The 61,345-nt window shown below is 39.5% G+C and overlaps 2 protein-coding genes across 2 annotated transcripts; one reads left to right on the forward strand and one right to left on the reverse strand.

The window, feature by feature from the left end:
- Positions 1-18,823: 18,823 nt before the first annotated feature.
- Positions 18,824-57,398, reverse strand: iftap (intraflagellar transport associated protein). The gene is given in 6 exon segments (XM_078414805.1): positions 18,824-21,258; positions 22,942-23,075; positions 29,113-29,148; positions 29,151-29,175; positions 36,723-36,859; positions 57,339-57,398. Coding segments are annotated over 5 exon segments (564 nt in total). The 5' UTR covers positions 36,855-36,859; positions 57,339-57,398; the 3' UTR covers positions 18,824-21,021.
- Positions 54,251-60,581, forward strand: rag2 (recombination activating gene 2). The gene is made up of 2 exons (XM_078414804.1): positions 54,251-54,389; positions 58,984-60,581. Exon 2 carries the CDS (start codon positions 59,022-59,024, stop codon positions 60,579-60,581), a length of 1,560 nt encoding a protein of 519 aa, XP_078270930.1. The 5' UTR covers positions 54,251-54,389; positions 58,984-59,021.
- The last annotated feature ends 764 nt before the right edge of the window (positions 60,582-61,345 follow it).

Here is a 61,345-nt window from a genome sequence, read left to right on the forward strand (position 1 = left end):
TAATAATTTCAATCAATTAACAACCTTTGTAGATCAAAATATTCATATCTTGACATCACTGCACGTGTAAGTTTTACAACTGCCCCCACAACGGTCTTGGAACCGGTGCGAGAAAGAAATTCATCCATCGCATTCTTTCCTTTGGCTTGGAACATGAGCTGTAGATTTCTTGTTAGGCCCTGAAGTAGCAACCATTGCAAAGGCTTTCATAGCCAGTTAAGCCACACACACAAGCTCTCCAAAGCAGTTTTTGGGCTCTATCAACCTCTGGACTCATCTGGGAGCTGGATCTAACTGAGATTCCAAGCATTCATGCTGGGAGTGTGTACTCATATTTTCCACCAAATGGACCTGAGTCAGGATCAGTACACATTAATCCAAATGGGGATTGTAGGGCAGGGGGGGAAACAGTAAAAGTATGGTAAGTTACATTTTTAACGATTCATGTTTTGTATAAAGGTTTCAGTTATTTAATAGTGATTTAAAATAATTTTATTTCTTCATTTTTAGCTGATAAATTTTGATTTCAAGAGATTCATCCCAATAATTATTTTCTCTGTATTAGATTTAACTTTGGTTAAAGAAAGGATGGTATATCAGTGAAGAGATTACACCATTGGAGGTTGCACAAAAGTAATATTTGCAACATGAGTTCAACATGACATTGCTCAATGACCAGTTGAGCTTTTTTATGTAAATGCCTGTCTATATCCATTGAGTAAGATTTACACACTGAGTGGAGCTCTGTAATGACACACGTATATCAGTTTAAGTCAATTCATTCATGATATGATTAATATGGCATGGATACCCATGATAAATTTCCAATATATATCTGTATGACGTATTAAAATGCACTATTGTTTGATTCAGTTGGATTTTCATCAGTATGAATGAGAGTCAAAGATTAGATTGTCAAGCATTTTGCACACCATTATTAGTCTCGCTACTATAATGAAGTAACAACTAATTGTAACATTGATTATTGTAAAACAGTTTCATTTAACAACACCCAAATGCCGATTGTTTGATCTCTCGTACAGTATTGAACAAATGCAAATCTCATTAAGGACAAATGAAAGATTTTGATTAATGATTTCCCTGAAGCCTAATTACAATCTGCAGCTTGTCAATGGGTTGGAAGTGGGAATGTTCAATTGTACTCTTTTCAATCCCATTTGGAAACACAGGATGTGAAATTGTCCATGTGTTTATGGGGCTGGAGCTTGACAGCATTCAGATAAGGGTCTCCAGCTCGTTCTCAGGCTGCCTCACAGGATGAAGCATAGCTTACTTTATTCTGGTTTCACATTTCTAAAGTTGCCAATGAACCCAATGTGGGAAGTGAAGACTCTTCCACGGATCAGGCAGGAAGTTACTGATGGGGCGGGAAGGGTAGCTTCTGGGATGGTGCATTCCTTCCATCACTTATGCAGGGTTTCTGTGTGCTCCAGATGACCTTGAGATTCTCAATGTAATCCTGAATGCTTCTTCTCCACTTTGAGGGGTCAATGCCCAGAGATTACCAGGAGTCAGTGAAGATGTTGCATTTCTTCCAAAAGGCTTTGAGTATGTCCTTGAATCTTTTCCTTTTTCCTGCTAATAATCTCTTCTTGTTACAGAACTCAGCTAATAAGTGACAAGTAACTATCACAACACACAAATGCTATTGCTAGCCAAAGAGTCTAACCATTAACCCTTTCCATTGAATTAGATTAACATCAGTGACTTCCCTAACCTACTGGGCCAGTCTTGTTAAACTATGACTACAAGAGCAGGCAAGAAGCTACTATACTTTACGAAAATAACTGCAGATGCTGGTACAAATCGATTTATTCACAAAATGCTGGAGTAACTCAGCAGGTCAGGCAGCATCTCGAGAGAGAAGGAATGGGTGACGTTTCGGTTCGACCCGAAACGTCACCCATTCCTTCTCTCCCGAGATGCTGCCTGACCTGCTGAGTTACTCCAGCATTTTGTGAATAAAGCTACTATAATTTAATCTGTGGTGAGCATCTCAGGAAGTTACTGATACTCCCACAGCCTAGACGTCCTGCTAGCTTTACTGTTTTTATCCCCTTGTCACATCCTCCGCAGCCAACAATGGACCATTGTGGGCTGTTTGACTATCGGTGCCTGCTCTGATTTGTTCTGTACCTTTTCATACCTCTAGTTTCTCTCTCCCTTCATTCTCAGTCCGAAGAGGAGTCACGACCCGAAACATCACATCTTCTTTTTCTCATTCAAGAGATGCTGCCTGGTTTACTGAATTACTCCAACATTTTGCATCTATCTTTGTGAGTAGCTCACCACCTGACAGTCCAAAGCCTTTCCACCACTTACAAAGCTCAAATCAGGGCTTGACTGAATACAACTCCAACAAAACTCAAGAAGTTGACACCATCAAGGACAAAACATCCACCACCCTAAGCATTGGTTCCCTCCAACATCAGTGAACAGTGACTGCAGAGTGCATCAGCCCCTACATAATACACCACAGTTACTGGTCTAGGGTATTACCAAACCTGGGTCCTCTATAGCCAAATGCAGCGAGGACAGCAATTGAAGCAGAACACCACCGTCTGCAAGTTCATCTTGAAGTCCTAGTATTCTGACTTGGAAATAATTGATGTATCTTCATTATTATTCCATCTAAATCTTAGACACTATGTTTAAAATCCCGGTGGGAGCACAAGAAGGCAGTCCATCACTGCCTTCTCAAAAATAGTTTGGGATAGGCATTAAAAGCCAGATCCCATAAATTAGTAAAAAATGTCAAAAAAATATATAAATCAACCACATTGGAATTAAGTTAGACATGATAATCTCTGAATGCCGAAATTAGAGGCTATCTTATTATTTCAAATATTAACACATTTACCAAGGAAAGTAATTCAATGATCCTCATAAATGCTACAACTGTAACTTAAATGTTTAAAAGCAATACAATTAACCATAGTCAAATTCCTCCCCATATTTGCAACGATATAGTTTACTCAAGAATCAAGGAAGAAAATATTTCCATTGTTCAACACCACTACTGACACAGAATGCATTTCAGAGGCAGAGTTTTAGGTGCTGTAACTACTATTTGGTGTCTTTAGCCCTCCGACCAAGTTTGCTTTTCAATGCAAATGTTCTTTAAATTAACAGGATATAGATGACATGATCTCCAATCCACCAATGATTTTTAAGATTAATGCAAGGTACATAAAGCTGAAAGCTCAGCACTTGATATGAGAAAAGGACATGCAATTCCATAATGTTTATTGAAGTATTTGCAGTATTAGGAGTACTTTTCATACAGATTACACATTAAACACTTACGTTACCTTACTTGATTCCCTTTTGTCTAAGCTCATGTAATCATTCTATTAAATGGTGAATGTTGTAGTACAAGCACATAGTTCCCTGAAAGTGACATCACAAGGTAAGATGGTGATGAAGGTTTATGGCTTGCTGGCCTTCATGAGGTACAGAATTGAGAATAGAAGTATGAAGTTACGCTACAATTGTTCAAGTACTGGTGAAACTGTACTTGGAGTATAATGTTCAGTTTTGGTCACCCTGCAAGAGGAAAGATGTTGTTCAGCTGGAAAGGTGCACAGAAAATTTACAAAGTTGTTGCCATGACTCAAGAGCCTAAGCTATTGGGAAAGGATGCACAGGCTCGGATTTTATTCTTTCGAGTGCAGGAGGTTGAAGGATGATCTTATAGAGGTACTAGACCAAGTGGACCCGTTGGGCCCAAGCCTCTCCTGCATTGGTGCAGCACCCTCTCCTACCCCCCTCCATTCCCTCCCCCTCCCCCTCCCCACTTCCCCCTCAACCCCCCATATCCACCCTCCTCCACCCCTCCTTCCCTGCCCCCCACCTCCCTCCCCTTCCCTAGGAGATAGATTGAAACTTTAAAATGTGAATAACTTTAAAAATATAACACTGATTTCAATAAAACTACTTGCTTTGCCATTAAAGCGACAATGGTGAGTAAGGTGGGCCTAAAATTGTCACGCTATCGTGTACCGTTTTGGCTGTAGCTCCATCACAAATAAACAAACAAACGAGAGTATTAGTATATAGATATAAATCATGCAGGGAATAGATAGGGTAAATGCCTGGAGGCTTTTCCCTAGAGTAAGGGAATCAAAGGAACTAAAGAGCATTGATGTGAGTATATGGAATAAGCTACAAGAGGAATTAATTGAGCCAGGTACTATTACAACATTTAAAAGACAATTGGACAGGTACATGAATAGGAAAAGTTTAGAGGAATATGGGCAAATTGCAGATAAATGGGACTATTTTAGATGGGGCTTCCTGGTTGGCATGAAAGAGTTAGGCCTAAGGGGCCGTTTCCATGCTGCATGACTCTGTGACTAATTTCTGTGACTGGATTTCACCAATTTTAGGTGCTAAACATGTTTAGTGTGAACACAAAGGTATAATTGGAAATGCACCAAAATGAATGAAATTGGCAATTAGACCTGGAACTCAGACAGTTTACACACAAATTCATGCACCAAAACAGGGCCAGTGCAGTTCCCATCAGGAACTGTATGAAAAGCCTCCCATCCCAATGTGTTCTCGTTGTGCTGAACAATGGAAAGGGCATCAGATCTTAAAGAAAGTCTCCCCATTATTAACCCAACATTAACTATGTAAACTACTCTCATGCAGAAGAAAGAAAATAGTAGGGAAGGTAGTCATGGCAATTTCTATGTCTGGAAAACCTCTCATATGAACATCAGCTGCGATCGAATCTCATGCTGAGAGTTGCTCCATACCAATGTAAGATCTTGGACGATGAAGAGAACCAGACATTCCAACATGTAGTTCTAACTTGAATTGTATAGAAGACTGAGAACGGTGATGGAGCAACAGCAATGAGGTTTCCATTGTCCCCAGGATTGAAAAATGAGACCAGGAGATGTGTGCGAGATATTAATGTCATTAATATCTCATTGCTGATCTCAACACAAAGTGTTGCCAGTTAATTCGTGAGTGTTCGACAGAGGTCATAGGTTGCACCCAACAGCTCTATTGAATGCCAGAAATGAAAGAAATGTGTAGTGCTTGACTTGTGAGATCATTAGAGGTGTGACCAACACCATGTAAACACATGCTCAGAGGAATTGTGCGTGGTAATGCCTGGGCCATTTTCCTCTTGGCTGTGATTTTTACCAGGAAGTGATCATTGGCAGCACCTAAACTAACCCAAATGTGCCATCAAAAATGAGCATAAATTGATCCAATTTCTAAGCCACAATTTTCTCTTCTATTAGCCAATCAGCCCAAAATGTTAGCATGATTTTTCACTCTCCGTATAAGCTACCTGATTTGCTGAGTATATCCAGCATTTTTTAATTAAGCATATTTAATCAGTGTCTAATCTAACGCCTGTAACTGAAATTTAAAATCATTGAAAAAAACATCACATCTTTTACCGAATCATTTCTTGATTCAATTGATATGTTTCCGAATACATTAAAAGCAAAAGTACTTTCATGAGGTACCTGTTAGTGTCTCTGAGCCTAAAAACTAAAATAAATCCTCTACAAATGCTTGCAAGCAGGTGCATGTAACAGAAAGAATCAAAAATAAATTATCTAGGGATGTGGTGTGTTTAGTGAGCGAGATAGGCTTCTTAGTTTTAGTCTTCGGCCCTCAGCACCGACCAGCGATCCCCGCACACAAACACTATCCTACACACACTAGGAACAATTTACAATTTTACCAAAGCCAATTAACCTACAAATCTGTACGGGAGCACCCAGAGAAAATCCTTGCAGATCACGGAGAAAACGTACAAACTCCATCCAGGCAGCACCTGTGGTCAGGATCGAACCTGGATCTCTACCGCTATGCCACCAGCCGTCCCTCTGGCACATTGTATTTTTAAATTAGACCTGAACTTACAGAAATCTGGCTGTTATTTGGCACTGGTTGTGCCTGAAATTTCTTTATATTTGTATTGGTTGGGCTGAGTTCAGATGCATTACACTTATCAAAGATGCACAATTGAACAGAATGTCCAGGCAAAGGAGTGTTTGCTCTTGCCATAAAGATTTGTGCAGCCACATGTACCATTAATTGGACTCTTCATCTCCTGGGTCATTTGATCTGTATTTGTGTCATCATCAATCCACCTATGGTCTGGGAAAGTCAATGGTAAACCAGGGGCCTAATTGATGACACAGACAACATCTTAACTTGCATACAACTTGCACTTGTATCGATAGTTCAGATCAATGCTTCAGTCAGATTGAAGTAGACAATTGGAAAATGAGTGACCTACAATTTACAAAGTCAATCTTAAGGAATAAAAGCAATTGGAAAAAATTATAGTGTCAGAGCAACCCTATGAAAACCAATTCCCAGATATGCAGTGTTTACTTGGAGAATCCTCAGTCGGGCATCACAGACAATTAGCACATTTAGAACTGGTAACATTTCCTGTTAATTGTAGTACCGTTTTCTTTAGGTGGAATAATTACAACTGCAGCTGGTTTATCAGTAATCGCAGGCACATTGAACTACAAATCGAAACAAATTCTGACAGCTTTGTAAAGTTCATTTTAAAACCAATTTTGAATTATTATGCACTGATTTGAACACGCTGAGGAGCTTCTTTCTTCAGGAACATTTTATAAATTACTGTCGAGAATGATTTCTGGTATTAAGGCATAAAGTTAGATAGGAATTTTCTCTCAGTCACTTGTGCTAAACACATAATATAGAGGCAGTTACATGCAATACTCCATTTCTACAATTCAATTTTATTACTTTAGTGGAATTGGATTTCAGAAGCGGAGTACACTGCACAGTCACTAATGTATATGTGCATTTGGTGCAATCAACCGAAGACAAACTTCTACCTCAAGGACTCGCAAAACATGAGATCATTGGATACAATTGAAAGCATTTACAGGACAGATTTTCCATCAAGTTACTGGCATTGGGGCATTTGGTACAGGAACGAGGCAGCTGAGGATGTGGGTCATTCATCAAATGATCTGTGTTTTAACATGCCACAGGTTAAGGTATTCTCATTGGAAATAAGGATCAATAGGAAATGCACTTTAAATGATCAACTTTTAAATAAGATTTGATTAGAAATTTTCTCCGAAGACAATAGATTAAAATAATGACAAAAAGAAAATGCCTTTGGTTGGCTCAAAAGTTTTTTATTTTTACACAACTATCCAAACATTGATGATGGACATAAAATGCTGGAGTAACTCAACGGGACAGGCAGCATCTCTGGAGAGAAGGAATAGGTGACGTTTCGGGTCAAGACCCTTCTTGATTATTGGTTCAATTATGTCGCTTAAAGTACCACATCAATATTTCTGCTTTATCAATTAGATTAGACAGCTAAAAGAATTAATGGAAAAAAGATACAATGAAGCCAAGGTGAACTAACTATCTAGACCTCGAGGATCTTTTCTCATCCTTGTACCATTCTTTGCAGTTATTTCCCTATCTACCCTCTACACATCTGAAAGATGTCACCCATTTTGGCCCTCCTTATTCAAATATTCACGAGAAATAAACTTTTTGCCAAAACATAATTCAAATTTTCACAATCCCCTATGTATAATTGAGTACATAGAACAATACAGCACAAGACACCCTTCGGCTCACAAAGTCAACGCCGAACATGATGCCGAGTTACACTAATGTCCTCTGTCTGCTCATGGTCTATATCCATCCGTTTCCTGCAGATCCATTGTGCCTTTCTAAAAGCCTGTTAAATGCCCCTATCGTATCTGCCTCCACCACTACCACCACCCCAGATCTCCAGTAGCTGAACCATAGGTCATGGTTTAAACCAGAGCCAAATCAAATAATCTACCAAACCTCAATGTGATTTTAAAGAACAGCTTTTGGAAATATTTGAAAAACCCCTCAAAATACACACAGTACTCGAGCCATGCAGAGAACACATTCTCTGTTTTCTTTTGAAGAAAATATAGCAGCATCTAGTAATATATGCAAGAATAGGGATAGACATAAAGGCTGTCACTGGCCTCAGTGAGACAGTGACACAGTGGCAGAGTCGCCTGGCCAGTGACACACTGGCAGGATCACTGAGCCAGCGACATGGTGGCAGGGTCAAGGTCATCGGGCCAGTGATACCCTGGCAAGGCCAGGGCCACTGGGCCAGTGACATAATAGCAGGGTCAAGGTCATCAGGCCAGTGATACACTGGCAGGGTCAGGGTCTCTGGACAGCTGGACAGTGACAGGGTCAGGGTCACCAAGCGAATGACACAGTGGCAGGGCCATTGGGCCAGTGACACTGGGCCAGGGTCAACATTACCAGTGACACAGTGACACAGGTTCAAAGCCACTGGGCCAATGACACAGAGGCAGGGTCGGGACTAGGGTAAAAAACAAATAAATAAAAAATATTTCACAACTATATATTAATCTTGAATAATATCCATCAGCCAAAACATTATGACCACTGACAGGTGAAGTGAATAACATTGATTATCTTGTTACAATGTCACCTGTCAAGGGGTGGAATATATTAGGCAGCAAGTGAACAGTCAGTTCTTGAAGTTGATGTGTTGGATGCAGGAGAAATGGGCAGGAGTAAAGACCTGAGCAACTTTGACAAGGGCCAAATTGTTATGCCAGACAACTGGGTCAGAGCATCTCTGAAACGGCAAGGCTTGTGGGGTGCTCCCGGTCAGCAGTGGCGAGTACCTACTGACAGTGGTCCGAGGAGGGACAAACTACAAGCCGGCGACAGGACGTTGGGCTCCCAAGGCTCATCGATGCGTGAGGGCAACGAAGGCTATCCCATCTGGTCTGAACCGACAAAAGGTCTACTGTGACACAAGTCACAGAAAATTTTAATGGTGGTCACGGGAGGAATGTGTTACAATACACAGTGCATCGCACCCTGCTGTGTATGGGGCTGCACACGGAGGACTAACAGCATATTAGGCAGGTGGTCATAATGTTTTAGCTGATCAGGTCGCAATGTTTTGGCTGATCGGTGTATTATTCAGTTTGCAGTGATACAATCTTTTTTCAAGTGTCGGTTTATACTTATTTCTATCCTAATTTTCTTTGATTTTCATCAGGAAGACATTTGCTGTAACATGCCTTTCTTTCATTTGCTCTGACAAGTACACCAGATCGAAATACATTTTCATTGATGCTACAGCCAGTCTACAAGCACTCAATTGGAGCTGCAATTGTACAATTGCTTAACCTTCATTTGATTAGTGGTTCTGTCATAGCAAGACACTTAATCTTCCAAGCCAGTCAATGAGTTTAAATTACAGAAAGCTGTGGGACTCAACCCTTTCCACCTCAGGCCAGGACGCTGCATTCTCCTAGATAATGAATATTAAATTCCAGGAATGTTAAATTTCCCCAAAACTACTGCAGCACACAATTTTTCTCTTTAATGGCCCCATTGTCACTAAAACAATCATTCCAAGTATATTTGTGCTGTGCTAAAAATGCTAGAAGCCCAGCATTCTCTAAATAACAATATATGATTATGCTGCACTTTGTTTTATAATTGTGATTTTACTACAGAAAGGAAATGTGTGAATGTATTTTTACAATATCATCATAAAGTGTAAACCATAAAAATCATGCATATATTATCTGGAAAGCTGTATATGGTGGGATTCTCTTTTTTCAATTGTTACAAATTTGAATTACTGCAAAGTAGAAATACTTATAATACCATATAGTAGTATATTAGAGTTACTGAGGTAAAAATGCAAATAAACCAGGAGTAAATCATAAAGAAGGTGATGAGTCCAAAAATGTTCAAATTTTTGAACTAAGGCTACTTTAAATAAATAAAAATCAATTTCCTCTCAAAGCTTAGGAAAGCAGAAGCACAAACAGTCCAGTTAGCCCATCTACCCTGCCCTGCCATTCAATGTGAATGTGTCCCAGGCCTCATCTCGCCTTCTGTACCAGATCCCCATCGTCCTCAATTCTCCAATCTTGGTTTGGTTTAATTTGAATTTAATTTAGAGATACAACATGGAAACAGGTCCATCGTCCAATTATCACCCATACACTTTCTATCCTACACACTAGCGACAATTTTTGCAGAAGCCAAATAACCTACAAACCTGCTCGCCTTTGAAATGTGGGAGGAAACTGGAACACCTGGACAAAACTCACGTGGTTATAAACATACAATCTACATACAGACAACGCCCGAAGTCAGGAAAGAAGATTCAGAGATTTACCAGCATCTGTGAGAAGTTAGCTTTAACTGACCACCCCTTTAACTTGTAACTCTTAACTTGTTGGTCTCCAGGCACAACGAGAAGTCCATCAGGGAATATTGCCCACTAGACTGTTCCAGACTGCACAGGTACATGCTAAGAAACTTGGTGCCGCCAACACCAAGACCCTGTGGGGGAGGACAACAATCTAGGATCCTTCCGCTATGGGATATTGAGGTCCAGAGTCCAGTGGGTCTCCCCCCCCCCCCCCCCCCCCAAAACAAAGAAAGGAATATCAAGCCAGGGAGCCACATGAGTGGCAAGGGTGTTTTGTGCAATGATAGGTGCAAACACTATGACTCTATTGGATGTAGACATTCAATAGAATCTATGCCAGGATGTCACTGGCCCGATAACCTTGACCTTGCCAGTGTGTCACTGGCCAGGTGACTCTGCCACTGTGTCACTGAGGCCAGTGACAGCCTTTATTGCATTCATTCTCAAAGTACTGTGTTTAATGTTGTACCTATTCATGGTGAACACCTAAAGTTATTTCCATTAGCTTTAGTCTTCTTCACAGAAAGCTTTTTTTGACTTTTGTAGTGGAAAAGTACAGGTTAAGAGCAAATTAGACAGTCCCCTAGCATAGGTGCAGTCATAATAGGCCAAATTGCTTCCTATTTTACTGGATTGAATGATTGCACCTCATTGTGGACACAGTATGGTTAAGGGACATTATAAATTTTATAGATATTTTGGATGGTAAGGTGATTTCCCAAGACAATTTATGGACAAAGAGCATTTAACATGCCTAATTTTGGGCAGCACGGTGGCGCAGTGGTAGGCTTGCTGCCTGGCAGAGCTTGCAGCGCCAGAGACCCGGTTCGATCCTGATTATGGGTGCTGTCTGTACAAAGTTTGTACGTGCTTCCCATGAAGTAAAGTTTTGAAGGTTAATTGGTTTGGTAAATGTTAAAAAAATTGTCCCCACTGTGTGTAAGATAGTTTTAATGTGCGGGGATTGTTGGTCGACGCGGACCCGGTGGGTCGAAGTGACTGTTTCTGCACTGTATCTCTAAACTAAACTAAATTAAAAGTCATGAAGAAAGAATGCATCAGCATAGCGACCAACTTTTATTATAATCACATCCTGATGACAGCCCTGTGATCTGAAACATTGATTTACTTTACTTTTCCATAGATGTTGCATGACCTACTGAGTATTTCTAGCATTTTATGTTTCATTTCAGATTTCCAATATCTGCATTATTCCTACTTTTCAACATAATGCAAGATTGCCACCATGTGGTCTATCTAACATCGGCTGCTCTTTTCAGGCAAGAACAGACACAGAAACCAAGGTGATCCTTTACTCAATCCTCCTCCCATCCCAGAATTTATTAGGCATTTTAGCAGTGCCTTTTGGCATTATCAGAAGTTTTACTTCCAAATGGGAAATGCATGGCTATATATACGATGGATCTTTGTTCTGCAGTTCTCAACCAATTATGGAGAATAACTGAATGGTAGATTGAAATGAGGTTGAAAATTAGATCATGCATTTCAGTCAAACCTAAGTCATTATATAGCAAAGCCTTAGGGCTGCAGATTACATTAGACACTATTGAAGGAATTGATCTTAAGGCTGGTTTCTGGTAAGGCAAGGAAGGCCTATAATTTATGTTCTACTGTAATAGGATTTGTTGCTGTGTCACACCTAAGGCATTGTATAAGTTGAGTTTATGCCCTAACCATCAATCGAATCTTTCATGCTCTCTGTTGGAGAAACATTTGCATTTCACACTTTCATTGTGATAAAGTACTTACCAGGAACAAATAATAGTGGCGCATAACAACATTAATAAACACTTGAACCTGATCAGACTTACACCTAAAAACATAAGGCCACATTACAAACTGAAAATTGGGTAACAACATGTCACCAACAAGTACCAGTGATTTGACCCAAATGTCTTCACTACACTTACACATTGACAAAGCTTTACATTTATATCATTCCGCAAACAGTAGAAAATATTACAGATTTGTAATCAGTCCAAAACCAAAAAACCTGCAAATGAAACCAATGAACTTTAACACTATAAAAAGGAGATAAATCGTTGGCTATGCTTCTGATATTTGATAAGGCTGGGCCAATGATTTAGACTGAAATTGTTCAACATTTGAGACCACATGTTGAAACTGCAATATAGATATATTCTGAGATTAACTATACACCGATAACGTGTAGTTTTACAAATAATTTCATTGTAAATTGAAAGTTTATTAACTTGAATCGGAAGACATCTTTAGAGACAAGCTGACTTAATATTCCTTACATTTATTTATGTTTCAGCAAGATGCAGCACCCAGCCTCTGTGATATGCAGCTGAAGGTCTAAAGATCCCCAGTTCAATCCCAAGTTTTGGTAGCTTTGTGATTGTCCAATAAAAACTTCAAGAGGTATTCTTTCCGGTGTGTCAGAATGACACAGCAGGTAGCACTGCTGCCTCACACCACACGTGACCTGTCTTCAATCCTGTCCTCCAGCATTTATTCTCCCTGTGACTCGAGTTTCCCATGTGCTTTGGTTTACTCCCACATCCCAAATATATGTAAGGTAGACTGAAAATGCTGGATTAACTCAGCGTGTCATGCAGCATCTCTGGAGAAAAGGAATAGGTGGCGTTTCGGGTGAAGATTATTCTTCATTATCCAAAATATATGTGGTTGGTAAGTTAATGGGCTACTGCAAATTACCCCCACTGTAGGAGAAGCAAGGTGGAGTTGATGGGCACATGAGAGACATTGTTACGAGGAAATAAGTAAGGGAATTGGATTGACAGAATTTGTCTGAGACCAGGCATGGATGGTCCAAATGGCTTTCTTCTATATGGTAAGAAAATATAGATAAAATATCCAGAGTTTGGCATATAACAAACATTGGCCCAAAACAAACCCATCTTTGGCTGACTGTTCAAAACAGAACTAACAGCAAGCACAGCACAACATGCTAGAGCAGCTCAGTGGGTCAAGCAGCCCCGGGAGAGGGAATGGACAGGCAGTGTTTAAGTTTATTATAGTCACATGACCCAAGGCAAAGTGAAAAGCTTGGTTTTGCATGCTATCCAATTCAATCTTTTCGAGTCGGGACGCTTCTTCACACTGATTGGAGTAGGCGAGAGAAAGATTCAAAAGAGAGGTGGGAAAGGGACTAAGCCTGATAAGGGATGTGTGGAGATGGAGTGATTGGCAGGTGGGTGGAGATAGTGACAAAGACTACAGGTGGAAAGGTGACCAAAGGATGACAGATAAGGAGAGGAAGTGATCTAGGTGCAAGGGAAGAGGGAAATAGAGGGTTTAAAAGGGTAATGGGAGACAGGGATGGAAATGTACGAAGGAGGACAAAGAATCAGAGTGAATGGGTGTATGGAGATAGTTGGGGAAATGTGTGCACTGGCAGAGGGCAAGGGAAAGAGAGGTGGGTGGTTTTTTTGAAATTGGAGAATTTACTGTTCATATTGTTGGGTTGTAAGTTCCAGCAGAAAAAGAGGTGCCGTCCCTCCAGTTTACATGCAGCATTACTCTGGCAATGGGGAAAACCAAGAAGAATGATTGTGGATGAGGGAATTCAGATTCGGGTCAAGTAGTGATTTAACGTTTGGAAAGAAGCCAATAAAAGACAAATTTTATTAAGATTAATTTTTAATACCTCACAAAGTCAATTAGGTTGGAGTGAAGTGCTGTCACGTCCTTGAGGTTCAGGTTTATATGTGATCAACACATACATGCAAACTGATTCTATTCTGCTTCATGATATCACAAAGGAAACCAGATAACTGCTGAAATAATTGGTAACTGCGAAAGGAAAATAAAGGCAACAATGCCACATGTACAGCAGTAGATGTGATGAAGGAAATCAAAATGATCAAGTGTCATGGCCAACAATAATGACGAGCAACATGTCTAAAGATATTCACCGGTTTAAAAAAACGGAATATATCATCATTGACTAGTCTTTATACTGGATATTTTTAATGAACTAAGGCAAAGAATCTGAAGCCAAGAAAATATACAATAATAACTAAGAATCTCAATGCAACATCGCTTTAATTTATGGAAGTTGAAATCCATGAGTTTTGTCAGTTCTCCTCTAGAGGGCATCACACTCCTAACTGAGATGAGTCAGTTCATTGTGCTCAATTTGTGAATTCTGTCAACAACTGTTGATAGAGACCAATTAATTAAGCAAATTCCCAACCCAATTGTTGGAAATATTGCATGGTAGTAAACAGTCTATTCTGCAAGAAAATTAGAAGGCTTTGATGAGGTGGACAGAAAAGTTCAAGATAAAATACACATTAAACAAATTCAGTACCACTTCACTTCAATTTTAACAAACTGATCATAATAAACAGACAGTATAATAAACAGACAATATAATATCTTGAAAATGTAACATAGTCATGTAGAAATCAACATCAAATTTAACTTGGATTTCCCATACTAAAACTCATATGAACAATGGAAAATCAGTGCTGTGACTTGTAATTATAAACTTATAAACCCCTTAGGTTACTTCCAAATCAATTTTGCATTTGTATTGGCAAATCTTGACATTACTGTGTAAAAAATGGCCTGGGCTGAAAACATCATTGTACACAGTGCAGTGATAGCAAGAACAGCTTGTTTGGACTAATCTGAGCCAAGGTTGAGCTACATATCCACAAAATAGATTAGACATCAATCTTTAAATTTCATTGTTTCTCTGATCTCCTGCATTTCTATTCCAGTACTTTCCCGTACTGTTCACTCAATAAATTAAAAAGAGGACCCTTCCTTCTAATCCCTTGTCACAGCTCCTCAAAGTGTCTGTTTCTGGCCTAACTGCACATAGTGTCCTTCCATGTGAGAGAGCTTTATTCCAAAAGATACTACTCTCCATTTTCAAAATCAACTCAGAGACAGCAGGTAATATAATTTTTTTCTAATATTTTCTCAATATTTTGATGATGCCTGCTTTGATTATGAAATCCGATTTAAATAAACATAGAAACATAGAAACTAGGTGCAGGAGTAGGCCATTCGGCCCTTCGAGCCTGCACCGCCATTCAATATGATCATGGCTGACAAATGCTAAATGCTAAACCATCCCAAATGTCCAATGATAAACTGGCAGTTTAGAGATACAGCGCGGATACATACGCTTTGGCCTTCCGAGTCCGTGCCAACCAGCGATCCCCGCACACTAACACTATCCCACACACACTAGGGACAATTTACAATTTTACCAAACCAATTAACTTGCAACCTGCATGCAGTTGGAATGTAGGAGGAAACCGGAGCTCCCAGAGAAAACCCCGCAGGTCACGGGGAGAACGTACAAACTCTGTACAGATAGCACCCGTAGTCAGGATCGAACCCGGGTCTCTGGCACTGTAAGGCAGCAACTCTACCGCTGCACCACCGTAAGGAATTGTCTTTTAGAAAATAACTTTCAGGGGAACAGTGTACTGCACAATTCAAGAAAGTATTTAAATCCTGTCTCTGTCTCTCTCAATTACACATTGAATATTGTTTGGAACCTAATTGCAATTGTACAGCACTTTCCATTTATAGTTTCCCATGTCTTAATTTAATCAGATTATTTTCAGGAAGATAATGAATGCACAGAACTAATGATGGGATTCTGATCAAATAAAGGGATTCATAGGATTTCATAAAGATGAGAATATTGGATCATTTTTGACGATGACAGATCGTGGACTGTATTATGCACCATGATGCCAATCCCATTAACATCTGTGTCACTGCAATTTTGGTTGGAAAGTAATTTAAAGTGATCATCAATTAAGTCAATTAAGGGAATGGTCATTAATACATAAAAGAAATATCAGTAAAGAGATTCAATGTAACTTATTTAGCTTGCAAAGTACGTAGTTGTAAACTAAAATATGCAACATTTATTGGAAGAACTAATTTTAAAAGTCAACCAAGCTTTGAGCAGTCATGAGTGCTAAGTTGCAAACAATAGTCTCAAAGACCATTCACAAACTCTTCTTTTCCTTCCCAATCACCCTCTCTTTCCTCCTACCTCATCCTGAGGGGGGATCTTATTGAAACATATAAAATTCTTAAGGGGTTGGAGAGGCTAGATGCGGGAAGTTTGTTCCCGATGTTGGGGAAGTCCAGAACCAGGGGTCACAGCTTAAGGATAAGGGGGAAGTCTTTTAGGACCGAGATGAGAAAACATTTCTTCACACAGAGAGTGGTGAGTCTGTGGAATTCTCTGCCACAGAAGGTAGTTGAGGCCAGTTCATTGGCTATATTTAAGAGGGAGTTAGATGTGGCCCTTGTGGCTAAAGGGATCAGGGGGTATGGAGAGAAGGCAGGTACAGGTTACTGAGCTGGATGATCAGCCATGATCATATTGAATGGTGGTGCAGGCTCGAAGGGCCGAATGGCCTACTCCTGCACCTATTTTCTATGTTTTCTATGTCTATGTTTTCCCCTCCCAAAACAGACCTTCATTGATGCTCCCAGGACCCAGCAACACCCACAACCAGACCAGTTGCTGCTCTTGGAAATAATACCCCACCACTGGATACCTAACACATACAGCATCTAAGAATTTCTATCATTTCCAGTGGGCACTCAGGTATTATTTATCTCATGTCTCTTATGTTATCGCGCTTAGCACACAGTGACCTAGCATCCTTTGTGAAATTATTTTCCCATTTTCTTTCTTGAACAATATTTGAATATACATCCATTTTCCACATCTTTACAACCTGTACAACCTGGTTGCGATTCCATGAACATTACTGTAAAATAATTGGATTGTACTCTGGGCTTCAAACTTGTTTCATATTGCCCAAAACAAGCTTTTCTTGGGATCTCTACATTAAACCCTGTGATACTTGCATCCCATTTGTAACCTCACCTAGAAATACTGCACTGGAGATAGATAGAAATTAAATGCTGTTGTAATGCAGATTTGTGGCACATGTGTAATTTGAAGATTCCAAGGCTGAACTTAAAATAAAATTCTTACAGACTGCCTTTTGACCCGATTTCATTATGGGAATTTTGAGAACAATGCCATTATAGCTCAGAAATTACACCGACAATCATCCCCATGAAAAACACCAAATCTCACAAACATATGGATGCTACTTTGGGCCTCCAAAACACTTGAAAATAAAAGAAACATTGGAATGGACCTATGTTAGTATTTTAGATACCTTTGCAAAAAGCTGAAACATTCATAAAGACAATGTGAGTTTTAACGTGTATAACAGTGAGCACCTGACAATGATGGATGCAGTTCTTTCAAATGGCCTAGAAATGATCCAATTGCATTAGAGCAACCTCAACTTGAGGTAATTCTTACCACATGTACAATGCCTTCGCCCACCTGTGGCAACTGTCATTTTAACCCACTTCTAAGCTGCTTGGAGTGGGAAAGCCCATAATCACATATGCATCTTTGCGGTACACTTAACTGAAATTCATGTGGTCTTCTCTTTGGCTTTAGGCTTCTTAGTTTCAAATACAGGATTGAACCATCTGTAATTATCTTACATCTCTGCATACAGTTTAAAGAAAAACTGCAAAGTTTAGTTAAGCCGAACTATAGAGTGGTACAAAATCCTAGCCACAATGATTTTAACTGCAAACTCCTATCTATCTGGTACTCTACTTGCAGTCAATGTAAAATTGTGTTTTGTAATCAAAAATATATGCTGTTGATTATGCAATGTAGCATCTGCTCATGAAAGTGAGCTGTGGTAATTAAAAATGAAAGATGAAAAAAATTCACTTGTAAATCTGGTCACCAAAGCTGAAATGTCAATACAATACAAGGGTACTCTGCTTACAAAGTAAGAAATACTAAATATATTTTTAAATGGTAATTTTACTACACTGTTCATGGCAGAGATGGTCAAGCATTGTTGGCAAGGTCACTCTGAAATGTTCCAATTTTCTGTTGCATAAGCATCCCTACAATGTGCATGCAGGAATGTCATGGTGTTTGGTGTCCTCTTCATTTTCAGTTCATTTATTGTCAGTGTAAATGCAGGCTACCAGGCCATTCAATGTAATTTGCATGATGGCAATAATGCTGCAGAACTGTCAATGTGTCCTCTTAATGTCAAATTCACCAATCACTCATGCTCCCTTATTAACATTAGTTCCTTGTTAAGCAACACTTTGATCGTGAGGGATTTATCCATGTTTTCAAATCATTTCATTGCCTTGTGTAGCTTATAATCTATCTGCTGTTTCCATCTAGTTTGAAGGAAACTGCATTTGAATCACCAATGTAAAGATGGCTAAAGAACAAACACAGGTAAATCAGAGCATTCTAGATAAGTATAATGGCCGTTAAGGACAGGGTGAGCCGAAGGGCCTGCTTGTACCATAAAACTCTATGGTTGCATGCATATTCAGCAATAAACAAATGACAAATACCTAACTAATGTACTTCATTAAATCTCCATAAGTCAACTCGCTTTAATATATACATTGTGCAATATCAAAACAAAGAACATTTATAATTTCACACAGTGGTAGACCTAATTCATCACCTAATCAAATTCAGATTCATATTTGTTTATTGTCAATACACCAAAGGGCAATGAAAATCCATATTCAGATGAAGCTCGGAGTAAACAATAAACATATAGTAATGGTAAATATAACAATAAATAAAACAGTGTGTAAAACAGCAGAATAGTGCAAGATTATAGTCCAATCAAAATTGCAGTGCAACCCGAAGGAATGCAAAATATATAAAGTACATTAATGGAATAACCGAATGAGGTAGAGTTAAGAGAAAGAGTAAGTAGTAGCACATCAGAGAAGCTGGTGTGAAAGAGGTGAATGTTTCAGGAATCTGATAGATGTGGGCAAGAGAGTTTTCTTAATGTCTGTACATCCAAGTTTTCAAGCTCCTGTATCTTCTCAGAATATAGAAGAAAAGGGAATGGCCAAGATAGCAGGTATCCTTGATGGTACTTCCAACCTTCCTGATGCAATACATTGTGAAGATGAGATTGCTAGAAGTGACGGGCTTATGATGTACTAGGTTGTGTTCTCCACTCTCTGCATGTTCTAGCGGCCAAGAACAGAGCAGTTGGCATACCATGCTGAAATGCATCCTATCGGAATACTTTCTATGGAACACCTACAGAAGTTCAAGAGAATCCTCATGGACATGCCAAATATTCTCAGACACCTAAGAAATTTGCTGCTCGGGTACTGTATGTGTGGAGTTTGCACTTTCTCCTTGTAACCACGTGGGATTTGCTCCGGGCGCTCTGGTTTCTTCTCTCTTCCCAAAGAAGTGCAAATTTGTAATTGGCCTCTGTAAATTGCCCCGAATGTGTAGGGAATATGGGATAACATAGAACTAGAGTGAACGGGTGATCAATGCTCGGACTGGACACTGTGGGCCGAAGGGCCTGTTTCCATGCTGTATCTTTAACTACATGAAAGTAAATATGCTGATATGCTTTCTTGATCTCCGCATCACTGTAAAGAAACAAGCTGAGGCATTTAGAACTATCTTCATCCTGAAGTATCAAATGGATCATCCAGCTAAAATTGCATCAGCCTCTGCTTGAATTTGCCATCATTATAAGCCATCATGCTGTACAATATCAATAAATGCTCAAGTGCACTAGATATAAAACGTCCTATGAACTCTAACATTCAAGCCGCAGGATTTGAAAATTTATGTTCCAGAAAGAGGAGCACTTCTAAACAATCTTATCCAGCGAAAATTGGAAAAGTGAAAATGTCTCCAGGTATGTTATGTCTGGGAAAATTCAGCCCATTCAATCTACTCTCAATCAGTGGCAAAGTTATAGAAAATTTTATCAAAAGTACTGCCAAGTAACCAATGAATCATTACTTGGTTTGCATTCTATCAGGTTTGCTTAGCACCAAACCTCAAAGCAGCTTTGGTGCAGACTAAAGAACAGACTTCCAAAAGTGAAATTAAGGACCCTGCCCTTCACATTGCTGTGAAATCTTAGTAACAATGAAATCTCTCCATTAGGTAGATTAGCTCATCATTTAGTTCATAGGAAGATGGTTATAGTTGACGGAGACCAACCATCTCAGCCCCCAGGACATCGTTGCTTACAGCAATATTTTAGATCCAACAATTTTCAGCTCTCATGAATGACTCCCTTCCCATTATATCAGAAATAGAAATATTCACAGTTCCACTTCCAAGAGCACTGATGCTGAAATAGTTTGTGTTCTATGCACCACTACTGAGTGACAAAAAAAAATCAGGACACAGAGCAATGATCACTTCCAGTATGAAGGCACTAAGCATTTCCCTATGACACTTAATAGAACTACCACCATGATTCTACCATCATCAACATTGCAGAGATTATTACTGACCAGAATATTCAAGTATCAACGTACCAAAACTACAAAATTGTGCCAAAATCCAGCAATTTTATATTTGGACCTGTGCTATGGGAATTCAAGGCACAAGCTCTGCTCGTTCTGTACATGAATCCAAATAAATTACTACGTGAAAATGGGCAAGTATTACTACGTTCCATAAAAAGCAATAGGATGAAATGTTTTATAATACAGTTAGAAAAAACAAACGAATCAGACATCTTTGTCTACTTTAATGATACAAAATAAGAACAAATGTAATTTAAAATAATATGACATTTTTAAAGATTTTATTCCATGATTTCATTTTCTGGGATTCGTAAATTCTCATCCCCAAATTCTGTTTTGGATACAACAATTGTTATCTTTTAAACAGAAAGTCAAGCTGCCAGGTTGACTGCACCAGAAAATGACAACTGTATCATGTCAGAATCTTTCAACTTTGTTGTGTTACATTCTCCATTTTCTCTTTGGTGTTGTGACAAGGCAGAAATAGCAGCAAGTTCAACCTGTATTCAACCTGTTCAACAAGTTCAAGTGTATTTGGGCTTGAGGTAGACACAGTTATAGTCAAACTCTTCATCCAATGTGAAAGGCTGAACTTCATCTGTCAATACCTGATGAAAAATAAAGTAGATTTCATGCTGGCAAACTACGATTAAAAACATGGCCATCTTGCATGTTAGTTCATGCATCTATATTTTCCACTTTGCAACATAACATCACTTGTGTTATGTTGCAAAGTGGAAAATATAGATGCATGAACTAACATCAGCAGTGTTCTGTATCAACACAAAACAGTGCTGATTAGTACTTACAGCAAAGATAAAATACATATATGAAATCGCAAGCTGCTTAAAAGTCCTCCATGTTTTTTTACATTAAAGATTGAAACTTACCTGGAATCACACAAATGTGAAATGTCAACATATTTTTGCCAACTAGAACACTCAAATTGTAATAAACATAGCACAAAAAGTAAGGAAATTTGTGTTTGGTAGATTATTTCTTTGTTGTAACAATGCTTCTTGACAATAAATCTTATACCGTTGGAAAGCCTGTTTATTTCCCTTTTAAATGGTGCCACATTTGTAAGGAACATGCATTTGTGGGATGAGCAGCAGAGCTGAGTATATGGGTTGCGCCCATGAAAAATTTGCCAAATCTTCTCTGCCAATGCCAAACAGCTTATTCTGCCATTGACTCTTGTTCGGCGTTGTTTGGTGGATTGGATGATTGAAGTCTGAAGAAACAAGACATATTGGCAATTTAACAATTTATTCATTTAATAAACAGGAGCCACAGTAGCGTGTGGAAGAACCATACACAGCCATAACAGCCTGGCACCTCCTCCTCATGCTGGTCACCAGCCTGGTCACACACTGTTGTGGGATGGCATCCCATTCTTGTCAGCACCTGGGGGTACCAGAAGCTCAAAACAAGAGTCAATAGCAACAGCAGAATAAGCTGTTTGGCATTGGCAGAGAAGATTTGGCAAATTTTTCATGGGCGCAACCCATATACTCAGCTCTGCTGCTCATCCCACAAATGCATGTTCCTTACAAATGTGGCACAATTTAAAAGGGAAATAAACAGGCTTTCCAACAGTATAAGATTTATTGCCAAGAAGCATTGTTACAACAAAGAAATAATCTACCAAACACAACTTTCCTTACTTTTTGTGCTATGTTTAGATAAGAGTGCAAACAAAATCAAAAACTGTTTCAATCTACATTTCACGCTGCCTCGGCAAGGCCACCAACACAATCAAGGACCAGTCTCATCCTGTTCACTCCCTCGTCTACCCTCTCCCATCAGGCAAGAGGTACAGATGTTTAAAAACACATCCCTCCAGATTCAGGGACAGTTTCTTACCAGCTGTTATCAGGCAACTGAACCGTCATCTCACCAGCTAAAGAGCAGTCCTTATTTCCCATCTACCTCATTGGAGACCTTTGTACTATCTTTAATCAGACTTTATCTTGCACTAAACATTATACCCTTTATCCTGTATCTGTACACTGTGGACAGCTTGACAAATAGCATGCAACAAAAAGCTTTTCACTATCCCTTGGTACCAATGACAATAACAAACTAAACTAAACTAAACTAAGTATTTGGAACTTTGTGCACTCAGCCAAGCAGAAGTAAATGCATTTTGGATTTGAACAATATCCAAATATAACATCATAATAATCAGCAATCACAAAAACAATTATCTACAGGCAACAGCAACATAGCTACTTTGCAGCAGCATAAAGTTTCCAAAAAAATTCAAATATCTTAAACAATCAGCATACCTGGTCATGTGCTTTGCTATTAAACTCTTCAACACCTGCAAATACTTTGAAGTCAAGGGCTGTGTGCTTATATTCACAATAAGAATAATTTGCAGGAATCTCCTCTTCTATTTTACCTGGGAGTATTTCTCCTCCTAGATTAAATGGACAGTGGCAGTAAATAACATGCTGATTATATTTATAAATATATAACCAACCAAATTTTGGTTATACTGATATTAAGATGGAAGTGAAAATATCCAAACAAATTTAATTAAATTAATTCCAGTCATTGCATTACTGGAATACAATTTTCACCTTATTTTGTAAATACCTTCTATGAAAGACAATTTCTTCATAAATAACTGATTTCACGAACACACAATGATCACTACTTTGCGAGCATCATTGACGTACCATCAGCGGTGCAAATAAAATGTCCATTATCAAGTTGCATAATTAATGTGAAATGACTAGCAATACCCATAAACCAAATATGGTCCCTTCCAATTATGAAAGTAAATAGCATTTCGGTTTTAAGTTGAATTTTGAACTACTTAATATTCCTTCAATACTGCATTATGTCAATGATGCTCCCAATATTACATTATAATGTTAAGTAATAGAATTTTGTTGAATGAGTTTTACTGTCAAGATATGCACACCACAGAATGCTGCCAATGTCAATCATATTTGCACCATTGCATTTCTCGTCAATGTTGGTCTCAATTAATGCTCTTTTATTATTATTACTTATCGGTAAATGGAGGCAAATTATATTAGGAGATATTCACAGATAAGTACAGAATAGCATTTGTAAAGAATAAACATATATCCACATTGTGTTGTCACAAGCCTACTCCCATTGCATTCCAATTTTCTTCACAGCCAAAACATTTTGTACTTTATAAGGTAAGAAAACATGGAAATAACTTTGCATAAGTCTCATTATAGGTATGGGATAACAATTAGTGCTGTGCCTCACAGATACCAGGAAAATAATAGCTAGATATCTTTTACAGTTCTGACCCTTTATATCTAGGACCGTGCAAGATGGACATCAAATCTATGCTCCCACCATTTCATCAAAATTTCAATATTCAGACTGTTTAAACATATTATTATAACTTTGTAACTTTCTAAAGGGGCTGTCCCACTTAGGCGATTTTTTAGGCGACTGCCGGCGACTGTCAAAGTCGTAGCAGATCGCCGAAATGTTCTTTTACCCTACGACAATGACCACGACAATGCCGAGTCAGGTCGATACAAGTTACTTTTTTTGTGAAACTAGCACCTGGCTAAGAGATTACACCGTCTTCGGAAACATCGCGAAATTCCCACGCTTACCTGACCGTCAAACTGTCGCCTCCAATCTACCTGTCAAATGTCCTAACCGTAAATAAATTGGTTAAACAAAACTATCTTCTGGTATCTTCAAATGCCTTTTCTTAATTTAATATTACGTGCATCTAAATGCATCTGCGACAACCTAGCAAACCTGGGGTCAGCATGCGACAGCGCCCGCAATAAGCCACAATACCTGGCGACAAGCCAGCTGTCGCCGAGAAATTTCTATCTGGAAAATTTTTCCGCGACATGCCGAGATCCACTACGGTTCATTGAAGACTCCTCACGATCATGCCCTCAACACCCCGGCGAACGTTCGGCGACAGCCTAGTCGCCAGCAGTCACCTTAAAATCGTCTAAGTGGGACAGGCCCTTAACTGTGTACATTCACTATGTGAAATTTACGGAATGGTTAGCATTAGTCACAGAAAGTGACTTTAAGTGAAGCGATGTCTGCAACAGCTGATGAGTCAACCCAAATATTCAAGAAGATGAGAGCAATTCACAGAGAGTGAAGAACTCAATTTTCAGGCATGGCTCTGAACACCCTTCCTGGCAAGACGAAAAGAAAGAGAGAGGTACTTGGTTATTAGGTTGCAAGGAAACAATAACAGCTACCAACAAGTGAAAACTATTCGAGGGCATTTATGTGGCTGATCTGGTTGATTTTTCATTTTGTGCTAAAGTCTAACAGGTTGCGTGTGTTTTTAGCAATGATTTATTAAGGGGGAATAATAAGGATCTCTTGTTGGAGTTAGTCATTGTCTTGTACTTGTACAACATAAATATTATTTGACATTTATCAGCCTGATGTTGTTCAGGTCCTGATCTATAAGTGCATAGACTATTCAGCAGAAATTTGTGCAAACTGCTTCACTTCTGATCTAATAATGAAAGGAAGGGCTTGAATGCCAGACTCCATTGACAAGCTAACCTGTTGTTGGGATTATTGGTGCGACTACCATTGAGTATACCCAGCAATGATGCAGAGGTAACGGTATGTATAAACATTATAATATTCATAATATTTTGTATAATATTCCTTCTATAATCGTATTAGCCCCTCCTTAATGATTTAAAAACTGCTGGCAATGAATCACATACCTCTTGTTTGCTGTTTACTCACATTATAATCTTACCGTGAGTTTTACTTCTTTGTGATACCTAAGAACATCTACTTGGCCCGACAACAGGGGCTAAGAGGGGAAACAACACTTCCTTACAGGATCTGACACCTGTAGCCACTGGCTCAGAAATTGGTCCTTTGCAGATATAGAGGGTATCTTCAAGGTGGCATCTGCACATAGCAAGTCACCATACTTGCAGTCAAGGCAGAAGGAAACACAGCCAATTTACCAATACCCAACTTTGTAGATTGCACACTCCAAATGAAGGTTGCATTCAAGGCCTTCTCTCCATTCTTAGATCAGAAGTGATGCAATGTTGCATCGTGCAACTGAGCGGCTTTGTCCTGGATGGAATAAAGCTACTTGAGAATTGTTGGCAGTGCAAGTTGGAGAATTCTATCATGTTTCCAACTTGTCCCTTGTAGATGGTAGAAGTGGTCAAGAGTGTTTTATCGTTATATGCCCCGAAACAGAACAATGAAATTCTTACTTGCAGCAGCACAACAGAAATGTAAACACAATCCACTGATAACAGCATTGTAAACAACAAAAAAGTTCAGTACACAAAAAAGAAACAAACAATGATGGTGCAAAGACAAAAAACAATGCCCAAAGACTATGTAGTTCAGAGCTTAGTTGAACGTTGCAGTGTTTAATTGCCTGATAGTTGTTGGGAAGAAGTTGCTCCTGAATCTGGATATTAGTGTTTTCAGGATCCTATATCTTCTTCCCGGTGGCAGGAGTGAAATCAGAGGGTGGCCAGGGTGGTGTGGGTCTCTGATGATGCTGGCTGCCTTTTTGAGACAGCAATTCCTGTAGATCCTTTCAATGGTGGGGAGGAGGTCAGTGTCCATGATGGACTGGGCAGTGTTCACCATATTTTGTAATCTATTAGTTCCTGGGCGTTCGAGTTGTCGAACTAAGCCGTGATGCAACCGGTTAATATGCTCTCTACTACACATTTGTAGAACTACAAGAGAGCATTCGTCGAATCCCAAATCCCCTCAATCTTCTAAGGAAGTAGAGGCATTAACGGGCTTTCTTTATGATTGCATCAATGTGCTGAGTCCAGGACAGATCTTCAGAGATACAAGTCTTTTAATTTAATTTCATTCAATAAATTACCCTTCTTCTCATTGAAAAATGCTTCCGTAATTCATGGTCTAACTAGCAAAAGTTCTCTGCAAATAAATTATAACATGAATCCAACACAATATTGATATTTATTTTGTTTCCTGCTTTTATTTGAAAAGTCACAAATTCTGTTTTGGAACAACACTTTTTATCATAATGGTCCAACTATAATATTGCCTCAATTCCTGTCCCTGTAAGCGTATTCATTATTGCTGTCTGCTGTTTTGCTACTTATCTGCCCAGCTGCAGTTTAATGAGCAGCACTGGTGCAGAACAGCCTAGTCTGAGGCAACTGTGGCGCAGCAGGGACTGTCCCTGGGTAGCAGTTGCTAGAATCACCATTACGCTAATCATGAATAACTTGCATTTATATACAAAGGTCACTGAATAGTTCATGCAGTTAAACAATAAAAACATAACCATATTTAGTTCAGTAAATAAAAGCAGTTGATATTGTTTTAAAATATATGAACTTGCTCACTGAATTGCAAATAGGTCACAACAGCACCTAACTTAAAGGGAGGAATTTCCGAGCAAATACATAAAAATGATTAATTATCAATTGCAGTATTTTGCACTGGTGCCTGATTGAATTCGGTCTAATATAGTTATCAAGAACAATATTATACCAAATTCATTTCATATTGTAGAGCTGATCTGGCCATGAAAAAGAAAGAGTTTTGCAATTATTCCTGGTTAATTGAAAGACACTAAGAATCAGAAACAAAGGTTGATACATAACATTACATCACAATTATCATTAAGTGGCAGAATAGGCTTGAGGGCCAAAATGCTCTACTTCTGTTCTTATGTTTCTTCTTAACCTCACAACGTTGTTTAAAACAGAAAAAGCACAACCTGGCCACTTAGCCAATTGAGACATTTGTCCAGGACATAATTACTTGATATTTTGCAAAGCATAGACTCAGAAATGAAAGTCATTTTGGGGTTTGGCAAAATAGCTCATCAACAAGCATGCTTTTCAGATTTTTTTTAACATTTCCCTGAATTTAAGTACAGTGGACATAATTTTAAAGTTAAATTTTTTTTTTTTTAAAGTTGCCTAGGAACTCAGCCAGGCAAGTGGCATCTGTGGAAAGAGAAACCACTTTCAGGACATCAACCCTTTCTCGGAATTAAAGGAAAGAGCTTAAGGGTTACAGTTTTCAAGGATAGCAAGGGGTCGGAGTGTGGTGTAAGAAATGTAGATAGGTTAAGGTGGAATTATTCTCCATACTTTTAAAATATGTTAGCAAATGCAGATTCTGCAATGTAGACAATAGACAATAGACAATAGACAATAGGTGCAGGAGTAGGCCATTCAGCCCTTCGAGCCAGCACCACCATTCAATGCGATCATGGCTGATCACTCTCAATCAGTACCCCGTTCCTGCCTTCTCCCCATACCCCCTCACTCCGCTATCCTTAAGAGCTCTATCCAGCTCTCTCTTGAAAGCATCCAACGAACTGGCCTCCACTGCCTTCTGAGGCAGAGAATTCCACACCTTCACCACTCTCTGACTGAAAAAGTTCTTCCTCATCTCCATTCTAAATGGCCTACCCCTTATTCTTAAACTGTGGCCCCTTGTTCTGGACTCCCCCAACATTGGGAACATGTTTCCTGCCTCTAATGTGTCCAATCCCCTAATTATCTTATATGTTTCAATAAGATCCCCCCTCATCCTTCTAAATTCCAGTGTATACAAGCCTAATTGCTCCAGCCTTTCAACATACGACAGTCCCGCCATTCCGGGAATTAACCTAGTGAACCTACGCTGCACGCCCTCAATAGCAAGAATATCCTTCCTCAAATTTGGAGACCAAAACTGCACACAGTACTCCAGGTGCGGTCTCACCAGGGCCCGGTACAACTGTAGAAGGACCTCTTTGCTCCTATACTCAACTCCTCTTGTTATGAAGGCCAACATTCCATTGGCTTTCTTCACTGCCTGCTGTACCTGCATGCTTCCTTTCAGTGACAGATGCACTAGGACACCCAGATCTCGTTGAACATCCCCTCTTCCTAACTTGACACCATTCAGATAATAATCTGTAGTATGCAATGAGGAGATAGTAACAAATTGATAACATTGTCAGACATGTAGAAGATTTAATTAAAAAAGAATGTGCTAAGGTATATCATATTCTGAGGCCGACAAAGGAGGAACAAGAGACTGGAATTAATTATATAGCTGCTTCAAAGAACTGGTGTATGCAATATAGCCGAAATGGCTTCCTTCTTAGCTACGTGATTCAATAATTCTAACTTCAGTAGTTAATTGTGTTTATGTATGTTGAATGTTCCCATTATTTAAATTCTTAACAACAAATAATAAATTACAAGTCGATTAAAGAATATTGGAAAGTTGACCTGCCATACTGGATTTGAAATTATTTTGGACAAATTGTCCCACAGTGACTGGAAACTATTTCTGCAAATATGAAAATTTGAAACCTATAAACGTATGCTAAAATATATAGCAAGAAGAGAATAGACTCTTAAGCACCAGAAAATAGTCTTTATTCTAATCTTCTTCAGCCCATTTATCCAGTCTAAATGATTACAGCATATCTGAGGACCTACCAGTGCCACTTTGCTGCTCACTTTCTTTGTCGCTATGTCCTCAATGTTAATGTAATTGTCCACCTTAAATGTATTAAAGACAAACAAAATGTTAATGAAAAATCTTTAAATGCAAACCATAAACTTGCTAAATTAATATTTAGTCAATTATTTAAAATTTCTTCCACTTGTACAGTACCATAAATTAAATCTTTATAGTATAAAATTTGAAAAACAGATGTTTGATAAGAAAGCATTGCTGCATCATATGAAAGGGTAAACAGTGCTTACTCTACAATGCTCCAAGAAAAATATATTCCCAAGAAGAACAGGAACAGGTGATGGGAAGCAAGGGGTAAAGAGATAAAACATTTCCAATTTCTTCTGCAAATCTCAAAGGCTATTTAAACAACGTTAAAAATATGATTATTCCCTGAAGATTTAGCTCCTGTATTTTACTGGGAGATGAGAAGATCATACGACTGTGAAACCATAAACTATTTGGAAGATGCTGAAATTCAAGCAAATTTAATGGCAGCACATCATAAAAGTATTTTTCATTCCTGGCAACTGCATAGGTCGGCAAAGTGGCCAATAGTCTGACCGCAAAGCATATGTGAAAGACTACATTGGGTGATACCCACAATGGGTGCAGAGGGGGCGGTGACCTTGATGCATAGACATAAGGAATAGAGAAGGACATTGCAGAATGTCAAGAAGTTGCAGAGGAAATTGCAAGATTGTAGAGCGGGAGAAATTACAATGGGTTCGCATGAGGAGAAAGAAAACAGCTCCATCCACACGTCCTGCCCGATAAACAACACTCAAATAGCTGGATCTGGCAGCTCCAATCTCACTTTAGCTGCTGCCATTCACAGATCCTGCGAAGTAAGTTCATATGGATCCCAAAATCCAAGGAAAAGAACCTGGTTCAAACATTATAACCTCTTATTCTCGTCTCTGATGGGATCATTCATGAATAAACTGGAAATAATGCTAGTAGATTGATTTTCACGTTTTGTAACATCTGTTCATTTGCCATATGTGGGTGATATCAAAATGGAAATGATGGAAGTAAGCTTCCAAACTGAGAAGTCATATCTAAACTTGGTCATCATCTTCCCTCTCTGCCGCAAGCTGATACCCATCCACCACTCCCACCTCCAGCTGATCAAGTCCTGATTTGATTGGGCCTTCTCTCTCTCCCAACCCCAGGAATCGTCCTACTTCCCTTTGTACATTTCATAAGAGAAGGAAACTGTGCCCCAGCCAATTAGTAGCACTTTACAACATGGTGAATTGGCCTTTTAGTTCAAAGGTTTCAAAGGTCTGTTTATTGTCACGTGTACCAATTAAGGTATGTTGATTCAACCAGAAAGTCTGGTTGTGGTGGCATTCTTGTGTTATTTTCAAAAATCAAAATTCAAAATTCTATGTTATTAATAAATCAGTCTCAAATCGATTTCATTCATTTTATTCTCATACTCAGAATTATGTGCCACTGATGGATAGAGCAGTATTTGCAGAGCTTTAGTTTCAAAAAGACCAGGTAAACTCCACTCCTGCTGTTCTGGATCTACCAATGGAGCATGGAATAGGAAAAAGTAATTTCAGCTGGAAACTGCTCTCATTAATAAATAATAGTAGAAACTTGAAACAATTCTCACATATAAGCATAAAACTAATTTATTTACATTTGTAAACAAAGACACAAAGTGCTGGAGTAACACAGTGGCTCATAGAAACATAGAAACATCGAAAAATAGGTGTAGGAGTAGGCTATTCGGCCCTTTGAGCCATTCAATATGATCATGGTCAAGCAGCATCTCTAGAGAACATGGGTGGGTGATGTTTTGAGTCAAGAAGGGCCCTGCCCTGAAACCTCACCTATCCACATTCTCCAGAGATGTTGCCTGACCTGCTGAATTACTCCAGCACGTTTGTAAACCAGCATCGACAGTTCCTAGTTTCTCTATTCTTTAGGTTTGTAGTTACTTTCAAACAATTGTTGTAATATTTTGGATTCTGATGAATTATGGAGAAAAACCTTAATTTGAATATTATTTTGCAAATGCCTTTTTCAGCACATTGTAACTTTTATTAAATCAAACTCACTACTGTAAAATGCTTACTAATCTTGACTTTGCATGTTTTAGTCAAACTAGGTCACAAATTGTTCAGAGTGAATGCATTGCTTAATTTAACAAAGCAACCTACTTTGAGCTACACACTAGTTTAGACCTGACTGCAGGGGGCATAACCGTACTAGCAAAGCTATAGGTAATTTTTCACCACTAACCCTGAACAAGTAGCCCTGGTGGTCAGTTTGCCCTGGGGTCATGAATGAATAAACTGAAAGATTAAAAAGTACAAAGGAAACACCTCGCTTGGCAAGTAGGTTGATATTGTGAAACTCATTATCTTTGGTGATGTATTTGATTGTTTCAAGATTAAAATATTGGGCACACCATGATAGTCACAAGGTGGGCAGAAGCATTACTTCATTTTTTTCTCTTTTAAGCTTACTTAAATTAAATGTTATTTATCATTCCTAATAATTTCTGCCAAATGTAAATAAAATTTGCAGTACAGAATATATTGGGCCGTTCTTAGTCACGTGTGTGACCCAAAATGTGAAAAATTGTGGAATACATCTCTTCTAATTCTGAAAGCATTACAGGTATATTGTTGTGTACTGTATATATGACTTGTATTTGTCGAAGTGTATCAAGTGAATTTTTTATATGTTATGCTGACAATGTTTGTTCAGGGTCAGAGGTCAAATATGACTGGTCATGTGTGTGACCACGTGAGACATTAAATGTACATCTCTAAGTTTGTGGATGACACAAAGCTGGGTGGCAGTGTGAGCTGTGAGGAGGATGCTATGAGGCTGCAGGGTGACTTGGATAGGTTGGGTGAGTGGGCAGAAATATTACAGATGCAGGAGAATGTGGATAAATATGAGGTTATCCACTTTGGAGGCAAGAACAGGAAGGCAGATTATTATCTGAATGGTGTCAGATTAGGAGAAGGGGAAGTGCAATGAGACCTGGGTGCCCTTGTACATCAGTCACTGAAAGTAAGCATGCAGGTAAGGCAGGCAGTGAAGAAAACTAATGGCATGCTGGCCTTCATTGCGAGAGAATTTGAGTTTAAGAGCAAGGAGGTCCTACTGCAATTGTACAGGGCCATGATGAGACCACACCTAGAGTACTGTGTGCAATTTTGGTCTCCTAATTTGAGGAAGGACATTATTGCTATTGAGGGAGTGCAGCGTAGGTTCACCAGGTTAATTCCCAGGATGGCGGGACTGACAAATGATGAAAGAATGGGTCGAATGGGCTTATATTCATTGGAATTTAGGACGAGAGGGGATCTTATAGAAACATGTAAAATTCTTACAGGATTGGACAGGGTATCATATCATCATATCATATATATACAGCCGGAAACAGGCCTTTTCGGCCCACCAAGTCCGTGCCGCCCAGCGATCCCCGTACATTAACACCATCCTACACCCACTAGGGACAATTTTTACATTTACCCAGCCAATTAACCCACATACCTGTACGTTTTTGGAGTGTGGGAGGAAACCGAAGATCTCGGAGAAAACCCACGCAGGTCACGGGGAGAACGTACAAACTCCTTACAGTGCAGCACCCGTAGTCAGGATCGAACCTGAGTCTCCGGCGCTGCATTCGCTGTAAAGCAGCAACTCTACCGCTGCGCTACCGTGGATGCAGGAAAAATGTTCCCGATGTTGGGGGAGTGCAGAACCAGGGGTCACATTTAAGAATAAGGGATAGGCCATTTAAGACTGAGATGAGGAAAAACTTTTTCACCCAGAGAGTTGTGAATCTGTGGAATTCTCTGCCACAGAAGGCAGTGGAGGCCAATTCATGAATGTTTTCAAGAGTTAGATTTAGATCTTAGGGCTAAGGGAATCAAGGGTTATGGGGAAAAAGCCGGGACTGGTCATGACTGATTTTGGACAATCAGTCATGATCATATTGAATGGCGGTGCTCGCTCAAAGGGCCGAATAGCCGACTACTGCACCTATTTTCTGTTTCTATGTTTTCTATGTCCACACAAGAGAATATAGATTTAAGTGAACTAACTGAATTGGTTGGGAGTTTATAAATAATTAGTTTTACTCAATAACTAGTCAGGAATTCATTACCTGAAATGGCAGAAGAGGCAAAGCGTTCACCAGACCTCACAAAAACATATGCAGACTTGAATCAACCTGCACGTGGATTTACTAAGGAACATTAGAAATTTTACGAATGCCTTTCGTACCCGGGGAATCAACTCTCTGCAGCTGATTCATGACCTTCAGCTCTTAAAGGAAAACTGAACAGTGAATCAAAGCACTTCTGGGTAACACTGCACAACATCTCCAACACGGCACTTGGGTATAGCTGCTGGTGTATGGATGGGAAAGGCCCCACATCCATATATGCTGGCCTTTAGGAATCTCAAGAGGGCCCCAACACTACTGACCTCGATCAAACATCATTAAGATGTGCTACGAAGGATAAAAGCCAGAATTGAGGCAGAGAAGACCTGGTCCCATTACTGAAGGTTCAGTTATCACTCTCATCTAGTCAAGGTTAGCGAAGACAGCCACAAACACTAACTGATAATACAAGAAGGATTGTAATGGTGTCCGTTTAGCAGGTGTTCAGGTACCCAGCTGGTATTGAATTTAATAGTGGAACAGTTCAACACCTAAGATAAGTAATGCTATAAGAAATAGCAAGATTAGGCCATCAGGCCTGATGTCTGCTCTGCTATTCAATAGGAAGTGTCATTTTCATGTAATAATCTAATATCCTTGATTTTCTTAGCCTTTAAAAATAATTTGCCTTGTATTTAGTTAGTGGGCTATCAAAACCTATCGAAGAAATTTCATCTCATCCATATCCTGAATGGTCAACTTCTTATTGTTAGAATCTAACCCTGGTTCTAGATACATCAGCTGAGGAAACATCAATCCTACAGAAACTCAATCCAGCCCTTTAGTTAAGCTGTATTTTTCAAGGAGATCATTTCTCATTCATCTAAATTTGAGTAAGTCGGCCCAGTCTGCTTAATCTCTCCCCATATATAAAACCTGCCAGCCCAAAAATGAATCTGATGATCATGAGCACTCCCTCCATCACAAGTAGAACCTTTCTAAGGAGGGACAACCAGACGTATAAAATCTGATGGTCTTCTCTGATCCTCATATAAATGGAGACAACATCTCTTGTAATCTAATTTTTCCTGCAATAAAGACCCACATTTCATTTGCCTTCCTAATTGCCTGTAGTATCTTTGTTAATTTTTAGTGTGCAAGACACCTAGATCCCTCTAAACAATTCACCTACCAATCCCTTACCATTTTCAAAATGGATGATATTACAATTTTCCATACAATATCTACTATGCTCTTTACCCATTCGCATTACAAATTATATCCTCCTGAAGCACTTTCTGCATCCTCCTCACAGCCACACTGTCACCCAGCTTTGTGTCACCAGCAAGGTTAAAAATATTGTACACAATCGCCTCATCCAAGTCAATGACATAAATTGTGAATGGCTGGGACACCAACACTGAACCAAGTAGCACCAAATTGGTCGCACCTTCCAATCTGTTTAGCACTACTCTTTATCTTCTGCCCTCCATCCACAACAATATACTACCCCATTACTGTGGACTAAATTTAAAAATCTCTTATGTGGCACTTAGTCAGAGGCCGCAGAACATCCAAATGTACATTAACAGGTTCACCTGTTAATCACAACCTCACAAATTCCAACAAATTTGTCAAACATAATCTACTTTTTAAAACATTGATGATGATTTGCTCAATTGTATTATTGTTTTCTAATCGTCTTGATATCACTTAATATTTTTGAAATAAATTTCAAGAGGGTCCTGCATCCACTTATAAACATGTATTTCGGACAGTCACTGAATCAAAAATGGACTGTATTAGTATCAACTTGCTTAACGTGATGGATCATTGGTCAGTAGTATATTCTTAAAAATAATTAGATAGCTCAAATCCAAAAGCAATTTTAACATTTTAACAAAATAATTAGTTAGCTCAAATCCAAAAGCAATTTTAACATTTTTAACAAGTTTAACATTTTTAATTGATGACCTGATGAAAAGTCATTGATCTTGTTGTACAGGTATATTTGACGTAGAGTGACAAGAAGAAGAGAACATTTTGTATATTTTATTCATCCAAAGAATCTAGGCTTTGTCAGCATTTAATTGCCCTAAGAGGTTCCTAGTAAGTTGCCCTCTTGAACTGCCAGTACTTGAAGAGTGGTGATACCCCCAATATTGTTTGGGAGGGAATTCCAGTATTCTGACCCAGCAACGGCGAAGGACTGATGATTGATTGATTGATTAAAAGATACAGCATGAATCAGGCCCTTCGACCCACCGAGTCCACGCCAACCATTGACACCAGTTCACACAAGTTCTGTGGTATCCCACTTTCACATCCACTCCCTACACAATAGGGGCAATTTACAGAGGCCAACTAACCTGCAAACCTGCATGCCATTGGATGTGGGAGAAAACCAGAGCTCCTGGAAGAAATCCATGCAGTCACAGGAATAACATGCAGACTCCACACAGACAGCACCCGAGGTCAGAATTGTACCTAGGTCTTTGGCGCTGTGAGGCTGCTGCTCTACTAGCTACATCATTATGTAAGATGATATATTTTCAAGTCAGGATGATATATGACTTGGAGGGCATCTACCTGGTGGTGGTGTTCCTATACATTTGTTGCCCTCATCCTTCTAGTGGGTAGACGTTGTGTGTTTGGAAGGTGGTGTCCAATGAGTCTCAGTGAGCTGCCACAGTGCATCCTACAGATGGTACCAACTGCTGCTACTATGCATTAGTAGTGGAGTGAGTGAATATTTATGTATAGGGAGCCTATCAAGCAGGATGCCAAGCTTGAAAGTGATACAATTGGCCCCAAGAATAGAGTTTTAAATTTTAACAAAGAAAAATATGCACATTTGAGGGGAGAGTTGACTTTGAATGAATGTAAAAATACATTGAAATATTTGACAGGCAATGACTGGAACTTACAGGAATCGTGCATAAACTGTTAGAAAATTATTACTTTATACACAAAAAAACCAAAGGAAAAAGAGATTCATGCGTGACTGGGGAAAATTAAAGATAGCATTATATCAAAGTAAGAGATTTATCAAATTGCCAGAAATAGTAGTAGCCTGACAATTGGGACAGTTTTAAAACACAAAGTAGACCAAAGAAATAAGAAGAGAAGATAAAATATGCAAGCAGACTAGTGGGAAACAAAAACAGACTGTAAGATCCTCTATGAGTATGTAAAAAAGGAAAACGACAAATGTGGGTCCCTTGGAGATGGGAAAGTTTACAAGAGGGAATAAGGAAATGGCAGAGAAGTCAAACTGTCTTCGCAGAAGACAAAAAATCTTGACAAAAAATATTGGATAACCAAAAGTGTAGCAAGAATGAGGAATCGAAGGAAATAAATAGTCAAGAAGTTGAAGGAAATGAGTAAGTGTCAAGATGCAATGTCATATGTTAACATAACTCCTATGTATCTCCAGCTCAAACATGCCTCATCATCGTCCTTAAGTGGTTGTTCTCCCTCCTCATGACAGCACATCAATACTTGCTTCATATCTTGGTGTTTTCCAGCATCTTCTGCTATCCCTGCAGTGGCAGAAGATGCTATCTTTTGTTTTTTCATGTCATCTGGAAACAAGGATATATAGATAGAAACTTTAGATAGAGATTTTAAAACTATTTAGATAGAAACTTTAAAACTACTTTGTTCACAAGTCATGAAGCTTGGCATTATGTTGCATCTAGAACGACACAATGCATCTTTTATTCCATAATCTATATGAAGAAGAAACAGACAGAATCTATACTCTGAGACATATAAAGTTCTACATGTCAATATTTTAGTATGGATTTCTCAATGCAATATCAGTGGAGTCAGCATTTTGCTGCATCATTAATCAAGAAAATCTTCACACTCATATTTTCTGCTGCCATTTGTGAAAAGAAAACCAAATTCAACTCTCCTCATCAGGACTTATAACATTCATTATGCTGCAGATTGTAAGATATTAGTAATTTCTCCACTAACAGCAATTGCAAAAAGGGTAGAAATTCAGTGGGGAGGAAGAAAAGGCATTAGATGCCCATTTTTTGTGCAGAACTGTAAAATTTGAGCACAGCTACAAAAAGAATAAGCAAAAACGAAACATTCATGGACTGTTTGCATTATATCAAAAGTCAAGATTCAACCAAAGTTCCTGTTCATTTTCCATTAGCCATTCCGATTACTTTTTAGTTCAAATTAAATGTTAAAAAGTTGCTTTTCACAATAGACAGATAAATCCTTCTTCTAGAATTGGACTCACCATCAAGAAAATATTCTACTTGAAAATGAATGTCAACACATTTTGCATTGAAATATATTTGCCATAATTTCACTATTTTCAGTTACTGTTCCCAATCATAGAAACTTACTGTGCCTTCTAGCAGTCTCAGCTTAAAGCTTGCATATCTAATTATTTATGCCAGTATCCAAAATCTCAATAGATTGGAAAAGTTAAGATGTTGGAACATCTTATTACATCCAAATAATCAGAAAATAAACTCTTTCTTTATATTCTCAATGATTCATCTTCCTCCCACCCAATTAGATCCTTGTAATAAAATAGCCTCCAAATCTAGGTGATCTTAATCTTTTTTCCTAACCGTCTATTCTCCATGCAATTACCATTAATTTGTTTCCTCTCAATTAAAATGACAATGGAAGTCAGAATATAATCTTGAAGGGTCAAATTGCCTCCCTTGGTGCTGTAAAGATGATAAATAGGAATAACACATAATAGGCTAAAATATGTTGTGTTGGTTATTGAAAATTTGCCCTAATAACATGCAAATAAATTTGTGCAGAAACTCAATGGGAAGAACTCATTTTTCAGAAAGTTTGCAGTTTTAGTCACAAAGATTTCTTGCCGTAAGAAATCATGAGCTTGGAATTAGAGGCTCAATGTGGGGACATATCTTGGAATTAGAGCCTCAATGTGGGGACATACCTTGAAATTAGAGCCTCAATGTGGGGATATTGGCCTGCGAAAGAATGTTCGCTTATGCTGCCTATGGATTTGAATGATTTTGTCAAAACACCCAACATCCAATCTCACTTAAAGGGGATGAACTCATCATGAACTCACAGAATGTTAACATCCACTGGAACACTTGGAAGACCTCCTGAACTATGATTCTGTCTCAGTCCACCAAGTCAAGCTGGATCTCCCGTTTGCTAGCCATTTTAACCCCTTTCACCATTCCTATACTGACCTTTCTGTCTTTGGCCTCCTTCGTTGCCAGTGTAAGGCCAAACATGAGGAACAGCACCTCATATTTCACTTGGGTAGCCTACAACCTAATGATACGAATGTAGCATTCTCCAATTTTAGGTAACTAACCTATAAACTACCCTTCCTTCCCACCCCTCCCCCACTTCCCCGTGCCCCACCTGGACTCGCATCCATTCCCCCCCTTCCCCCTCTAGATGTATAAATGATTCTAGAAATTCCTTATATGTTTGTTCATGGCTCCTGCAGAACCTTTCTAAAACATCACAGGTTTCTTCATTTTCCATTGTTTGTGATCCTGACAAAAATAGCATGTCTAATGCATTATCCTGAAATAGAAAGTAGTTAGAGATATAGCACTCAATAATTTCAAACAAAAAACAAATTCATTTTACATAAGTGTAAGGTGAAGGGTTGAATCCATTCTCATCCTATTATTTCTAAACATTGATAAATCAGGAATTATGGAGAAACATATTTATACTAAAGTATAGAAATTAATTAAAACTAGCGGTAAATAAAAAAAAGTCTGAACAATTGACATGCCCTTATCTTTAGAGAGCAGGAATGAAAAAGAAAATAATTTATGTTACTGTTGTCTGAAAGTATAGATAGAATCAGATTTAGAGTATCCAGTTAAGTTCGAGACACTATTTCTCAGGAAGGATATATTGAGCTATGTTGGTCTTTGGTGAGTTAAGGGGGAGAGGAAACACAATGGCGGTGCATACAGATTTACCAGAATGATATAGGGATGAAAACAGGCGGCACCACTGAAGCTTATCTTCTTTGAGGAAAGATTAGAGGTGATGTAATTGATGTGTCTGAGATAAGTAAAGATGTGCAGTGTTTTCTCCTATGGGGAAAGTCCAAAACACTGGCGTAACTTTACAATTAGAGATGTGGCATTCAAAAACGATGGCTGGAAAATAAGTCAATAAAAGAAGAGGACCATACACATTCATGGACCTGCTTCTTCAATCGATAAGACCATGGTCGAACATTTACCTCAACTTCATTTTCCCACTTTGCTACCAAGACACTACTAACTCTAGCTAAATTGGAACTTACAAAATTGAGAAAATTAGATTTAGATGTTAAATAAGGTATTACAGGTAGCAGATTGTTGCCATTGAACTAAATATATAGTTCAGCCATGATCAAGCTGAATGCAGCAGCAAGCTCCACGGTTCCTATGAGGCAGAGTTTCATCTATGAAATAATACTTCAAATACTATAGCACTCTCTAAATAGCACTTCCAGACGTGTCACGTTAAACCATAGCTCCCTTGTTTAAAGACTTAAATGTACCACCAACTAAACAAAGCAAACATTTGCACAGACCTCGAGTAACCCATTCATTAACAACTCAGTCTGAAGAAGGGTCTCAACCCAAAACATCACCCATTCCTTCACTCCAGAGATGCTGCCTGTCCCGCTGAGTTACTCCAGCATTTTGTGTCAATCTATTGACTAGATATTCTTTCAATTCATAATCACTGAGTGGGAACTATTCTGAACATAACTGATTGTTTGATATCATAATGTGATATTACACAAACAGGATAGTAAAGGAGTAAACAAATTCATTATCAATTTGAATAATTTGTACATTAGATATACAGAGGATAATGTCCGAGGAGTTATCCTCGGGGTAGCACAACGACACAGCTGGTAGAGCTGCTGCCTCACAGCGCCAAAGACCCGGGTTCAAACGTGACCTCGAGTGCTGTCGGGTGGAATTTGCACGTTCTCCCTGTGACCGCCTAGGTTTCCTCTGGATGCTCTGGTTTCTTCCAACATCCCAAAGGCGTGTGGGTTTGTACATTAATTGGCTTCCGTATATTGCCTCAAATGTGTAGGGAGTGGATGAGAAGGGGGTTAAAGGGGAACTAGCATGAACGGGTGATCAATGGCTGAGGTGGACTCGAGAGGCCGAATGGCCTGTTTCCATGCTGCATCTCTAAACTAAACTAAATTGAATTGAATTGAATAAATTTTATTAGCCAAATATGTATACATACAAGGAATTTGCCTTGGTGCTTTGCTCGCAAATAACAACACGATATAGTGGACAATTAAAATTACAACATTATAATTTAAACATGTGAAGAATTAAATAAAATACCAGAGCAAAAGGAGGCTACAGACTTTTGGCTGTTGAGTAAGCTACTGCTCGTGGAAAAAAATCTGTTTTTATGTCTGGCTGTGGCGGCTTTGACAGTCTGGAGTTGCCTTCCAGAGGGAAGTGCTTCAAAGAGTTTGTGGCCAGGGTGAGAGCTGTCAGAGATGATCTTACCCGCTCTCTTCCTGGCCCTTGCAGTGTACAGTTCGTCGATGGGGGGAAGGTTGCAGCCAACAACCTTCTCGGCTAATTGAATGATACGCTGCAGTCTCCAGATGTCATGCTCGGTGGCTGATCCAAACCAGACCGTGATGGAGGTGGGGACAGACTCCATGATGGCAGTATAAAACTGGACCATCATTGCCTGTGACAGATTGTGTTTTCTCAGCTGCTGCAGGAAGTAGATCCTCTGTTGGATCTTTTTGACTGTGGAGTCGATGGTGGCCTCCCATTTATGGTCCATGGAGATGATGGTTCCAAGAAACTTAAATGAATCCACAGATGTGGCAATGGTGTTGTTGATGGTAAGTGGGGGGAGGGGAGGGTGAGCTCTCCTAAAGTCTACAATCAATTCCACCATCTTAAGTAGGGTTGCCAACTGTCCCATATTAGCCGGGACATCCCGTATTTTGAGCTAAATTGGTTTGTCCCGTACAGGACCGCCCTTGTTCCGTATTAGGCCCGGGGGGCGCTGTTGGCCCGGACGCTGCCTAATGGAGGTTGCGTAGTCTTATGATTTTCTACATGTCTACTTTTCTACCCCTTGATAATGGATTCCCAACATTTTCTCAATGACAGATGATAGTAAACTATAAACTAACTGGCTGTCCTGCTCTCTGCTACCCTTCTTCCCTGAATAGGTTAATTCCCGGAATGGCGGGACTGTCATATGTTAAAAGACTGGAGCGACTAGGCTTGTATACACTGGAATTTAGAAGGATGAGAGGAGATCTTATCGAAAGGTATATGATTATTAAGGGGTTGGACACGTTAGAGGCAGGAAGCATGTTCCCAATGTTGGGGGAGTCCAGAACAAGGGGCCACAGTTTAAGAATAAGGGGTAGGCCATTTAGAATGGAGATGAGGAAAAACTTTTTCAGTCAGAGAGTTGTGAATCTGTGGAATTCTCTGCCTCAGAAGGCAGTGGAGGCCAATTCTCTGAATGCATTCAAGAGAGAGCTAGATAGAGCTCTTGAGGATAGCGGAGTCAGGGGGTATGGGGAGAAAGCAGGAACGGGGTACTGATTGACAATGATCAGCCATGATCACATTGAATGGCGGTGCTGGCTCGAAGGGCCAAATGGCCTACTCCTGCACCTATTGTCTATTGTCTATTGTCTATCACATTTGCAATTTCCCAATCCTCTGGCACCTCTCCAGAATGCAGGGTATTTTGTTATGTTACAACCAATACATCACCTTTCTCTATAGCCACTTCCTTTAGGTCCCCAGTATACAAACCATCTGGTCCAGGACACCTTCTTTGGTCCCATCAGCTTTCCTAGCACTTTTCTCTCTAGTTGCAGAGATTGTTTAAGTTCATCTTTCTCTAAAGCCCAAGAGAGACACAAAATGCTGGAGTAACTCAGCACCTCTGGAGAGAAGGAATTGGTGACGTTTCATAGAAACATAGAAAATAGGTGCAGGAGGAAGCTTTTTGGCCCTATGAGCCATTGTGATTATGGCTGATCATCTAAAATCAGTAACCTGTGCCTGCTTTCTCCCCTTCTTCAGACTCAAGCCCTTTAATTATCTATAGTTATTGGGATGATTTTAGTGTTCTATCATGAAAACTAATCCAAAATAATCATTCAGAACCTCTGCAAATTTTCCATTTACCTTTATTAACTCCCATTCTCATCTTCTCAGGGACCAATATTTATCAAAATCTCGCAAAAAGATTGCCCAAATCTTGCTGAAAATAATATTTAGAGAATTTTTATTGAAAATATTTTTATTGCCTGGTTTTGTAATTAATGTTTCCTATAAGAGATAAAATCAAATAAATTGACTTCCGGTGGCGCCATGTTGGACTAGACAATCTAAAAAGTTAGCTCTCAAAGAAACCAATTAAAACTAGCTCTTTTAAACATTAGTAACAACAGGAAGCGGGCCAATCGCAAGTTATATCGACAACGAAAGTTAACGATAAATAAAAATATGGAGACAAGGTTAAACAAAAAGGATAATGCGGATACTAAAGCTACGGACTCGGCAAAGAGAGCCACGCCAGATAAGGGAACCAGCTGTGGGGAACAAGACTCCGTAATATTGGCGGAGCTACGCAAGTTAAGACAAGAGCACACAGAAGCGGTAAATGACAACAAAAAAGCTCTGGTGAGACTAGAAACTAATTTAAAGGAGCTTTTGGAGAGAACCGCTTCACTGGAGCGACGAACAGTGAACATAGAAGAAAGGTTGGGGGAGACGGAAGACAGGGCAGCGCGGCTGGAAAGATCAGTCGCCTTTCTTCTTCAAAGAGAGGCGGCGTTAGCCGCAAAATGTGACGACTTGGAAGCAAGAGCGAGACGTAATAACATACGGATACATGGATCCCGGAGGGCGCTGAGAAAGGCGACACCATAGGATTTGTGACTGATTTCATCCGAACAACATTACAAATCTCGGCGGCCGTCGATATCCGCATCGAAAGAGCGCACCGCTCGCTGACTACCAAACCGAAAGAGAGTGCGGCTCCCCCGCGAGCCATCATCGCCCGCTTCATTGACCACCAGGTGAAAGACCGCATCATACAACAAGCATGGAAACAAAAAATAACATATGAGGAACGGACCATTTACTTCAACCATGACTACACTACCGAGATACAGAAGAAGAGGAAACAAGTGCGGGATGTAATAAAAAAGTTGAAGGAGAAAAACATAAAGGCACAGTCCCCATATCCTGCAAGACTGAAGGTGTTTCTGGGAACAGAGACGAAGACATTCAATACACTGATGGAGGCTGCCCCCATGCTGAAGGACATGGGGATCCATGTGGAGGAGGACGAGTGGGAGAAACTACAGAGAGTGAGGATGGAGGGCAGCTGGACTACGGGGACAGGACAGAAGGGAAAGAGGAGACAGCCACCCATCACAGAGGCGGACATACAAGCCCTCGGTCTGTGAACTCTGAGGTTCACAGTGGTAAGGACTAAAAAATTTTTTAAAAAACAGCCTGGAACTAAGGGTAAAAAAATAATGACAATCCTGAAGTATATATAATGCGGACAATCTGAATTTATGTTTAATGTTCAAAGAATTGAAAAGGAGCTAGTTATGGGATTTAAGTAACACTTATACTGAATAATGTCAAAATTGGTTGAAGGAGCAAAGCTGGATCTCAATTTGAGCAAGGAGCAACTTAATTCTGAGAAGTTGCAGGTGCACATTGTGCTATTTCCCCAGAGAGATTGCCACACTCTCTGATGACGGGACTTTTGGGAGTCACATGTTATTTTTGTATAGTAGTTCAGAGGGAGATGTGTATTGTTTGTTTGTTTTTTCGCTGTGTATCGTTTTGCACAGTTGTTTTGATTTATAGGAGGAACCGAGTTTATGGCCTACATCTTAAAATGTCATGAATAAGTTGAACCTTGTTTCTTATAATGTGCACGGTCTAAATCACCCTATTAAGAGAAAGAAAATATTGAGTCAGTTGAAGAAACTACAATGTGCCATTGCACTAATCCAAGAAACTCACTTGAGTGAAAATGAACATAAAAAACTGAAAAGGGAATGGGTAAACCAAGTATTCCATGCTTCATATGGCAAGAAAAGGGGGGTGGCCATACTAATTAATAAATCCCTACCATTTTCTGTAGAGAAAGTGATTAAAGGTGATATGGGAAGATATATCATGGTGGTTGGCACAATAGGAGATATGAGTATTTCAATATTAAACATCTATGCCCCAAATGAAGAAAATGAAACATTCTTTAAAAACATAGCCAATATACTTACCAGTAACGGACGAGGGATGATAATTTTGGGAGGGGATTTTAATACCATACAGAATGGTAACTTAGACAGGTTGCCATCTGAGAGGGGACCAAAAACAAAAAAATCCAGAGTCCTAAATAATGTTATAAAAGAATTAGGTCTGGTTGATCCATGGAGACATAATAATCCTAAAGAGATTTTACCTTTTATTCTAACCCACATGGGAGTTATTCGAGAATAGACTTTTTTTGTGTGTCAAAACAACAGATACATACAGTCAGGGACTGCAGTATAGAATCCATAACTATAAGTGACCACGCCCCTGTCATACTATCCATTGAGCTGGGCAGGGAATCCTTCTTTAAGTACTGGAGACTTAATGTGTCAATCCTATCAGATGAAAAGGTTGTCAAAGAACTAAAACTAAACTTAAAGGAATATTTTCAAATAAATGACAATGGCGAGGTCTCACCATCGACATTATGGGAGGGAGGAAAAGCAGTCATGAGAGGGAAAATAATAGAGATAACTTCCAGATTGAAAAAAACCCGAATGGAAAGGCAAGGAAAGCTAGAAAGTAAAATCAGAGAGTTGGAGTTAGAACATAAAAGAACAAGAAACAACTCTATTCTCGTCAAATTAAAAAAAATGAGACAAGAGTTAGACGAACTTTTAACATATAAAGCAGAAGGAGCTCTTCGTTTTATAAATCAAAGATATTATGAGATGGGTAACAGAGCAAGCCGGTTACTGGCATTCCAACTGCGAAAAGCTCAAACAAATAGAATAGTTACAAAAATAAGACATCCCACTTCCAATTTTATTATGGCTAAGCCAAAAGAGATAGCAAAGGCCTTTGCAGAATATTATAAAAACTTATACAGTGACTCAGAATCTAATCTCACTGAGACCAAAACACAAGAATTTTTCAAAAAACTACATTTACCAGCATTAAAGGTAGAAGAAGCATCTGAAATGATAAAACCAATTTCGTCACAAGAAATAGCCGATACTATAAAAACCCTTAAAAGTAACAAATCCCCAGGTACAGATGGCTTCTCAGGGGAGTATTATAAATGTTTTGCAGAAGACATAACACCAGAATTATGTAAAGTTTTTAATTATGCGCTATCAACAGGAAACCGCCCAGATACTTGGTCAGAAGCCATAATTTCCGTATTACATAAGGAGGGCAAAGATCCGACTTCATGTGAGGGATATAGACCGGTCAGCTTGCTCTGTAATGATTTAAAAATATTAACAAGCATACTAGCACAGAGAATGCAACAACATATAACTAAATTAATCAAGCCAGATCAAACGGGGTTTATCCCGGGGAGACAGGGGGCTAACAATATCAGGAGAACACTAAATCTTATATCATGTGCTAAAAATAATCCCAGACCTACCATGCTGCTTAGCCTAGATGCACAAAAAGCGTTTGACCGTGTGAAATGGAACTTTTTATATCAAACATTGAAGGTTTTTGGGTTTCACTCAACGTTTATAGACTGGGTAAGAATTGTTTATAAAAATCCCAAATCACGGATCAGAATTAATGGCTGCTGCTCAGACTTCTACCTCAAAAGAGGAGTCAGGCAAGGAGATTGCCTGAGCCCGCTACTGTTTGCTGCAAGTATTGAACCGTTAGCAGAGTCAATAAGACAAAATAAAAACATTAAAGGAATAAAAGATGAAGGGGGCATAGAACACAAGACGTCATTATTTGCGGACGATTTATTAACATACATAGTGGAGCCCTCCACGTCTATACCAGCTCTACTAGATAACCTAAAAGAATATGGTGAAATATCAGGATATTTGACAAATGAAGCCAAATCAATAGCAATGATGCTCTCAGGAGATTGTCCAGTGGAACTTAAAGAAAAAGTCCATTTTAAATGGACCAAAAAAGGGTTTAGATACCTTGGTATAATTATCACTTCGAATACAGCACAGCTATTTGAAGCTAATTATGGGAAACTGATATCTGAGATAAAGGATGATTTGGCTGGATGGGAGATTTTACCGTTGACTCTGGTGGGAAGAGTAGAAACAGTCAGAATGAATATATTGCCAAGACTGTTGTTTTTGTTCCAATCGTTGCCTATTATGATCTCGGGAGCTTTTCTAAAAAAACTGGATAAAATTATATCGAAATTCTTATGGCAAAGTAAAAAAGCAAGAATTAAATACAAGACGCTTCTTAGCAAAAAAGAAAAGGGAGGGTTGAACTTGCCTAATTTAAGAAATTATTATTGGGCAACGCAACTCAGAGCCTTAATCATGTGGACCACTAAAGAGAAAGATTCAATGTGGGTGGAGATGGAGCAAAACGCTTGTAAAAATTTGCCTTTAGAATCACTCCCATTTTTAAACGAGAAGGCCCTGAAGAGGCTCAGGATGGGCAACGAGTGGATTAGGGTAACAATGAAAATCTGGTCAGCAGTAAGAAAGAAGCTGAAGCTGTCAAATTCGGTAAGCAGGGCTACTAGAATAGCAAAAAACCCAGACTTTGTACCATCTACCATGGACTCAGGATTTGACAGATGGGCTGACAAAGGGCTAATATACATAGATCAAATGTTTCAGGGACAAACAATGAAAATATTCACACAACTTCAAAAAGAATTCAATTTACCTGCTCATGACTTTTACAAATTCTTACAGCTAAGAGATTACCTACAGAAACATCAGGAATGGGAGAACATCTGCAAGACTCCATCTAAATTAGAGGAAGTGTTGTGGGGGTTCTCGGAAGACAAGTCAAAAAAAGGGATTATATCAAAAATTTATGAAGCACTACAACATGAATCCAAAGAGAACAACTTACATATCAAAGAAAAATGGGAACTGGAAGCGAATATCATAATATCAGAAGAAGGGTGGGAGGAATCATTTAAAGAGGGACATAAACTAACTAAGAGCCCAACATGGAGGGAATTTGACTGGAAAGTTAAAATGCGTTACTTTTATACTCCATTCATTACATCGAAATATAGTAATACAACTGATTTATGTTGGAGGGAGTGTGGAGAAGTTGGGGACTCCACTCATATATTCTGGGATTGCCCAAAAATACAGGATTTCTGGAAGAATATTCAAAAGGAAATTAAACAGATTATGGGCATTAACTTCCCTCTGGAACCAGCACTTTACATTTTGGGTATAATTCCTGACAGTATGACAGATAAGAGTTCGAAACATTTACTGACAATCCTGCTGCTGATAGCAAAGAAGACGATAACAACTTCGTGGTTGAAACCACAGCCTCCAAGCATAATGCAATGGAGAGATAGGGTAAAAAATGTGTATATAATGGAAAAAATCACAGCAAGGTTACAGTTGACAACAGACATGTTTGATAAAAGATGGTCATTATTAATACAGGCAATGCCGGGACTCGAGTCTCTTCCGTTTTTGGGAACTTAAAGTAAGGGTATTTACATTCAATATGCATCTCCTATGTTTGTTTAGTTTGTGTTTGTATGTATGTAAAAAAAATAATAATAAAAATAAAGTAAAAAAAAAAAAAATCAAATAAATTGTTAATAAAATAAATTTCCAGTGTTTTAACTGGAAAAACTGAAAGCAAATTATGAATCTGAATGCAGTTGATGTTTCCAGAATTAATTGCTTTTTAACATGGAAACCGAGATGCTTCATCATAAGTCATCTTAAAACACAACAGTTAAAATCTGCAATAGGAACACATATCCAACTTCTGCAAATGCATTCTCTGGGGAATCGTGAATGAACCAGTACAAACTGTTTACACAAGGCAATCTCAATGATTTATGCAAAACATGGTGGTTTAGAAGCAGGAAATCTTCTTATCTATTGTTCTGACTTCTACCATTGATAAGTTAGTATGCATACAAACTGCTGCAGTATTTTTAAAACTTGTCTGAAAAAGTTGTAGGTTATACCTTTGATTAATTATACAATTTATTTGTTGATGTAATAACTGACATCCGGAATTGAAAATGATCCCCTGGAGAACATATGCGTTATCAAGTAAGTGATCAAGTTATTTCTTTGCACCGTGACTATGTTATACAAATAATTGTGGTGGAATACAAATTGAGCTAAATCAGAATGTTTGGTAATCTTTCATTGCACTGTTTGTTTTTACACAAGAGCAATTTTCCTCGAAAGAAATAAAAAAACTGCAATTATATCGTGCTTTTCATCCCTTACGATGCCCTAAAATGTGTCTCTGCCAGTGCAGATTCCACATACAGCAATTGAGATGCATTAGCCTGCTTCTGTTTTGCATGGTGAAAAAATATTTGCAAGGAAACTGGAAGAACTCATTACTGCTCTGCAGAAAGTGCCACGATAACCTTCAAGTCCATGGAGTCGGTCATATGGCTCAATGAGTTCACATCAACCATTCAAGTGCCCATTTTGCACCAAAATGCAGTTGATCAACATCAACTTATCCTGCCTCCTTTACGAATCTGTATCCATGAAGGTCACTGACACTTAAGGTTTTCAAAATTATGCTAGAGGTCCACCACCGATTTTCCGGCAACTGGTTGTCGTCGTCCCCCCCCCAAATCCGGACAAATTGCCCCCCAGAAAATGTGGCACCTAGCCCGGGTGAGGCAGCTGATCTCAATTTCATCGGGACTTCCGCGACATCGGGGGGTCGAATCTGCCCCCTGCGACCGGGGCTCTGGAACCCCAGACCCATGACAAAATAGGCAGACCCATGACAAACTTCCACAGCCAGCCAGCCAAACTTCCACAGCCACGGGGTAGCAGCCTGGTATCTGCAACCCCGTGAACCCCCCCACCGTCCCCCCGTCCCAAGACCATGACCTTTGTTAGTCTGGCAGCACGGATAATCCAGAAAGGCTCTGGAACCAAGGGTAGGTATTTGATCATCTTGTCAATGTCATCCTAAAGTGTTCACTTTCTTCAAAATATTTATGTTGCCAAGTTTTATTCCTCCTGCTAACGCCAAAATTAAGAAATTTAAAACCATAATGCAAAATATAATACATACAAAACTGACTATTAGGCAAGATTATTGCAAATAATCTCTCATGCTGAAAAAATCCATCTGACTTCAAACTTTGTTTCCCATAACTTAGCTAATTCTGAATCCAAACAGCTTTTTTAAAATAAATTATTCCATAATAACCCAGCTCTGTGGTACTCCAACAACCTAATGATTCTAATGATCAGGATTTTTTCTAAATGGTATATATCTCCAAAATCAGTCTGCTTTCTTCATGATCATTGGATCTGGAAAGACAAATCTCATGGTCCTGGACTGAGCACTGAACCCATGGTGAGCAGGGCCTCAAACAACTTAATAGAATAATAGCAGAATAATAGCAGAAGAAGCCCTATTCACAAAGTTCCCTACCCAGAGATCTGTTAACCGTCCAACAGCAGAGTGTAGACAGGAAATAACCTGCAGAGATTGGTCTGTAAATTCATTTCAAGAATTGCTATGGTTTGTCGGAACTACTTGCAACAAACAGTGAAATCAGAGTAAATATCTTTCCTACCTAATCTACTACTTTTTTGAAAATCATTTAAAGACCTTGATATAAATCAACATAATTTTGGTTTGGGTCTTCACTTTTGATGACATTCTCGGTTTCACGCATCGGAACTCTGTCTTTTTATTTGATCAGCGTCCTGCATCTATTTCTTACCAGTGGGTTGCAAACAAAAGGAGCACATCCTATCTGTTAGAATTTCTCTCCAGCATCCTTTGGTTCAAAATACTGTGCACTTTAAGTTGTTAAGAGTTCAAGTTGATAACAGCATAGCGAGGGACCTTCATGAATAACGAGACTAGTCTAGCTCCGTAACCAAGATTAAAAGAATGACACTACAGAAGGTACAAACAGCATCAAGTCAAACCAGCATGGATCCCAGCACATAGTAATTTCAACAAGTGATTTCCAGCATGAGCCCTTGTGCGTCCCTGAGCCTCCAGTGATCCATTAGATCATTATGGGAATCATTATGATGACTCACATTGCAACTTACACTGATAACAATCGTGTTATCTTTAATGCACAAGGATTTCATTGTATAATAGAGGGATTCATATTAAATACCTAATAAAAATGTAGTTATAAACTACAAACAAATTTAATAAAATCTCTGGCGAAGTGTTCAGTGAGAGATCAATTGCAGGGAGCATACAGCCTCTCTTCATTCTGTGGTTTGAACTGATGAAGCATGGGCATCTGTCAACTTCTTTTCTTGGAAGAACATTTATACAGTGACAACCACAAAAAAAATTGATGTTTGGCAACATACAATATGCAAAATGTGAGGTGATCAAAGAAAGTGCTCTTTTCAGTCATATCATTAGAGAATAGTAAAAATTCTATTCCACAACCTAATTTTGAAAATGATTAGTTCACCAAATATTGTGCAGTACAAACCAGATTTAGAATGTTGTATTTCTTCCATTTATTGTAGCCACATTTGAGATCATTCGCAGAAGCAAAGTCATTATGATCAATACTAGAGAAGTATATAGTTCTGCAGATACCTCAAGAAAACACAGACTGGATTAGGAACTCTATTTTGAGGACAGTATACTCGCAGCCAAACCGTACCAATATAGCGTTGGCAAGAAACAAGGCACGTTCATTTTCAGATGAACTGGAGAAGCAATACCTGAATCGTTGCAAGACATCTTAAAGAAAAAAGGTAAGAAATTTAACGTATCTTTACTTTTGTCTCTTTTAAAAAACTGTCCGTGGCAGCTCATTGCCCTACTTTCTCTTTCTGCAATTCAGTGTTCCACATTCTTCAAAATGTTTTTATCAACTTCTCTGTAAACCATAAAATATCCATTGTCACAAATGCTTCTCATGCTAAAAAAATGCTTGTTCCAGCAACCTTTTCCATGAAACAACTCCCTCCAACTTTATGTGCAAGAAGGAACTGCAGATGCTGGTTTAAACCTAAGATAGACACAAAAAGAGTCAAGAGTCAAGAGTGTTTTATTGTCATATGTCCCAGATAAAACAATGAAATTCTTACTTGCTGCAGTACAACAGAATATGTAAACATAGTACACTGTAAACAATATGATAAACAAGGGAAAAAAAGTTCAGCATGTATATCTACACATACTCACAAGTACACACACATATATACACATATATATATATATATATATATATATATATATACACACACATACTCAAAAAACAAACAATAGTGCAATAATATTAATAATAATAATAATAATAATTACTCAGGTGGACCCGTTGGGTCCAAATCTCTCCTGCGGGCCTCTCCTGGAGCAACCCTCCCCGACAGACGATCCTGCGGGCCCACCAACCCTCTCCAACTGACGAAGTGCGTTGCTGGGCGGGGAGTGTCCCCCGGGGCCATGGGCGGGCGAGGGGGAATAGGGAACGGGAGAGGGAGCCACTGACCTCAGTCCCATGCCGCCAGCGCTGCAGCCAGAGTGAGCCATGGACCCAAAGACTTTCCTGCAGCCCCCTCCCCCTCATTGGCCCCAAACCTCTCCTGCATTGGTCCAGCACCCTCTCCTCCCCCACTCCCTCTCCTACCCTCTCCATCCCTCCCCCTTACTCACCCACTCCATCCCCCCTCAACCCCCACTCACTCGATCCCCCTTATCCCCCCCCTCCCCTCTCAGGCACTCGATCCCCCCTCAACCCCCCTCCTCCTCACCCACTCCATCCCTCCTCAACCCTCCCTTATCCCCCCTCCCCTCCCCTCCCCTCCCCCCCCTCAGCCACTCAATCCCCTTCAACCCCCCAAACCTCTCCTGCATTGGTCTAGCACCTTCCCCTCCCCCACACCCCCTTCCCCAACTCCCTCCCCACTCACCGACTCCATTCCCCCAAAAAAACCCTTATCCCCCACTCCTCCTCTTCCCCCCACTCACCCACTCCACCCCCCCTGAACCCCCCTTCCTCCCCTCCCCCCACCATCCACTCCACCCCCCCTCAACCCCCCTCCTCAACCCCCCCACTCACCCAACTCCATCCCCCCTCAAGCCCCCGTATCTCCCCCCTCTCCTCACCCCCCCCCTCCACCCACTCACCCAACTCCATCCCCCTCAACCTCCCTCCTCACCTCCCCCCCCCACCCACTCCATCCCCCTCAATCGCCCCCTCTCCTCACCCCCCTCCCTCACCCAACTCCATCCCCCCTCAACCCCCCTTATTTCCCCCCTCCCCTCCTCCCCATCCACCCCCCCCCCCGGCCCCTCACCCACTCCATACTCCCTCACATGGCCGGAAGCGAGCTGTGGCTCGCTACGGGTCACTGCCATTTGCTCCATCGCACGCGCGGACTAACGTCGAAAACGCAGCTCGACCTCCCGGCGGCGGGGGGGAGGGGGAGAGGGTGAGTGGGTGAGGGAGGGGGGGTGAGGGATAGGGGGGGGTTGAGGGGGGATGGAGTGGGTGAAGGGGAGGGGAGGAGTGGGGTTGAGGGGGGATGGAGTGGGTGAGGGGGTTTCAAGGGGGATGGAGTGGGTGAGTTAGCGGCAGCTCGTCGGCCCACAGTCGTCGTCCCCATTGGCCGCCACTCTCGTCACTCTGGCGGGTCCCGCCCCCGGCGGTCATCGTGGGCCCCCCCTCCCTCATTGGCCGTCACCCGGGCGGGTCCCATTGTGACGTCATACGTTGAACATTGCCAAGCGTCAGTTTAATAAAGTAATTTAAAAAAATTTAAATCTCTCTAACTTTAAAAATATAAGACCAATTTGAATGAAATTTGGATGAAGGTGTCCCCAGGACAAAGGTGAGTAAGGTGGTCCTAAAATTGTCGCGCTATCATGTGATAGCGGGGGCACAAAAATAAGGTTACATCACAGGCATGGGCAAACAAATAAATAATCAAACAGAGTTTTAGTAATATAATAATAGATAATAATAATAGTGTATTGTAGTTCAGAGCTTATTTGAGGTTGTAGTTTAATAGCTTAATGGGTAGAGGGAAGAAGCTGTTCCTGAACATCGATGTTATAGTTTTCATGCTCCTGTACCTTCTTCACGATGGTAGGGGTGAAATGAGTGTGTGGCCAGGAAGGTGTGGGTCTCTGATGATGCTGGCTTCCTTTTTGAGGCAGCGACTCCTATAAATCCCTGTGATGGTGGGGAGGTCAGATCCGGTGATGGACTGGGCAGTGTTCACAACTTTTTGCAGTCTTTTCCGCTCCTGGGCGTTCAAGTTGCCGAACCAGGCCATGATGCAACCAAGTCAATATGCTCTCTACTGTACACCTTTAGAAGCTCAAGAGAATCCTCTCTGACAAACCGAATCTCCGTCATCTTCTCAGGAATAAGAGGCTGTGCTGATTTAACAAATTCTTCAGATTGTGCCAATGTTATGGGTCCAAACATATCGAACAACAATGCCCATTGTTTAATTCATAATGAGATTTAACATTAAGAGAGTTAAAAAAGGAATTTATTTTGCAGAATAAACATGCAGGAGATAACATGTTAATAAAGTTATATAGTAATGTACACTGTATGTTTCTTTTTTTTTCCTAATCAGATGTGCAGCACTTTGGTCAACGTGGGTTGTTTTTAAATGTGCTATACAAATAAAATTGACTTGACTTGACTTGACCTAAACATTTATTATCTTGCATATTTGAAACACACCACATCATTGATGCATCTGCTATGCATCTGCATTTGGTCTCATCAAGGAAGTGCCTGGTATCATCTGCACCAGCTGTAAACGCTCTCAGAAATATCCTACATTGCCTGCATACTACGTATTTACCAAGTGTTCTGCGACTTCAGCAAGCATTTCCAGTCTCTTCAACTTCTTGCACTTTACAGGTAATTTTGTTTTGGTACTATGCTCAAATTATAGGCAGTAGAACAAACTATTGGGACAACAACTATTGTCACAGTAGTTGATCTAACTACCAGCTGTCTTGTATGGACAATGGGTTTATATTACAACCACTTAAAGTTTAGAAAAGGTGCCAAGTGATACCCAGGGTATTAAAAAAAGAGCCAAACTTGTAGTCAACTTACAACAATTGTTTTTAAAAGTATTAATTAAGTTTATCCAGTGGTTAAATGACAGTGCTAACATTATATTACATCTGCAAAGCAATAAACTGAAAAGAAAATTAGACCATTCTAATAATTATCATAGTCATTGTGAAGAAAATGTAATTTCCTTTGTAGGCAATGGTAGCTGAGAATCGTAATAAAACTACACCTAAGGACAATGGATGGACAAAGGACAATATGCTATAACACAACAGATTATAATAACCAATTCAGTGTGAAAGGACCAATTGTAGTTTTATTGAAAGAAAGTGCAAAATTGGAAAAGATGCTAAAATGAAATTCTTTAATTCCTAATTGTTGTGTTATTGATAAGAAGCAAAGTTATCTTGAAATACATCTGGAGAAAAAGTGAAAAGAATTAATTGCATTTGTGCAAGGCTTTTCACATTCCTGTTATAGTCCAGTAGTTATTTACACCTAGTGATCTGGAGTACTCCTTGGACAATGGAGTCATCATTGTTCATTGAAACACATAAATTAACAGATCAACTCAATGTAAGCAGGCCAGCCAAAAAAGAGATAATTAATTTAATCTCATTTTCCAATTTAATCTGTAATTTTGCAAATTGGGGCGCTTTGCGTGCTCTACCAAATAATGTTTTAAAATGTGTTTTAAGTTTTTGTCACCACAATTCTTTGGATGGAAAATCTTTCCTCAGTTCATTTCTAATCCTTTGTCCAATTCCCTGACCTGTCCACTAACAAAAAATTACCTTCCTTCTCACCCTGGCCCCGTCAAACATGAAGGGTACATAGGACTAATAGACAACCTGTTCATTAATTCAAATCTACATGAAAGCAAAATGGGGCAAGAATTGGGAGATAGTTCCCAAAACTAACATGGCTTGTATCATTACAGTTAACAACGACTGCTACAGTTAGCAGTTGGTTTTCTGTAAAATAAAACAAAGATGCTGATTTTGTATGAAAAGTAACCAAATTCTCCGCAAGTAGAAGCCAAATTAATTACTGTATTAATGTAAGTATTGTCTATTCTGAGCATAAATAATGTTAAGATTAAATGTTAATGTCAAATTATATTTTAACATCAAAGTAAGAATTAAATTTTAAATGGATAAAAATGATAATAAATTTGCCTCATTTATCATTAACCATAAAAAATTACAAAATACCACTGGGTGGTGCCAAGATGGCAGCCTTGCCCACAGTCTGTCTGTCTTTTTCATCCTTTTTTTGTTATTTTTAGTGTGTTTTAAAAGTTTGTGTTTATGTTCCTTGGTTTGTTCTCAAGTCCTCCAGTTTCAGTAACATCCTTGTGAATATATTTTGCACCTTTTCCAGCTTAATTACATTGTTCCTTTAGCTGGTCGAACAGAACTGTGCGCAATACGCCAAGTGTGGTCTCACCAACAGATTCTATAGTTGCGACTCCTGTACTCTCTCAATATGCAAAGGCAAATGTGCCAAATACTTTCTTTACCATCCTGTCTACCTGTGTCACCACTTTCAGGGATTGTGTACCTCTACTTCTAGATCTCACACTTCTCCAAGGCCATCCCATTTACTGTGCAAAGAATTTAAATTCATATACTATAGGAAATCGCTTTTTCAGACATATTGCCTTCCACGCCATGCTTACAAATTGAAGCTGTAATATAAAGATTTAGTGCACTCTGTTGGCACGTTTCCTGAGAAAAAAATACCAGGTTTTAATCACTGTCCAAATGCCAGGAGCATCCCTAACATACATATTCAAAAGGATATAATTTAACAAATTAAATAATACTCAACATTCTCCCTAACATTTGATGGTGTAATTTGTTACTGGCAGTGAAGCAAGGAAACAATCCTAAACCTCAAAGGGCAAAGATATCCGATAACTGCAGGAAAGTGTCGTGAAAAATAAATATATTAATAGAGCAAATACAGTGTTACAGATTTCAAAAGCCTATTGGGTGATAAGTTTAGCTTAGTTTTGTTTATTATTTTTCACGTACCGAGGTAGTGAAAAGCTTTTGTTTGCATGCAATACAAAGAAAAGTCTATACATGATTACAATCAAGTTGTCCAGTGTACAGATAAATGATGATGGGTACAGGATAAGGATTGCAGAGAAATATGGATATATATAATTTATATATATATATATGTGTGTGTGTGTGTGTGTGTGTGTACGTTATATATATTAATATATATATATATACATATATATATTATATGTATTTGGGCTAAAAGGGTACAGGGAAATAACATGAGATATAAGTCAAATAGAGAATTATTTCAAAACAATGAAAACATAATCTGACAGATCGGTTTCTTTGTATCAAAGTATGATTGAATCATTGAGAGTGGCCTGTTGAAGCCCATTGAAATCCACCTTTTCTGTGTACAAAGATGTGAGCAAGATGTCGTGCGTTTTGTTGTAATCCCCTCCCCCCCTAGCAGAGTGTGCATGCTCTCGCACCAGGCCACTGCTGGTACTTTCGGTGGGTCAGTGTGTGTGTGTGTGTGTTTGTGGATCTGGAGTGGACGAGGAGAGGTGAATGAGCAGCGAGGTGATGAAGTGTATCACAGGTCACGGCTCACTCACTAAACCCATGGTAGATTTTCTGCGTCAGAAAATCACCCACTGTGCTTATTGGGGTGGGGGGGTGGGGTGGAATCAAACGGTCAGTTTAAGCATTTCAAAAGAGGCGATGGCCAACTTTAGAGCCGCCACTTCACTTCAGCCAGGTTTTTACTCACTCGCCCGACAATCTCGGCGTCGCTCTCCCGTCCCGTGGCCCTGGCAACGCCGCGTCCCGACGCGATGCCCGCTGGGAGATGGAGTCCATAATGCCCGACACTCAACTACAATTCCCATCAGGTACCGCGGCGCCACGTTCATTTGATTTGGGTCCGCCTGGGAAAATAAGCTTTCAACTTAGTTCCCGAAGCAAATATAAGGAAGAGCGGGAAAACATATATCATTTTAAAATCCCAATATTTCTATTTGCATTCAAATCAATTTAAATAAAATAATAAGAATAGAAAACGACTTTAAACGCCATCTAGCTTATGGAGTATTTCCAGCATATCTTGCCTCCTCTTTCCATTATGTATCTCCAAACTAAACTAAACATATTCAGCTCCAGATGACGACAAAGTGATAACTTGATTAAAGCCAGACGCCACTTAACCTTTTCTCCTGATTAGTTTATCCAGGCTTCACAAATATTTGTTTTCCAAACCATCCACAATCTTTTATTTCCTTTGATCAAACCAATCTTAATTCTCATTACTCCCCTCCAAGGACCTACCTGAGGGCTGATTTTTATAATTCAGTAACACATTTGGGAATGCCTAGCAATGATCTTCACTTCTACCTATTCCAGCCTTCAATGCTATCATGATTTTGAGGTCATAATCTCCATCTGATGCACTTGCAACCAATACTGCTCTCTAAAGGGTGAAAATTCCTTTGCATCTTTTCCCATCAATGTTACAAATAAAGAACAAATACTCAAAACCAGAAAAAAGTATCCCGAGCTAGAATTCCAAAAATGTACAGTAGGCTGAATGAAGATTTATTGACACTGGATTGCTGTATCAATGTGAGATGTAATAATAATAATAATAATAATAATGATGCATTACATTTGTTTAGCGCTTTTCTAAAAACTCAAAGACGCTTTACATGGTTTATTAAAACATAGAAAAATAAATTTAAAAAATAAGTAAACGAACAGAAAAGGAAAAATAAGGTGAGGTGACGGTCAGTGGTTGAAGGCAGTGTTGAACAGGTGAGACTTCAGTGATGTTTTGAATGTGGTGAGTGAGGAGGAGTCTCTGACGGTTTGAGGTAGTGAGTTCCAGAGGGTGGGAGCAGCGATGGAGAAAGCCCTGTCCCCCCAGGATCTGAGTTTGGTCCGGATGGGGGGGGACAGGAGGTTAGCAGCAGCAGAGCGGAGGGTACGGGTGGGAGTGTGTCTGTGGAGGAGGTCAGTCAGGTAGGATGGGGTGAGGTTATGGAGGGCTTTGTAGGTCATGAGGATGATTTTGTACTGGATTCTCTGGGGGATGGGGAGCCAGTGGAGCTTGTAAAGGACAGGGGTGATATGGTCACGGGTCGGGGAGTGGGTGAGTAGACGGGCAGCGGATAATTTGCCGGTTAATTTTTCTTTAAGTTAATGAATATAATGCTTTCATCAATAAACATGAGGAAAGCATGAACCACAAATAATTCAGTTTAGAAATATGTGTTCTTAATCATTGGCTTATCATTAAAATTATGTTAAATGGCAGCATCTATGCAAATGTTCTTGTAGAATGGTCAGTTTTGCATCATCACAGTCTTAATAATCAATATGTCTTGATTTTCTTTTCGTTTCTAACATAATGTTACATTCAGTTTCCTTTCAAAGGTCCAGCCAGCTCTCGACTGCAACAATGTCCCTGCAAATGGTTTCAGAGAACAGCAGTACCAACCTAATACACCCAGGATTCTCCTTACTCAATTTTCATGGTGAAGTCTTTCTTTTTGGGCAGAAAGGGTGGCCTAAAAGATCCTGCAGCACAGGCGTTTTTCTTCTGCATCTCAAGGACCATCTACTGAAACTTAAACCTGTTTCATTTTCATCGGAATCATGCTACCTTCCACCGCTGCGCCGGCCTGCAATAACTCATTACTCGGATCCCTCAGAAACAGGAAGCCTTTATTATCTCATTCACGGTGGGAGAACTCCGAATAGTGAAGTGCCGAATTCACTTTACGTCATGAGAGTTTATGACAATACTGCCAAAAAGAGAACATCTCTTTGTTGCAGTGAAAAAAATCTAAAAGGAGATGTTCCCACAGGAAGATACGGCCACACCATCAATGTGATTCAGAACAAGGGACAAACCATATGTGTCTTGTTTGGGGGTAGATCCTACCAGCCTCCTGGGCAAAGAACAACAGAAAACTGGAACAGCTTAGTCGATTGTTTGCCTGAGGTTTTTCTGATTGATATGAACACTGGCCATTGCACATCCCACATACTTCCAGAAATAGAAGTAGGATTTTCATTCCATGTTACTGTTTCAAAAATTGACACCATCTATATATTAGGTGGCCACTCCATCAAAGACAATCATCGCCCTAAAAGATTGCTTAGTCTAAAAGTAGATCTTTCAGGCATCCATCCCAGTGTAAAATGCACAGTACTGCATGAGGGTATCTCTGTATCAAGTGCAATAGTGACCCAAGCTGGCAAAGATGAATTCATCATTGTTGGCGGCTATGAGTCAGAGAGCAAGAAGCGAATCATTTGTAACACCATAGTTTTGGAGAATGATAGCATTCAAATATTGGAAAAAGATTCCCCAATGTGGACTTGTGATATAAACACAAGCAAAACCTGGTTTGGCAGCGATATGGGAAGTGGTGCAGTGTTAATAGGAATTCCTGGAAATACAAAACAGGATACATCAGAAGCAAACTACTTCTATGTAGCAAATTTTGGACAGCCAAAAGAAGAGAGCCAAATGTCTGCCAGCCAGGAATCCTTTACTGATCCTGAGGAATGCAGTGCGTTTGAAGATTCAGAAGAATTTCACTTTGTGGTGGAACCAGATTCCTCTGAATATGTGGAAAACTTGGATGATGGTGATGAAGAAGGATATTGGATAAAATGCAGTGCCAACTGCAATATGAATATCAAGATCTGGGTGCCCTATTATTCCACAGAACTCAATAAGCCAGCAATGATCTTCTGTTCGAATGCAGGTGATGACGGGCACTGGGTACATGCTCAATGCATGAATCTCATAGAATCACAGCTAATCCAGTTTTCTCAGGAGAACGTAAAGTACCTTTGCAATGAACACTTTATTGACAGAGGCATTAAAACTCCACCAAAGAGAAAGCAGATAAAGCGAACACCAATAAAATCCCCACGTAAGAAGTCGCCAGCAACACTGAAAAGGACACCAATGAAGAAAAGCTTCCTCAAGAGACTGTTTGATTGAAATTGAAAAACTTATAACGGAAATACTGCATGCAGAAAATTATAAACAGTACAGTGTTCTAACTTTTAGCATATTCCAGACTTATTACTGTGCTAAGATAACAGTCATTATTTTGTGGAATATAAATGCAGCAACCAAGAAGCCAAAGGCCATCTCTGGATTAGTTAATGTTATTCACTGATAACAAGGTGGAAATTCTTTCTTATTGAACAAAAGTTTAAATGAACCGATAAAACAAAAGATGCCGTTTGGTCAAATGAGACTATTACATTATAAATTGCACAAGGTTCTCAGAATACAATAAAACACAGCATAACATATTAGAAAGCAATAAACCCTGTTGTATAATGGGTCATAAGGTCATAAGGAATTGTATAATTAGGCCATTCAGCCCATCAAGTCTACGCCGCCATTCAATCATGGCTGACCTATCTCTCCCTCCTAACCCCTTTCTCCTGCCTTCTCCCCTTAACCTCTGACATCTGTACTAATCAAGAATCTATCTGCCTTACAAATATCCTCTGACTTGGCCTCCACAGCCTTCTGTGGCAAAGAATTCTACAGATTCACCACCCTCTGACTAAATAAATTTCTCCTCATCTCCTTCCTAAAAGAACGTCCTTTAATTCAGAGGCTATGATCTCTAATCCTAGACTCTCACACTGGTGGAAACATCCTCTCCACATCCACTCTATCCATCCCTTTCACTATTCTGTATGTTTCAATTGGGTTCCCTCTCATTCTTGTAAACTCCAGCGAGTCCA

This window comes from Rhinoraja longicauda, chromosome 18 (genome assembly GCF_053455715.1).
Source record: "Rhinoraja longicauda isolate Sanriku21f chromosome 18, sRhiLon1.1, whole genome shotgun sequence".
Lineage (NCBI taxonomy): Eukaryota > Metazoa > Chordata > Chondrichthyes > Rajiformes > Arhynchobatidae > Rhinoraja > Rhinoraja longicauda.

Coding starts and splice junctions, on each gene's coding strand:
- rag2 (XM_078414804.1), top strand. CDS start 59,022: ATGTCCCTGCAAATGGTTTCAGAGAACAGCAGTACCAACCTAATACAC.